The sequence below is a fragment of the Vulpes vulpes genome, chromosome 15 (genome assembly GCF_048418805.1).
Source record: "Vulpes vulpes isolate BD-2025 chromosome 15, VulVul3, whole genome shotgun sequence".
NCBI lineage: Eukaryota > Metazoa > Chordata > Mammalia > Carnivora > Canidae > Vulpes > Vulpes vulpes.
Window position 1 is genome coordinate 111,487,790 of NC_132794.1, and position 72,089 is coordinate 111,559,878.

Below are 72,089 nucleotides of genomic sequence, written 5' to 3' on the forward strand. Positions count from 1 at the left end.
ATTTATGATAGTCACAGAGAGAGAGAGAGGCAGAGAGACACAGGCAGAGGGAGAAGCAGGCTCCATGCACCGGGAGCCCGATGTGGGACTCGATCCCGGGTCTCCAGGATCGTGCCCTGGGCCAAAGGCAGGCGCCAAACCGCTGCGCCACCCAGGGATCCCAGGAGTCCAGTTTTTGAATGAATTGAAGAATGATTCCTAAGTTTCTTTTTTGTTTGTTTGTTTTTAAGATTTTATTTATTCATAAGAGACACAGAGAGACAGAGGCAGAGACATAGGCAGAGGGAGAAAGAAGCAGGCTCCCCTTGGGGAGCCCAATGGGGCCTGGATCCCAGGACCCTGGGATCAAGACCTGAGCCAAAGGCAGATGCTCAACCACCGAGCCACCCAAGTGGCCTGATTCCTGAGTTTCTTTCTCTAACTGTGTTATGTTTTATTCTCACTGTTATTTTGTTTTTATCCTTTTTTTTTTCCCATGACTTTACATTAAATTCGTGTTCTTTGGCACCCAGAATCCAGTCTCTTATTACGGCCTCCGTGGCTAGGACCATTTCCCTTCCAGCCACCCCCGAAGCCACCGTTGTCTCCCCCCCGCGGCGGGTTACCCGAGTGACACCCTCCCCCTCCCCCACATTCCGGTCTTGACAATGGAAATCACCGCATGTTACTTGTCTGTCAAACCCAAAGTCTATAATTGCTTAAATCGTCTCCCTCCTTCCCTCGTTGAGCGCGCCAGTGTTGGCTTTTATTTTATTTTTTTAGATTTTACTCATTCATTCATTCATTCATTCATAGAGACACAGAGAGAGAGAGGGGCAGAGACCCAGGCAGAGGGAGAAGCGGGCTCCATGCAGGGAGCCCGACGTGGGACTCGATCCCAGGTCCCCGGGATCACACCCCGGGCTGCAGGCGGCGCCAAAGCGCTGCGCCACCGGGGCTGCCCCTGTTGGCTTTCATTAGGCAGAGTTTCATTTGCAAAGAGATAAACACGATTTGGGGAACTATCAAGGGCGACACAGAAGAGAGGCAGCGTCTGACGTGTGCTGGGCGCGGGACCCACGCAGAGGACACCTCCCCCGGGGTCGGTCCGCATCGGGCCGGCAAAGCAGCATCTCTCAGTCCTGGCCAGCGGGCGCCCGGTCCCACCTCCCGCCACCCGGGGAGGGGCGGGGCCTCGCCGGCGGAGGACTTCATTTCCCAGGATGCCCAGGGGCGGGGCCGGCCGGAAGGCTGCGTGCCCTCCGCGGGGCATGATGGGGGATTTGGAGATTTCCATCATGGCGGCTTCCATTTCGGGCTACACCTTCAGCGCTGTGTGTTTCCACAGCGCCAACAGCAACGCGGACCACGTAGGTGCCGGGCCCCCCGCCGCGGCCGCTGGAGCTTCCAGCCTTCGTCCCAGGCCGGCGGCCAAGCCGGGACCACCGGCGGCTCGCCGCCCCACCCCCACCCCCACCCCGGGCTCCCGGGCTCCCGGGCTCCGGGGCCGGCCGGAGGAGCTGGGGACCCGGGGCTCCCGGCCCCCGGGATGGGCCCCCTCGCTCAGTGCCTGCCGCCCCCTGGCCCCTCTCCCTCCTGGCAGCGCTGCCTCGGTCGGCCGCCGGCGGTGTCAGCAGCGCCCGCCCCCCTCTCCCTGAGACTTGCGGGGGCCCCCGGGGTCCGCAGGGAGCGGGGAGACCGAGCTCCAGTCTAGGCGCCCGGCCCCGCCCGGCGGCCTCACCGGCGGCCGTGGGGTGCAACGAGGGAAGCCACGGCTGTCACTGTGCATCCTTGCGGGATAACGCCCGCGCGCTTTACTTCGCCTCGATGGAAAACGGGAGAACGCACGACAGGAGCGTTAGGTGTGGGGTCCGCCTGCGTGCAAGTCGCACCCTCAGCTCCCGGGCGGATGTTCCGAGCCCCGCGGCGCTGGTCGCAGCGACACCGGGAAACGACAGGCCTCCGTAGGAGGGAAGGGAGACGCGCAGGCTTCGGAGTGCGAGGGGAGCGCAGCCTGCCTGCTTCGGGGTCTTTATTGTACGAATTGGCCCTTTAATGTCATTCGCCCCGGATGGAAGTTTCTTTGCGAAACTAGATCTTTTTTTTTTTTTGTCTTTAAGTACATGTCTGATCTGTCCACCAAGCGGAAGAGGTGATTTTTTTTTTTTTTTTTGAGATGGGAGTTACTCAAATTCCTTTAGTAAGTGTGGGGGTTTTGTGGTCATCATTACAAAGCAAAATGCTACACTAGAGAATAAGGAACTGGATTCGGCTTGATGTCTGCAACCTTAGCTTCCATTAACAAGAACTGATCTATAGGGAGGCCACCCTCTTAGTAAATTGGGTGGCTTGAAGTCATGGTACTGTTCGCGTCTATAGTGTTGATGGTAGAGAGTAGCGATGGGAATAGGTACAACATAGGTTTCTCTAGGGTCAGCCCGTGTCTCTGGTCACTAAGGCCTTTGATGCTACAGCCAGCTGTTTAAGTAATGTGATGCAGTTCCAAAGAAAGGTGGTTTGTGATACTCCCAGCGTCCGTGGAAGTATTAAATGTGGTTTCGTTGCCTTTTAACATCTCTAGTTCTTGGAGTAGCTTGTAACATCACAGTTCATGTAAAAGGCAGGGTTATCGGAAGGATAAACAGCTACCTGTTGACAAGTGGGTAGTTTTTCTACAACCTGCAGTGAGATGGTCATGTTACTTAGATTATTATATATTTTTTTAAAGATTTGTTTGTTTGTTTGTTTATGAGAAAGAGAGAGAGAGAGAGAGAGAGGTGGGGCGGGGCAGAGACACAGGAGTGAGAAGAAGCAGGCTCCATGCAGGGAGCCTGACGTGGGACCCAATCCCGGGACTCCAGGATCGCGCCCTGGGCCAAAGGCAGGCGCTAAGCCGCTCAGCCACCCAGGATCCCCTGTTATTATAATTTAATTCAAGAGCTCTTCCTTTAATATCTACACCGTGCCAGGCACGGTGCTAGACCTCATGGAAATTTTCACCACGACAGTAGTTTGCAGGTGTGTTTTGTATGACCACAGCTGGTTATGTTAACCTTCTCGCAATTACGTATGTGGGATACGTTAATGTCAATATTATATATTTTTCTAAAAATTTTTTTTTTATTATTTATTTATGATAGTCACAGAGAGAGGGAGAGAGGCAGAGACACAGGCAGAGGGAGAAGCAGGCTCCATGCACCGGGAGCCCAATGTGGGATTCGATCCCGGGTCTCCAGGATCGTGCCCTGGGCCAAAGGCAGGCGCCGAACCGCTGCACCACCCAGGGATCCCCAATATTATATATTTTTAAGTTGAAGCAAAATTTGCTTTTGTAGCATATTCTTTTTTTTTTTTTTTTAATCCGGGCAGGAAATTAGTTTAAAACTACTCATTTTGTAGAGTTGGGATTAGCAAGCTTTTTCAAGATAAGTAAATATTTTAGGCTTTGTGAGCCCTGTGGTCTCTGTAGCAACAACTCCGTTCTGGTGTTGTACAGAGAAAACAGCAATAGACAATAAGTTAATTAGAGTCATTATTTCCAGTAAAACTTTATTTATGGACTCCGAATTTTATATCATTTTCTTATATCATTTTCACCTGTCGTGAAATATTAATTCCTATTTTTTCAGCCATTTAAAAGTAGAAACTATTCGTAGCTTGTGGGCTGTACACTAACAGGCATGAGGCTAGATTTAGCCCACACACCATAGTTTACCTTCTCCTGCTGTAAAGTAACAATGGCTTGGATAATCCAGACCAATAGATAAGAAGCATTCCTTTGTGCTTAGTTTTAGAATGTTTTGCTGTCACTAATAACTTTTTCAAACTGAGGACTATGATAGAGTTGCCAGATAAAATGCAGAACACTCAGTTACATTTGAATTTCAGAAAAATAGGAAATCATTTTTTAGTGTAAATATATCCTAAATATTACATAAAAATTGTTTGTTGTTTATCTGAAATTCAAATTTAACGGTATCCTTTATTTTTATTTTCTAAATTTGGCAGTTCCTAGACTGTGGAACACTAAGGTCTGTAGATATGTTCTTAGAGTGTAAAGTTCTGTAGGAATTAAAGAATTATTTTCACTTTAATTTTTATTAACTTGTTACAAAGAGAAAGCTTCTCTTTTGTCATGAGAACTTGTAACTGAAAGACTTTGATAGGATAAAACAAGCTTCTTTAGTCACTTTCTCAAACTAGAAGTCATGAACACTCCTTCAGGTTTGAGAAAGTTTGTTTTTTTTTTTTTTTAATTTTTATTTATTTATGATAGTCACAGAGAGAGAGAGAGAGGCAGAGACACAGGCGGAGGGAGAAGCAGGCTCCATGCACCGGGAGCCCGATGTGGGATTCGATCCCGGGTCTCCAGGATCGCGCCCTGGGCCAAAGGCACGCGCCAAACCGCTGCGCCACCCAGGGATCCCGAGAAAGTTTTTTTTTAAGGGGGATCTGTATATTACTCAAGTTTGATAATTGCCCTATACATGATGATTTGGAAATTTAGGACACTCCTTCCCCTAAATCCAATGCAAAAACTATGCTGTAAAGCATCTGTCTCTTCCTCCTCACCCCCACAAATTCCAACTGGGTATCTCTTTAATTGATTTGAAGGGTCAGCCTAGAATAGAAAGGTATATATTACAAGGTGGTTGTTTCAACAGATATCCCTGGCCAGCATTTATTGAGCACCTCCTATGTATTGGGCACTGTGCTAGTTGCTGAGATATAGCAGTGAACAAACACAAAGTCCCTGCTCTCACGGAGCTTATATTTTAGTAGGTGTAGGCGTTTGTTTGTTCATGTAAGGATGTAATATGGCAGACAGTGAGAAGACAGAAGAAAACGCAGAGGACGGGACAGAGAGTCTGGCACGCCCTGTTTCTGTGACATCAGCCAGGGAAGGCCTCTCTGATAAGGTGCTGTTAGGGTAAAGAGCCAAATGGAGGGAAGGAGTAAGCCATGTGGCTATCTAGGGAGGTTGCAGGCAGCCTGTTAGTTCAGCCTCTATAGGGAAGTTACTGAGGCATATAGAGTTAATGTTCTCCAGCTGTGCTTGCGCTGAACATGACAGCAAGTGCTCACACAGTAGGTTATGTGCTGTATAATCCAGGATTTATGGTATACGTTCTCCAAAGGTGTAAAGAAACTGACTTTGGCATTTATTAAGGAAGAACATTCATGTGAGTGATTTATTTGCTGAAATCCTCATTTCCCAAGCCTGTACAAGAGCAATTCGTTGTGCATTGTGTTAACTTCTTTATCCTACTGTCGTTAACAGTGCTTTTAAAACAATGAAATAAATTGTAAGCTGTTTCGAGAAAACAACCTTGGAATATTTCTGCTTCCTGAGCTTTTTTGATATTGGTTATTATACTCAGTAGGATTTAGGAAATGAATTCGCTCTACTTATTTTGTTAAAATCCCAAAAAAAACTCTGTTTTTTGAAAGGATTAAAATATTTCATTGTGTATGGAATCCTTTTTTCAAGCAATCCAGTTAATAGATATATCTCAGATTGCTTTAGTCTCAGTGATTTATAGAGTAGTAGTTTATATGGCAAGCTTAATTTGGATTGTTAAAATTATTATAAAATTATAATGCCCCCAGTTGCTCTTCCAGTAAAAAGGATCATTTTTATTTTTAGTCTGCATCTATTTTCTTTTATTACTTTTAGGAAGGATTTCTGCTGGGAGAGGTAAGACAAGAAGAAACCTTTAGCATCAGTGACTCACAAATCAGCAACACAGAATTTCTGCAAGTAATTGGTGAGTTTATCACTGAGCTTAGAAATACTTTTTCTATATTGATGCTGTTTGTTTTGTTCTTTGGCCCTTAACTGGCTTTAATCTGAAAGATAAAAAGAGTACATAGAAAGCAGCTAAACTCACAATGCAAATCATTTGCCCTGATAACTGGTATGAAATGTTCTATAAGTCAGTGTGAACTTGCAGTTCGTGGCTGTAAGTTTAGGTAGCTTGTAAAGCTATCTCTTATCCACCAACTGGTCTTTTACTGAATCACTGTATGCTGTCTCGCATGATAGTCTCTTCCGCACCACAGCAAACCCCTAGTTTGCATATTGGGCTGTTCCCCATTGTCATCATCACCACATACTGTAATGAAAGGTTCTGTTGGGCTGGTACTCCCTGGAGGCACTGAGCAAAGATATTCACATTTGTTTATGTGAGCTATTTGCTAAGTCTACACAGCCTTCTGAAGAACAAACCAAAATCGATTTTGGGGTGATTGCTGGGGAAGACAAAGGAGTATTTTATATATAGATGCATCCACTGTCTTTGTATTAGTGTCTGTCTGTCTGTCTGTCTCTCTTTCCCCTTTCCCTTTTGGATCAGTCTTTTTTTGATAACTAGGGATCAAATTCCTTTCAGTTGCACCTTGAACAAGTCACCAAACAGCAGCATATCCTGATACTCAGAACACAGCAAGAGACATTTCACTTATGCTGCCACCATTCACTGACCATCTGTGTGTGGGGCATGTGCCTGGCATGTGCCAGGCAATGAGAGGAATACCCAGATGCATCCCTATATTCCAGAGGTGTGGAAAGAAATATCAGACAACAGTACAAGATGAGTACTGTAAGAAAGGAATGGAGAAAATCCTGACAGTTGAAAAAAAAAAAAAAAAAGCTGCTAGTGGGTGAAATCAGTAAAGTGTCAGGAAGGAGATGAACTTAGGGTCAGTGGGCGGTGTATTCAGGGGAACACAGAGCAAGGAGTGCATGCATAAGGTAATGGAATCTGGCCTATTTCTACGCGATGAAAATACAGAACATGTGAAGGTGAGTGGTTTCTGGTTTGATATATTACTGGAAGGTTAGGTTATGTTGGGGCCACATCATCAATTTCAAGCCTTCTAGTTCTGATAGCTTTCTAGTACATGGATTGGAAGGCCAGGGTAAGGATTGAGGTGGGGTTAGGATTGGGGGAAAACAAGAAACAGTTCATTTCCTAAAGGACCTAAGCTATAAAACCCACTCCCCACAGTACTGACTTGTTAAATAAAGACTGGATATACTGTATACTTCTTTCACTGAGGTTTTTGTTTTTGTTTTGCTTAACTCTTTAAAATCCTAAAATAGATAATTTGGTTTCATTGAACATGTATGTAATTTATTGTTTGTACTTGGATTTTCAAAACTAATATGGAATATGAAGGTTAAAATGCCAGGCACAGTTAACTGACAGTAGACCATGCAAAAAAGCTCTCTTACCCAGCATGATCACAAAAATAGCACTTATGACGAATATTCTATTTATTTTTAAAGAAATAGAATGCTAAAGTAATTCAAATTCTACAGCTTTGTGCACTGTATCTGATTCGTAAATCTTCTAGTTCTTGTAGTAAATATGTTTCCATGGTATTGTAGATAGGGAGAAGTACCGATCGATAGGATCCCAGTTAATGCAGTGCCATGACAACCATCTTCTGCCACACAACGTTTAATTTATTAGCTGTATCCAGTTCATTGTGTGAAATGATTGTGGATTTCATGGGCAGAGTGTGTTTGCTGGACTAGAAAACTATAATAGTTTTCTTTTAAAAACAAATACATCTTAGAAACATAAACCAGGGGCTTGAAACCTGGGTTGAAAGGCCAAACATTAGGTAAAGTGCCATGAGTAGTATTCCAGACCAGTGGTGTAAAGAAATTTTCTGGCATAGCCTAACCTCCAGAATAAGACGTTTTAAATAAAACAAATTGATCAGAGTTGTTTTTTGTTGCAAATGTCTGAATCCATGCACAGACACTTTGACCTTACTCTGTACAATAAGGACTTCATATAGAGTGCTGCATTCTGAACGCCAAGTGCCTCACGTTTTATGTTGACTACGTATTAATTTTCAAAGCTGGGCTGACTCACTTTAAGCAGAACTGTCCACCCATAGTTCTAGAAGGAGAGGGAGCAGACAACCACTGGAGAGCTTCCTTAATTAGGCGATGCCGCAGCAGTTGTTGGAAAGGATAGAAGAGGGAGTAGTGGAATTGTTGTCTCAACCCCTAGGAGAAGCAGAGGGAGGAAGATCGGCCTGCTGGATGGGGATGGGGTGGGGGTGTGGGGGAGACCTTCTAGGGAAATGCCTGTAGAGAGAGATGCCTTATGTACCTGATGACCAGTCTGCCATGTAGGTGAGCTCTGGAAGCATGGCAGACTGTAGAATCCCAGGTGAGGCTGCCCTGCCCCTTCCTATTTCCAGAGCTCCATGAGCCAGTGTGGCAGCCAGCTTTATTCCAATCTACAGCTTTATTGTGTTTGAGGCCTTCACCCCGTTTTCTCCATGGAGTGCTTAGGCATTGCAAAAAGTCTTAGAAAGGTTCAACTTCCTTTAGCAAATGTCACATGATACCTAGGGCATATCTTTAGTGTGCTTCTAATCCCAATTATAAATCATGACAAAAGTCTGGTGGTAGATGATAGCAGTGTGTATTTGGAGTTCAGAATTGACTTTCGGGGTTTTCTTAAAATATTTTTTCCTGTAAAGTAGAAGGTGAGTTTTTCTTTTTCCTGAACTCTCTGTAAAGCTTTTGATACAAATGATCCACATTCTAATTGCTTTACTAATAGTATCGCTGAAATAATGTAAGATGCTGTACTGTATTATTTTTGGTGGTAAAAGAAGGAACAATTTCTGGGTGAGGTTTTCTTATTTGCATCACAGTGTCAAAAGCCATGCCAAGCAATGAATTTGTCTTTCCAGCAGAAGGATTGCATCTGTGAGTGTGTTTTGGCAGCATTGACATCAGTGCAGAAGCTAATGGGCATAGTACCATGGCCCCCAGGGTCGTGGTTTTATTTTAATTGCATTAAAATTGCAGCCTGGAACTCTGCAGCTGTGGCTTTTTAAACAACAGGTGATGAGTCTCTGTCCAGAAGAATGTTATTAATAGGATCGAGTGGTTAATTAGTCTCATGGTCTTACAAAGCAACCCAAATCCTAAGCCCCCTGATGAGCTTGAAGGAATTGTTCACTCTGGTTAACCACAGCAGTCTTTCCAGAAGCCATTAGGATCTGCCTTATAAAGGACATGTTTCCCTTGGTGCTGACCATCTTTGAAAGGGTTAACAGGCCTCCAGAGTTTCCTCCTCCCTTCCCGATCAAAACACCTGGTCCAAGTTGTCCTGAGCCATTAGTGGGTTATTGATGGTAGGGTGGTTAGGCCCTCCTCTCTCCAAGCTGCCCTCACACTGCTTGTCTACTTTGATTAAATGCTTCCAGTTAGCTGTTACTTTTTCCCTCTTACGCTTTATTTAAATAGGTGAGATTAAATGAGGGCACACAATAGCTGCATGTTCTTGAATAAAAGCTTTCAGATGTGTGCTCATCGTGTATGGGCAAATGGAAACAGAACTTGTTCTGCAGTTTGTTCTGAGAATGTGTCCCTGAGTTTAAGTGTTGAGACACACTGCCTTCACTAGTGTACACACAGCACCTATTTAGGAGAGAAAAACTGTCTTTTTATTGTTTGAGGTTTTGGTAAACAAACGGGCTATTTTATACTTGCCTGTATCTTAACATGACTAACTAAGCTGTGTTCCTTCTTTCTGATTACAGAAATCCATAATCATCAGCCTTGTTCAAAACTTTTTAGGTAAGCTGTATCCTTCTTTGTCACTTTTAGTCCTTATTAAAAGACTAATTGATTAAAGACTAATGAATTTAGGCTTGTAGCTGATTGTGGCTATACAGTCATGGGTATAACTGAGGGCATCCAAATTCACTTGTTTATTGAGTGCCCAATGTGTGTGTGGCACTATGTCAGGTTCGGGAAAGGGGGAGGGGACAGTATAAATCTTGCCCCCCAGTGGTTTATAGTGAAAGCAGCCTCCCAAGCAAGGGCTTTTCAGCCACGGATCAGGAAGTTAATCAAGGGTCACATATGGATAAGAGAATTTAATGGGTGTTTTTAAGAAGTATATAAAAAATATTCAGTGTTCAACTTTAAAATGTAAGGAAGGAGAACATGGACCTTTCTTTTTGTGTCTATATTAGTGAATACACACTAGTTATACACTAAGACCAACTAAACAACAGCAAGAGAAAGATATGGAAGGAGCCACATTCAGAAGGGCGGGTGAGGGAGACAAGAGCCAGTATCCCCCATCCCCCAGACTTCTCCTCAGACAACATTGGGGCCTCTGCCTGCACTATCAGTCCCAGAGCCGTCCACCTGGGCTGGTATGATGATTTCAACTCTTTCTTAAACTTCCCCCTAAGGGCACGGTCTACCTTCCCAGAAGCCAGTACTTCTCTTCCAGAGCTGCCCACACTAGTAGGATTCAACGTTCTGGTCAGCACTCCTTTAACCCCTGCCACAAATTTTGGTGCCTATCTGTGCCTGTTCTATGTCCCCTGCCGCTTTCCCCTTGATCCTTGTCCCATTCCCAACTGGCCCAAACACCCAGGCCCTTGCACCCAAGAACTCCTGGGGACCCACTTCCCCCTTTTATCCCCCCACCGCACACTTAACCATTAATTAGTTCAGAGGATTGTTCTCATGTAAGATGGACAAAGTGGACAAAGTCTGAAAGCAGCTGAGATCTTTATCACTTTTAGATTTACATAATTGAAAGAGGAGTGGGAACCAAGACAAGCAGTTCATTTGAGAAAAATCTCAGAGCAAGTGAAATGATTCAGGCCTGGTCCATACATTCACTGTGTTTGGTCCATGAAAGTGTCCGATTTGGTCCTGACTGTGAAGCTCTTCTAGGTGTGCCCTGCCTTCCCTTCTGAGGAATTCCTCAAAAACCTTTCAGTAGAGTTGTACCAGAAGGATTTAACTAAGTTTAAATCATAGACCTATAATTCTTAGAACTGAAAGAAACTTTAGAATTCTTTCTTTTGTGAAAAGGGAAGTGGAGACCACGTAGGTTAAGCAACTTGCCCAAGATTGTACAATGAGAAGCAGAGCTGAGCTGGAGCTGGTATCTCCTGATTCCCAGTTCAGTGGGATTTTTTGTTTTTTGTTTTTTTTATGCTACTTTATGAGGCCTGGGCTTAACTGTGGTGGGAGGAGGAAGGAAGGATGGCATTCCTAAAAGCACACCCAGTGGTAAGAGAGGTCACACATCATTATGCCTGGCCTGCTCACCATAGGATCCTGGTCAGGTAGGTCTATTTGAGGGGCAGACCTGGCTTCCAATCCCAGCTCTTCCATCTACCACCTGTGTTTTGGAGCAAGTCACTTAACCTAAGTATCTTTATCTACAAAAATGGGAATAAAACTTGGGCCGTGTTGTGCTGTATTAATACCTGCTTACCAGCATTGAGGCAAGAATGAAATGAAATAAGATGAGAAAGCATACTGACAAGCCCCTTAAGCATTCAGCAGATGTTCGTTTCCTTTCTGCATTTTTCAAAAAATGAGCTACTGTATTCTTTTTTTTCCCCATAAGTAACTGATACTTAGAAACAAGGAAAAGATGTCACAGCCATTGGAAACCACACATTTCCTAATTACTTGGAATCAGCACCTCCTACATTTGGAAGTAATACCTTTTGAATGTAACAGTCTCTTGAGTATTCATTGAGGCAAAAGATACCTTCTATCATCAGTAAAGCATTGACATTGATTTCTCTCTATGGCTGTTGAAGATATGCAGTTATATCTAACTATATCTTGATTATAGGACTCAACTTTTAGGATTCAGTGACCTATAGACACATAAGGCTAAGTGTATTCATGTCAAAATACTATGCAATTTTAATAAAGTATATTTTCTCTTTAAAAAAAAACAGTTTTTATGACTATGCAAGCAAAGTTAACGAAGAGAGTTTGGACAGGATTCTTAAAGATCGGAGAAAGGTATGTCCTATTTGTTGCCCAGTCTGATTTGGAAATTACTCTTTATCTTATCATCTAAATTTAAAACCAGAAAGGAATGTAAAATAAAACAGTGTGATTTGATATTAATATATGAGAGTTCTTTTGACTTAGGTAGATTTTAAGGGTAAATTGCAGATGTGAGACAATGTTTATGACCTATCAATGGAAAAAAATTTAGGTATTTATGATACGATTCCATTATGTAAAAATCAGAAGGAAAAACAGGAACTATAGAGAGTTAAAAATAGTTGAGTTGATTCTGGGTGGTTCTATTTTTCTATTTTGTAATTTAAAAAATAATTTTGCAGATATCTTATATCCATGCATTAATTTTATAACCAGGAAAAATAATTCTAGAAAATGTAAGTTGTAATTAAACCATCTTTGGATATGTTACTCTTTCAAGTTCAATTAATGTTGAACATAGATGTTTTTCCAAAAGGTCATGTATTTATTATTTCTGTCAACATATGCATATAATGTTCAGATTATCTATGGTCAGCAAGTCTGAATAGAATTGAAAATGAACCAGTTTTATTGCTGCAGCATTGTCTGATGATCTCGTTTATAATTTGCTCTGTTGTACCATATGTGTGTTTTGCGGTTTTTGCCTTGAAATGTCATTTCCAGAAAAATAGATTTGTTATTAAACCATCCCTCGAGGAAAAAAAAGTTATTAAAAGTTTTCAGTTTGTCACATAGAAAACAAAATGCCTTTGTTTAGAAGCCTGTATTATGAAAAAGCTTTTAAATGATGACTTGTGGAAAAAAAGAACAAGCACTGTGGGACTTGGTGCCCAGGTGTCTGAAGAGGGGCATCATAAGTAGAGTGCTGTCAAAGTCCTTTCCCATCTATGGCCCACCTCAGTACTACTGTCAGTTGGAAAAGCAGAAAGACAAGTGGGTAAGATGAAAGGAAGACTGGGAAGGCTGGAAGAAAGGACAGACAGGTTTATGGATGATGACAGGCTCAGAAGGTGCTCATTCTCCATAATCTGATCCCATCCCCAGCTACCTGGAAAATGGAGTTAAGAGCAGTCACAGGCATCACTGTCCAGCTTTCTTGTTTTCAGTGACTTGCCCAGGAGCATATATTCTAGAATCTCTTGGGAGTCCATCCTTCCTATCCCAGCCACCAACCTCATTCCATTTGGTTTGTTTCTTTCTTTCTTTCTTAAGATTTTATTTATTCACAAGAAACACGCAGAGAGAGGCAGAGACAGAAGCAGGCTCCCCATGGGGAGCCTGATGCCCGCATCAGACTTGATCCTGGGACTCTGGGATCATGACCTGAGCCAAAGGCAGATGCTCAACCACTGAGCCACCCAGATGCCCCTCATTTTTTTTTTTTTTTAAGATTTTATTTATTTATTTGAGAGAGAGACAGAGATAGAGACAGCATGAGCTGGGGAGGAGAGGGAGAAGCAGGCTCCCCACTGAGCAGGAGGCCCGACATAGGGCTCAATTCCAGGACCCTGGGATCATGACCTGAGCCAAAGACAGACACTTAACTCACCTGCTACTTAGGTGCCCCTAGTTTCATATTTTAGACAATGAGCTTTTCTTATACTTTCTAAAACTGAGTGTATTCCATGAAAATTCTTATTGGAGCACAGTTTTCTAGAGCACTCACTGCACGTTAAAAGTAACAATTTTTTTTTAATAGATGAAAACATTTAAAATGACAAAAATGAATAAAGAATATGAATAGGAAATTCACAAAAGAAAAAAGAAATCCACAAATGACCAAGAAATAAATGAAAAGATGTTTATCTTCAGTCAGGAAATGCAAACTGAAACAACATACTATTTTTTTTTTACCCATCAGATTAGCAAAAGTGTAAAAGGATTGCTATTACAAAAAAAAAAAAAAAAAAAAAAAAGATTGCTAATACCCAGCTTTGGTAAGGCTGTGGGAAATGGGGAAGCTGTAGTTGGTGAGAATGTAAGTTGATAACAGACAGTTAGGAGAAGAGTTTTGCAGTAACATAATTTTATTATTTTATTTTCTTTATTAGTATTATAAGTAATCTCTATGCCCAACGTGGGGCTTGAACTCATGACCTTGAGATCAAGAGTTGCACACTTCACCTACTGAGCCAGCCAGGTGCCTGCAATAACAGAATTTTAAATATGTACTTCCGCCTCTAGGAATCTGGCCCGAGTAAACATTTGCATCTGGGCACAAAGATATGAAAAGCTAATGTTAGTGAATAGTTTTAAGTCTTCGCCAGGCCACGTTCTAAGCACTTTCCAGGTGTGGGAAATAGGAGGTAAATTGCTGTTCTTACCATCCCCATTTTATAAAGGAGGCAGCAAGGGTGAGTAAATTGCTGAAGGTTGCCAGCAAATAATGATGGAGTCCAAGCTTAAACCCAGCAGTCTGGCCTCCGAACCCAGCATACAAGGATGTTTTGTTGCATCTTTGCTTAATAGCGAGAATTTTGAAAGCAATCTTAATGTCCACAAGTGGGAAGCGGTCAGGTAAGGTATGCTGGCACTTCTGTACTGTGGTATGTGAGGCAGACCTTAAAAAGAATGAGGGAAGTTCTTGTGTAATGACCTAGAAGGATCTCAAAGTTGTGTTACATGAAAAAAGCAGTGTTATAATTTGAGCCTATTTTATGTAATAACAAAAATCAGAACGAGTATTTAGATGTACAGGAAAAGATCTGGAAGGAAGGCAACCAAACTTAAAAAATGTTTAATTTGGGAAGGGGAGTGGGGAGGTGCAGCTGATGAAGGGGGACTTTATGTGGCAAGTTTTTTGTAACAATGTTTTATAATTGAAAATAAGTTGGAAAAGAAGAACTCTACCAGGTAGTTTTTTCAGCAGTAGATAAAGACACATTTCCAAATTAATTTGGAAGTTTAAAAATCAGATTTGCGGGGGACGGCTTGTTGGCTCAGTTAGTAGAACATGCAACTCTTGATCTCTGGGTTGTGAGTTCAAGCGTCACATTGGGCGTGGAGCTTACCGAAAAAAAAAATTAAATGAGCCCTCTGCTTCATATTCTCTCCCTTTCCCACTGCCTACCCCCCATCTACTCACTCATATGCTCTCTCTCTCAAGTAAATAAATAAAATCTTGAAAAAATAATAGAATTTAAAAAAATTGGATTTGCTGTTTTTGATCTGTAGTATACCAGCCATAGGTTGTTAGCTGGAGTTAACTTTGCAGTTCCTGAGACTAAGATTCTAAAAAAAAATTAAAAGTTAATCTATAATTTTGATGTTCTAGAATTTTGTACTAGAACAATTATTCATGTTTCCCTTTGCAATTAAAAATACGAGTTTTGGGGATCCCTGGGTGGTGCAGCGGTTTGGCGCCTGCCTTTGGCCCAGGGCGCGATCCTGGAGACCCGGGATCGAATCCCACGTCGGGCTCCCGGTGCATGGAGCCTGCTTCTCCCTCTGCCTATGTCTCTGCCTCTCTCTCTCTCTCTCTCTGTGTGACTATCATAAATAAATAAAAATTAAAAAATACGAGTTTTTGGGGATGCCTAGGTGGCTCAGTGGTTGAGTGTCTGCCTTTGGCTCAGGTTGTGATCCTGGGGTCCTGGAATCAAGTCCTGTATCGGGCTTCCTGAGGGGAGCCTATTTCTCTATTTGCCTATGTCTGTGCCTCTCTTTATGTGTCTCTTAGAACAAATAAATAAGATCTTTAAAAGAAATACATGAGTTTTTTGCTTCCATTTACTTGGAAATTATATTTTCCATGGAATTGTTAATATTTCATTGTATTTCCTATGGAATTTTATAATTCTATGAACTCTTTAGGGATTCTTTTAAAAAATCCAAATTTCGGGATCCCCAGGTGGCGCAGCGGTTTAGCGCCTGCCTTTGGCCCAGGGCACGATCCTGGAGACCCGGGATCGAATCCCACGTCAGGCTCCCGGTGCATGGAGCCTGCTTCTCTCTCTGCCTATGTCTCTGCCTCTCTATCTCTCTCTCTCTCTGTGACTATCATAAATAAATAAAAATAAAAAATAAAAAAAAACCCAAAAATCCAAATTTCTAGTACAAAAGCAAAGATGACACATAATATTTGGCGACTGAAAAGCTTTATAGTTGATTCTAGTTTCGTTTTTTCCCCTCCCAGGAAACATAGAAAATTGGGTCACCACCTCAAAAGGGTTATTGTACTATCTACAAAGGTACATCTAAAAGATTAGGCTTAAGGGCACCTGGTTAAACGTTGGACTCTTGATCCCAGCTCAGGTCTTGATCTCTGGGTTGTGAGTTCAAGCCCTGTGTTGAGCTCTACACTGGGTATGGCGACTACTTAAAATGAAATAAAATATTAGGCTTAAAAATACATGGGTACTTTTAAACAATGTCTAACATGTAGAAAGTATTCTTCTATTTAATCAATATTAACTTTTTAAGAAAGTGCTGGTAGAAACTCTTAAAAAATTGACTCTGGTTGTCAGGCTTCAAATCTAATATCGAAAAATTCTAAGAATTGGGGTGCCTGGCTATCTCATTCAGAAGAGTGTGTGACTCTAGATCTCAGGGTCGTGAGTTTGAGCACTATATTGGGTGTAGAGATTACCTAAATAAAACTTTAAAAAAAAGGAAAGAAAAAAAAGTACAAGAACTGAACAAAAGTTTAATAAGTTGAATTCATATAAAAATAAATACATAGTAATTTTAAAAGTCCTCTGGGTGCTAGAATTAGCCATTAAAAAATACAAGCTAGTAAAGATTTTTGTCACAGTAGTAAGTAAATACATAAAGTGTATTAGAACTATGTTTATTAAAATGTATGTGGCTCTCAAATACAGAGAGAGAACGAGGCTCCATGCAGGAAGCCTAGTGTGGGACTCAATCCCAAGACTCCGGGATCACGCCCTGAGCCGAAGGCAGATGCTCAACCACTGAGTTACCCAGGCATCCCTGTATTATATTTTTTATTTCAGCTTTACTGAGGTACAATTGACATATAAAAACTGTAAGATATTTAAAGTGTACATTGTGTTAATTTGATATTGTGAAATGATATTGTTAATTTGATATATATTGTGAAATGATTCATTATGATTTCCCCACTGTGAAAGGATAAACGATGGTATTTTAATCTAAACATTTCATTAAATGAAGGTAAATGTTCAAAGGGTGCCTTTTTTCCCCTCCATCTTTACATGTAGAGGGGCTTCAACTGGAGCTTTGGTTTTCAAAGTGTGGTCCCTGGACCAGCAGCAACAGCATCACCTGGAAATTTGTTAGAATCTACTCTTCACTTTGTAATGGCCATAATCATGTGACCCATTTGGAATTATAAAGTTACCATTGTACAGTAGAAAGGACAGGCAAACAGGCTATCACTCATTAACTCAGTGACTTTGGACAAAACATCTCTTTTAAAAGATTTACACTATCAGAAATGTTTGGGTTTTCTTTTTATTTAAAAAATTTCAGGGGGTGGCCTTGCTGGCTTAGTGGCAGAGCATGAAACTTTTGACCTAGGGGTTATAAGTTCAAGCCCCACATTGGATGTAGAGATGACTTACAAAATAAAATCTTAAAAAAATAAAAATTAAAAAAATAAAGAATATCAGAATTAATTGCTTTAATGTAATTGGAAGTTATGGTTTATGTTCAGTAATACTCCATGAGGACAGGAACTGTTTCTTCCCTGCAATTCCTTGCATGGGATGTGAACCCAGTGGAAAAAACATTCCTTATTTCCCAAGGTTGTGATCATTTTTTTTTAAGTCTGTTTTCTAGATTAACAGTTTTCTTTCTTTTTTTTTTTTTAAGATTTTATTTATTTATTCATGAGAGGCAGAGAGAGAGAGAGGCAGAGAGAGAAGCAGGCTCCTTCTGGGAGCCTGATGTGGGACTTGATCCCGGAAATTCGGGATCAGGACCTGAGCCAAAGGCAGATGCTCAACCACTGAGCCACCCAAGCATCCCCCAAGGTTGTAACAAGTAGTGAAAAAATTTGTCATATAACTATCTGGGGGCCTGGCACAGGGGCTCAGCAAAGATTGGTTCACTTCCTTCCTACGTGAAAGTACCAAAACATAATCTAAATTTACTGCTAATTAATTAATTAATTTTTATTTAATTACTGTTTAGAAAGATTTATGTATTTATTAGAGAGCACGAGTGAGAGGGGCAGAGGGAGAAAGAAAGTCAAGCAGACTCTGTGCTGAGTGCAGAGCCCAATGCGGGGCTTGACCCCAGAGCTCTGAGATCATGACCTGAGCCAAAATCAAGATTCAGATACTTAGCTGACTGTGCCACCTAGGCACCCCTTAACTTACTGTTAATTTAAAGACACTATCAATATTAAGCTACCTTTACTTCTTAAAATAGGATTTTCACTTAAAAAGTATGTTTTACAGAAAGAATATGTAAAGATTGTTTCTTTGACAAAGTTAATTGTCTCTTCAACAGAGATTTTCAAACTTTAGCGTGTACAAGAAAAAACTCAAGGAACTTCTCTTAAATTCAGATTCCTGGTTCTACCCTTGGACATTCTAATTCTGCAGGTTTGAGTGACCCCAGTAGTAAGTTCTCAGATGTCCAGCAGATCACATTATAAGAGATGTTCTTCCAGACTTTCAGAAAGCATATCAGTTTAATTCACTTAGACAGTTTAGTTATCCTATAGTTAGAGCTGATGAAGCTTAACTTCTTACATCATTGTATTGAGGTATAATTGACATACAATAAACTGCACATATTTACAGTATATACTTCAGTAAGTTTTGAAATATCCATAAACCCATGAAACCATCAACATAATAAGATAATGAACGTATCCTTGCAAGTCTTCTTGTGCCCTTTTAAAATATATATATTATTGAAGTATAACTAATATACAGTGTTAATATTAGCTTCAGGTGTATAATATAATTCAGCAGTTCTGTACTCACTGCTCATCATAAGTGTACTCTTAATTTCCTTCACCTGTTTCACCCATCCCCCCCCTTCACTTCCCCTCTGGCAGTGACCAGTTCTCTGTATTTAAGAGTCTGTTTTTTTGTTTGTCTCTTTTTTTTCTTTCTTCATTTTTTCTTAAATTCCACATATGAGTAAAAGCACGTAGCATTTGTTTTTCTCTTACAGACTTCTTTCACTTAGCATTAAACTCTCTTGATCTATCCATGTTGCAAATAGTAGGATTTCATTCTTTTTTCTGGCTAATATTGCAATGTATATATACACACCACTTCTTTATCCATTCATCTATCAATGGACATTTGGGCTGCTTCCACACTTCAGCTATTGTAGATAATGCTGCAATAGACAATAAGTATGAGCGTATCTCTTCAAATTCATGTTCTTGTATTCTCTCTTTTTTTTTCCCCCCACACAGAGAAACAGATTTTATTTATTTATTCATGAGAGACACAGAGAGAGGGGCAGAGACATAGGCAGAGGGAGAAGCAGGCTCCTCACAAGGAGCCCGATGTGGGGCTTGATCCCAGGACCCCGGTATCATGTCCTGAGCTAAAGGCAGATGCTCAACCACTGAGCCACCCAGTTGCCCCAAGTTCTTGTATACTTTGGGTAATTACCCAATAGTGGGATTGCTGGATCATATGGTAATTCTATTTTTAATTTTCTGAGAAACCTCCATACAGTCTTCTACAGTAGCTATACCAGTTTGCATTCCCACCAACAGTGTGAACAAAGGGTTCCTTTTGGACTTGTTTCTTGTGTGTTTTTTTTAGCTATCCTGACAGGTGTGAGATGATAGCTCATTGTGGTTTTGATTTATATTTCCCTGATGATGAGTGATGTCGAGCATCCTTTCATATGTCTTTGGAAAAATATCTATTCATGTCCTCTGCCTATTTTTTAAATTGTTTTTTGTTTGTTTGTTCGTTTGTTGGTGTTGAGTTGTTTGAGTTCTTTACATATTTTGTATAGTATCCCCTTATTGGTTATGTTATTTGCAAATATCTTCTCCCATTCAGCAGGTTGTCTTTTAGTTTTGTTTTCTTTGCTGTGCAGCTTTTTATTTTTATTTTTTTTTAAGATTTTATTTATTTATTCATGAGAGACACAGAGAGAGGCAGAGACACAGGCAGAGGAAGAAGCAGGCTCCCCGCAAGGAGCGCAATGTGGTACTCTATCCCGGCACTCCAAGATCACGCCCTGAGCCTAATGCAAACACTCAACCACTGAGCCACCCAGGTGTCCCTGCAAACTTTTTATTTTGATGCAGTCCCAGTAGTTTATCTTTGCTTTGGTTCCCTTGCTAAAGGAAACCTATCTAGGAAAATGTTTCTGTGGTTGATGTCAAAAGATTATTGCCCGTGTTTCCTTCTAGGAATTTTGTTTATTCATTCACTTGTTAATGAACAGTTGGGGTTTTTTTAGTTTTGAGCTATTGCATGTAGAGCTGCTACGAACATGTGTACAAGTGTTTGTATAGATACCTTCAGAATTAAATTCTTAAGATTTCACGCAACTTTTCATCCTTTTCTTTCTGTTTTTATTGCAGAAAGTTATTGGGTGGTACAGATTCCGGCGAAATACACAGCAGCAGATGTCATACAGAGAGCAGGTTATCCATAAGCAGCTCACTCGCATCCTTGGGGTGCCCGACCTCGTCTTCCTTCTCTTCAGCTTCATCTCCACCGCCAACAATTCCACTCATGCTTTAGAATATGTTCTCTTTAGACCAAATCGAAGGTAAAGAAAGAGTTCCTAATAGACTCAAATAGTAAAGATGTTGGTACCTGTAATTGGTTTATGACTTTGAGAATGTGCATTTTATGGCATCTTTAAAGAAAAGCTTTTATAATTCTCCTTCAGCTAGTTTTCTTTGTAGTGAGGGAAGGTATTTTCCTGTCAGCTGTATAAATTAAAATTGTTTTTGAATCAAGAAGCATTAGCAAGATATGTTAATTATGCATAAATTCTTACAGGAATAAACAGCTGGAAATCATCATTTGCTTCTCCATAATCCATTATGTAGAAATACAGTTTTACTGCTTCTGGAAGTCTATAATTTTAAAACCGATTTCAAAGACAGAATTATAAAATTGATCCACCTGCTGGTTAATGAGGGTTTTGCATTGTGAACTTGTGAAAGCAAAAAAAAAAAAAAAAAAAAAAAAGATTATGATGTCTAGCTATAAATAGCAGAAAGATTTCCTTCTGGAAATTCACTTGTAGACTATATTACGTTGACATCAATGAAAACAAATTGTTAAATAGCCATTCACAAGGTTTAATTAATCAATCAGTGGGTATTTTCCTGAATTTGTACAACCTCCTTAGCACTCTGCCGATTGCTATGGGGACATGACCTCTGCTCTCCAGGAGTTTACAGTTGAGTTTCTACTAACTCTGGCATCCTGGGGTTGTCTGTGCAAGCAGGTGTGGCACCATGAGACCTGTTAGTTCATCAGTGTAGAGACTTCAGCTCCTACTGCCAAGACCCACGGATCAGGATGAGCAGCGCCTTTAACATGATCTCTCTTGATCCTCCTGCAGGTATAATCAAAGGATATCCCTTGCTATCCCCAATCTAGGCAATACTAGCCAGCAGGAGTATAAAGTATCTTCAGTGCCAAATACTTCTCAGAGTTACGCCAAAGTTATCAAAGAGCATGGGTGAGTTGAAAGTGAAATAAAAATGTCTTCCTGTCTTTTGTGAACAGTATTTAACAGATTTATGGAGACATGTGAAATCAAGTTTGATGTGATTTAAACTGAAAAATGTAGTCAGGCTATCCTCTAGACCACCCCTGTATGTCAGAATTTTATGCTTATCGAAAATTTAGTTTATTTTTACCGATAATTTTTTTTATCGGACAGAATCTGTATATTTCCAAAGTTCCAAAAGCTAAATATGGCCACTGAAAAAATGTGTAACTTTTTATTATTTTTTAAGTTGTCTTGGTCACAGGGGTTCTTTTCTATTTCTCTTCTGTACATCTAGTAGTGTGGGCATTGTTGCTGAGACAGTCATTTGGAATTGCAACATTTACATAATAGGTCAAGGTGGAAGTGATGGGAAAATGCCTTCCAGGTTCCTAGCAGTTAAAATAATTTTGTGACATCTTTTTCCTGTCTTCCAGTACTGACTTTTTTGACAAGGATGGAGTCATGAAAGACATCAGGGCGATTTATCAGGTTTATAACGCACTTCAGGAGAAAGTGCAGGTAACCTATTTACCTAGTAGTTTTCATCTTATTTATAATGCCCACGTGCTTTTAATTCTACTTTAATTCTTCATAATCTCTCAGCTGACAAATGAATCATGATCCAAGCGTCAGAATATGCTTTCCCAAACTAATCTCAGATGTGCAGGCTAGTTCACATGCCAGCCTACAAAAAGCCGTCTCCTTAATGTGCCTGAAGTAGAGTCTGAAGTACTGCGTTAGTATTACTATTCTAAATACTCGTGACCCCATTTATAACAGTTTTCTTTTGGGAAATCTATTCTGAGTTTAAAGGATTGCTAAGAACCCAGCTGTCTCCATCAGTACACCTGGAGGTGAGACTGCATCAGAGGGCACCGCTAACCAGTACAGCTCTGCTCCTTCGCTCTGGGTCACTCGCTTTGCCCACAGCTGCCTCCATCGAGTGGGAGGATCACAGTGGAGCCTGTTCATTCCTAGGCATTCATGCAACAAATATTTATGGAAACATCTCCTGCCAGCCACTTACTGAGCTAGGTGCTAACAGTACTTTCCCACGATCTTTTCATCATCCCCAGTGTGTTCTTAGGAGTAATTTGCCCTAAACCATAAAAACAAAAGAGGCTTTGAGAACAAGAAGGAGAGTGGTAGAGCCCAAGACGCTCTCCCAGGCCTGGAGAAAGCCTAGCTTTGAGGAAGAAGTCCCAAGGAATAGAGAAGGGAATTTAGGCAGCTGCTGAAAAAGAAGAAAGCAGAATGATTAGCCTGGGGCTAAAGAAGAAAGCATACAATAGGCAGTTTCCAGTGTCCATGGTCCCGACCAGGTCACGGCCCACTTAGCAGGATAGGGAACTTGAAACAGGCAAACTGGTGACTGGCCTACTTTCCAGCTGTTTCTGGGATTTCTGCTATGGAAAGAACGTGCAGTAAAAAACAGCTTTTTGTCCTAAATTTGTGACCATGCTCTTTTCAGATTATCGGCACTGTCTAGCGGACTTCAAAGTGGCTGTTCTGCATTTCACTGCCAAATGAATAAGGCCCACTTTGCAAACACCAGTTGAAACTTACTTTCTTTTCCACTCTCCCTAGTTATAAATATTTTCTGTTAGATCTATTTGTGACATCTGATTTTTGATTGTTGGTTATAAAGTTGAAAGCTTCTCATTCCTGTCTTTCGTTCATCCTTTGTGTGGTAGACTGGTATCAAAAATCCTTTTTTTTGCATTTTAATAAAAAATGAATAATCAAGGGCAAAAATTAAATATTTCCAATTTGCCCTAACTTTTCAAGAATTTATAGGCTAAGTAGCATAATCATCTTAACAATATTAACGCAAGTCAGTGAACAACAATACTGGTCCCTTGGACCTTCATGATTTTGTTCTACTTTGTGTCTTTTTAACTTGATAAAGCATTTGGGCTCTTCTAGGGTCGCAATCAGTGTTATCTTCACGGAATGCTTTGTGCTTGGATTTGAAACTAATTGTTCGTGTTGTCATTTTTCCCTCAGGCAGTGTGTGCAGATGTAGAAAAGAGTGAGCGAGTTGTTGAATCTTGTCAGGCAGAAGTGAACAAATTAAGAAGACAAATCACTCAGAGGAAAAACGAAAAGGAACAAGAAAGAAGTGAGTTTCCTATTAATTTCACCATTTGATACCAGGGAAACGTCTTGTTGCAAACATCAAGCCATAGGATGAATCACAGCAATCCTTCTACATTTGTCAAGCTCCACATGAGGCTGTTTGTGAAAGAACATTCACTTGTACTTCCAGAAGAGAAGTACTTTCAAGTATCTGGAACTAGAAGAAAAAGAAGATAAAAGTAGAAAGGCTAAAGCAAGTTAAAGTAAATCCCAAGAAGTGTGTGCTGCAGACCTGTGCGTGTGTTGACTACGGTTACCTGTTTACAGGAGCTGTGGTTTTTCTTACGGAGTTAATCCTGGCAAACCTAAGCGTGTAGGGACTGTGTCCTGTGTTCCTCACATAGCCACATAAAGGAGTTACCTAGTATCCTTTTCACTTCATATTTGATTCATAAGGTCACAGAAAAGGCTTTGAATGTCTCATTTTTGGTAGCTGTGGATGAATGGATGCAATTAAGCTAAGGAACCAGCTGCTTGAATGAGAATAAGGCCCAAGAATCTATTGATTCCAGCATGGAAACAGACCTGTTTGCTATAATACCACCAGATTTAACATTTGTACATTAAATTTATAACCTTTCTAACTTAATAAGAATACTTGGAAACCAATTAAAATATAATTCATATTTCCGAGTAAATGATATCTGATTCATTTTTAGTGTTATATTTTTTGAGAAATAATCAGAAATGCAGACAGATTTAAGTCCAAGAATATTAATCACAACTTTATAATTCTAAAATCTGAGAAACAATCTATTGGAGTAGTTGAATAAATAGCAGTAGAATAGTTGAATAAATTATGGCCTTTTTTTTTTTTTTTTAAAGATTTTATTTATTTGAGAACAAAAGCCAGAGGGAGAGTAAGAGCACAGAGGGAGAGGGAGAAGCCAACTGTCTGTTGAGCAGGGAGCCTGACATGGGGCTCGATCTCAGGACCCTGGGTTATGACCTGAGCCGAAGGCAGCTGTGTAACCCACTAAGCCACTCAGTTGCCCCAAATTATGGCATATCTATATGGTGGAATATTGTACAACCATTGAAGCGAATTTTTAATGATGTGGGATAATGCTGAGTATGTAACCTTAAGTGGAAACAGCAGGATAATAAAATGGCCTAAACATATAATCTCAGCTGTATTTAAAATACACACACACACCCACACACACACAAGGCTGGATAATAAAACTGGAATTCACAAAAGGGGGGAGGGGCTGACATTTAAAATTTACATCTTTTTTTATTTTAATTTTTAATTTTTAATTTTTTTTTTATTTTATGATAGTCACAGAGAGAGAGAGAGAGAGGCAGAGACATATGCAGAGGGAGAAGCAGGCTCCATGCACCGGGAGCCCGATGTGGGATTCAATCCCGGGGTCTCCAGGATCGCGCCCTGGGCCAAAGGCAGGCGCCAAACCGCTGCACCACCCAGGGATCCCTAAAATTTACATCTTTTAACCCCAAATCTTGTCCTCTTTACACCAAATGTCTAAATGTTATCTGGGTGATAGAATTATGGATGATTTTATTTTCCTTGTTCTTTTCTAAATTCTGTACCAGTATTTTTCAAAGCTGGGGACTCAGATATCTGAGTCCAGATACACCCTGGACTATTCCAGAGTATGCATAAAAATGTGCCATATCAGGTGCCTGGCTGGCTCTTGATCTCAGGATTGTGAGTTCGAGACCCACGTTGAGTATAGAGCTTACATTAAGAGAGAGAAAGGGTCCCTGGATGGCTTAGTTGGTCAAGTGTCTTCCTTCGGCTCAGGTCTTGATCCCAGGTTACCATCTTAAGAAGGTGCTATATTTATGGCTTGGAACCTGGAAAATGGCCATCTAATACAGGGCTTTTAAACTTTTAAGAATTGTTTATTTCATCCTTCCATCCCCACAGTCTGAGAGCACAGTGAGCAACGGGGGAGGGAGATAGCGCAGGACCTGCAGTTAAAAGACCTGCATGTGAGTATCAGGGCTCCACTTCTAGCCACTCCCTTAGTGAAGTCACTTCACCTTTCTGAACTCTGGTTTCTTTGCCTAATAATTTGGAAGCAATGATATTAATGATGATGACAATACTTCAGAAGATTTTCTGAAGCTTAAATGAATGTATAGCAACAGGATTTGTAAATTATGAAGTACTATGCAAATGTCAGATAATTAAGAGTCGTCATCAGTTGCCATTTCCTAGAACATTCAGGTTGACCATGTAATGCATTGAGATGCAAAGCTGTAAAAAAGAGAAAGTGTTATAGTTTTCTTTCTGTTTTTGTCCAGGATTGCAGCAGGCGATGATCAGCAGACAGGTGCCATCTGAAAGTTTGGGGCCAGCGTTCAGCCCTCGGATGCCCTATTCTGGGCTTGCTGCTGAAGGTAGAAGTACACTTGGAGATGCAGAGGCCTCTGATCCTCCTCCCCCTTATTCTGATTTTCACCCAAACAATCAAGAAAGTACTTTGAGCCATTCTCGCATGGAAACCAGTGTCTTTATGCCTCGACCTCAAGCCGTGGGTTCTTCCAATTTTGCTTCCACCAGTGCTGGACTGAAGTATCCTGGAAGTGGCACAGACCTTCCTCCTTCCCAAAGAGCAGCTGGAGACAGCATTGAGGAATCAGATGACAGTGATTATGAAAATTTGATTGACCCCACAGAACCCTCTAACAGTGAATACTCCCATTCGAGGGATTCTCGACCCATGACACATCCCGACGGGGGCTCCAGGAACACTCAGACCTCCCAGATTTAGCTGAACAAAGAAACTCTCCACTTAGCACTGTTTTTCTTAATTGCTTATTGAGAGAGTTTTTTGAGGACTTAATCTGGGGGGAGAACTGCTTTCTCAGACCCCTGGCCACCCAACAGGAGGGTCCTCGGGCACAGAACTGGTAGGAGCCTCACGTCGCTGGTTCTCACCTGCAGACACAGTGTGCAGATTTCATGACAGAATCATTAAGATAATCAAATTGTCCTAATTCTGGTGCGATTCATGGATGTACTGGTAAATTTAGGCAAAGTGAAACTTATCAACATAGTTTCTGTTCTTTAAAATAAATTGGAAATTAGAGACTAAGCACAATTAGTCTATAAATGTTCTATAAATCAAAAACTTACCTCTTGCACTATCATGCCTTGAAATTTACTTTTTCAAAGGGAAACGAGTTTAGCAGCAGCCTTCAAAGAACCTTTCTATGATGAGCCAAATTCATCTTTGCCAGAAAGAAATTTTGATAATTCCAAGAAGCCTGATTGGAACAAATCGGATGTACCTTCTCTTGTCTGCATGACTTTGTGAGATCAAAAGAGAGGGCTTTGTTTCAACTTTTTTCTACTAGCCTGATATATATTGTCACTTAAAATGGTTGCCTTTAAAAAAAATGTAGAAATACTAATTACCAGTAAGTAATCATCCAAATAAGTATGTCATAAAATAAATTACTTATTTTTCTTTTGGGGAATTACCGTGACTGCTATGTTGCACTAGCCACGTTTATGGTCTCTGTTCTGGAGTCTTAAAGATGAAGGACACACAGCAGTGGATTAGAGAAGGGAGTTATGCTCCAGACCTGGGTTTTATGATGAACAGATTCCAGACACTGGATTTAGCTGAGTTCATACATAAGGGAAATAATTCATTTAGCTTTTCTGACAAATCCTAGTATTAGTTTTACTTGTGGAGGAAAACACGTTTAATAAACTGTTTGGGAATCTTGGTGAATAAAGATTCATTTTAAATCTGAATAACCATACTTATTTTTTTTTTAAATTGCTGTTCGGAGGATAGAGGCGGAATGTGTAGAGACTTTCTGTTGGGATGCACTTATATTTTTATTTAATTACTGCTTGTTTTCTAGTTTTGCCCAGAATGTGTGAAACCACTAAAGACATTCGTGAGCACGTTAGGCTTCTGGTTTGGAAATGACGAGACCCACCGTATGTGATGAGGTCAGCCCACGAAGTTATAACGCTTTGGGAAATCATAACTGCCTTTCCTTTGAATTAGTTAAAACCTGTGAGAAAAAGGAAGGTGTCAAATAGGCTTCAAATCCGGGTTCTGAAAAAGTAGTTTCATTTTGTTGGAGAGAAGTTTACTCCCTGAGCTTCAGTATCACTATGAAATTACACAGTGTAGACTGAAATATTAAAACTGCCGTTCTTCAGAGAGCCACGCTGTGGGGTCTGTGTTTTCCTGCTCTCATGGTTTTGTTGGCCTTACACCACTGCCATTGGATTTGAAACGTTGCAGACCACTTTACCTGCAAACGCGTTGCGGTTTTTATCAGCTCCCTTCTAGCGGCTTCAGCACCAGTGTGAATTTATTATTTTTTTTTAAGTGCCATTGCCATCTCCTCTGTTCAGATTTTGACATTCAGGAAAATATCTTTATTTTTATGCCATACTGAAACCTACAATGTGTATCTGACAAAGCAGTTCAATGTGACAATAAAAACCTATTTAATCACGGTACCGTTGTTTTTCATGTTTGCGCGCCCAGAAAGGCCTCGTCTCGGTGTAGTCATTCCGGCCACTCTCCGGAGACTTACTACAGTGTCATAATGGTCACGAAAACGCACCAGCACCCGGAGTTTGGGTAAGGCTGGTTTCGGGGGAAATCTGAGAACACAACTTACTAAGATGTTTCTGTTGGTTTCAAGGAGTGTGTATTGGGTGTCAGTCGAGTACAACACTGAATCTTAGAAAGTCCCCCAAAGGCACCTTTCACGTAAGGACTGATCTTGTTTGAAGAGACTGCTCAGCCTGAGTCAGCCTAACCATCCGGAGCTTCCAGCACTCGGTGCCCTTCGAGTGTCTTAGTTCCAGAACTGCGTCCGAATGAGGATCTGCCGGCTAACAAGTGCATTCTGGATTCCGTGGGAGCCGTTGCTGGTAAGTGATGTATCTCTTCCCAAACCCAAGGCAGTCGTCTGTTTTCAGGGGGGATTTTAAAATGTGGCCTGTATCCCTTTAGGATTCTACTCTGTCTTCTGCAACTATTGAGAGAAAAGAAGACCGGATTCTTTCAGCTTACTTAGAAGTCTGGAAATGCTTAATTACATGTTGTAATTGGGCTTTTCTGGAGAAGGATCAAAACACAAAAACGGAAATCTCATCCCCAAACATTCAGACCCTAGGGATATGGGTTTTAAAATTCCAGACAAAGTGGAGCAGTAACAATAACTGCTTCAATAAAAAGATTTAAATGTACTGTCTTGTGAATCCATATCTTAAGGAGGCGAAAAAAGAGCCTGGGGAATGTAAAATAAAAATACAATAGAAAGAAATAATGGTTATTAACTGTGTTCTGGGTCTGCTCTGCCTCGAGCGTACGTCTCATTTTAGTTACTGAAAGATCATTCTTCTGCAAAGTTCCACGTCCTCCTTTCCCACGGCAAACCGTAATGCTGCCAGACAGGGAGACCGAAAGGGAAATTGCTTCTGCAATGTGGTGCTAATAAATAATGGAAAATGTTTACTTTCCAACTTTATGGCAAACAGATTTGGGAAAAGTTCTCAGATTTCGCTTAAATTGTCTTCCTTTTGACAGTGACTTTTGTGATGTCCTGAATAAAGCAGAAGAGTCAGGACACAGGGCACATCCAAATTGGGTTTCTCTGGGTTACTCTGACCCCTGGGATGGGGAACAGGGCACCCCTTCATGAGTGGTGAGGCCTCAGAACATCAACAGGGAGACGTGCCCTTGAATGTAGCACCGAGAAGTGGCTTTCGTTGTCTGCACAGATTTAGCAAAAGGATTGTTCACTTTAGCATTTGTCTTAAGGCAAAAAACTAGAAATTAATGCTAATGATAGTGGAATGGTTAGATGTGTTACACCCATGGAAGCAATAGCCTGCTGCCATTAAAAATACTGAGGTAGAAGTCAAAAAAACGTCTTGCCATGGAAAGATAGGTTTTAGGTGTGAAGAAAGTCAGGTTTGGGGCAGCCCCAGTGGCCCAGCGGTTTAGCACAGCCTTCGGCCCGGGTCATGATCCTGGAGACCCCGGATGGAGTCCCAGGTCAGGCTCCCCGCATGGAGCCTGCTTCTCCCTCAGACTGTGTCTCTGCCTCTCTCTCGTCCCTTATGAATAAATAAAATCGTAAAAAAACAAAAAACAAACAAACAAACAAAAAAACGTTTTCCAAATGGTTAGTGTAAGACATGGTCTGATTTTTATGGGGGAAAATAGGTAAACTGCTGTTGATAGAAAACAATCTGGAAGGATATTCACCCAAGTATTTTTTTCAAAATTTTATTCATTTATTCATGAGAGACACAGACAGGCAGAGACACAGAAGGAGAAGCAGGCTCCCCACAAGAAGCCCGATGCGGGACTCAATCCCAGGATCCCAGGATCACTCCCTGAGCCAAAAGCAGAAGTCCTTGGATGTTCACCCAGGTATTAACAGTGTTGTTGTCCCTAGGTCAGAGCAATACAGGTGATTTTTCCCAGCCTTGTTTGTATTTTCTAGTATTTTCTGCAATAAGTATCTGTATAATAAGAGATTTCAGAAATGGCAAGTCATTATTTACACAAATTACCTCATGCACACCACCCAAGAGGTGATCCTGCAGACATCCTTGATCCTCTGGGTCTCTCTGCCACCACATGGCAGTGCTTGAGATTTGTGGCCAATGTAGATTAGCCTTGTGGATGCTGCTAACTTCCCTGCATTCAACTTTTATCTTATTTCCAGATGAAATCTTACAGTTTGTTTTGCACTGGCATGGGTTTTTTTTTTCCTAATAAAACTAGAGCCAATCCTACTTTTCTTTGTTTGGAACCCACTTCCTATATTTCCAAGAAGCACATAAGAAAGGCCCTCTGAGGTTGAAAGTGATTCGGAACTGAAGCAGTTACTTAGGATATTTCTCTAAGGCAAATATGCTTCCTACAAAATAGATTTTGGAGTGTTGAACTGTCAGAGTGATTTCCTTGATCTTGCAGAAAACTAGATTCCTGTGTCCTGCTTGCTATCCCTCCTCAGTATGGTATCCTTCCTGCTTGAGGAACCTTACCTTGTGTTGAGTATTAGCAGGTGTAGAACCTTGACGGGCCACCCTACATACAAACAGGTCTGGGACGTGTTTGATTCCAGAGCAAATATATGCTTGCTTGGGACATTTGCAGTGGCCAACCAGTTGTGGACACTACTTGATAGAGCTTGAGGCCACTATTCATTAGTCTTGATTGATTAGAAATAGATGTGGTGTAGGGGCACCTGGGTGGCTCAGACTTTAGCTCAGGTCATGGTCTTGGGGTCCTGGGACTGAGCCCCGAGCAGGGAGCCTGCTTCTTCCTCTCCCTCTGCCCCTCCCCCCATGCTTGTGTTCACTCTTTCTCTAATAAATAAAATATTAGTGGTTTTTAAAAATGATTTTATTTATTTATTCATGAGAGACACAGAGAGAGGCAGAGATCATGCCCTAAGCCGAAGGCAGATGTTCAGCCACTGAGCCACCCAGGTGTCCCAATATATAAAATCTTGAAAAAGAAAAAGATGTGGTTTAAAAAAAAAAAAAAGAAAGAAAAAGATGTGGTTTACCTGTACCAAATTGTGGATCATCCAAAAGAACTTTTAGACCTTTCAGAGTGGGGTATGAGGGAGGAATTTGGAGACCATTAACTAACCACTCTCTAGAAACAAGTCCAAGGTAGATACCTGGCATATGTGAGATGGGAACTTGAGAGATTTATGCAACTTGAATCCTTATCAAGCTCTCCATCTTCTCAACCTGTCACCGTCCTACTCATTGTTTAAGGTCCAGGTCAAATGTCACCTCCCTCAGGAAACGTTTCTGACTCACCTGGGAGGTTCTTGCAACCTAAGTACTTGTTCAAACATTTGTCGGGTACCTGGCAGGTATCTGGATACGGCACTCAGCATGTCATACAGAGTTCTAGGTAATATGTCTAACTCCCCCCATGGGACACGAAGCCCTTAAGGGCAGGAAATGTGAGTCATCTCTGAAGTCCTGGCACCAGCACAAGCTAGGCCTAGAGGAGCTACCAATAAATACCTGTTGTGTGACAGTTGAATGGAAATAGGGGGACCCAAATAAAACTGTCCTGTAGGATACCTGTTCCTGGAGAATTAGGCCCTAAGCCAAAGGTTATCATCTGGGGAAGTTACTAGTATAAATTTTGACTTCTTCAAACTACACATGTACTGAAAACCCTCTTGACAAAGTTTCCTACCTAACCCTGCTGGGGCCATCATGCGGCACACAAGGTAGGCACAAATGCAGCATCGTGTCAAGGCTAGGGAGAGGCCTCGGAGATTTCCATCAGGACCACTTCCCCTCTATTAGCTGGGTGGTCCCAGGAGTCTCCCAGCCTCTGGAGACCTCTCTTATCTGTAATATGGGCTTGAGGGTGGGGCTGCTTGTCCCGCAGCAGGGTAGTTGGGGGGATTGCTCAGAAGCATAGAAATGCAGCGATGACCTTAGAGCCAGCCGGACCTCGTTTTAACATCTTCCTAGGAAAGGTACCCGAAGAAGCCAGGACCATCTCTGAAGAGAGTTGCACACAGTTCCTGGAGAAACCTGCAAGGGCCTGGAAAGCAGTCTCGTGAGCATCACTTCCTTCCTGGGGTGGGTTTCCCTCCAAGGCCAGGATGGGTTTCTGCCTACCACACTCAAAGGCGACGCTTGGTGCGGCTCCTGGAACGGTGTCCTGCGGCCACACGGGAGATGTGCTCCAAGGGCATGAGCCACTCCTCCAAGAACAAGATCTGCCTTTTAGAACCTGCTCTTGTTTTCAACTTCATCCTTTGGCCATTTTGGAAAATAATTTGTCAAGCAAACAAGCATGAAGGGATTTTATAAAGTGAAGACCAACGAAAGGCATTTTGCCCTTTGAAACGGTGATGAAAATGTTCACCTGCTTTAGAGTCCGCTGCGCAGGCACTGGCTCCTGTGTCGCCAGGGCAAGGGAGAAACCCACGGCCAAGGTCGCAATCGGTCATCTGGGGCACCTGGGGCATTTGGGCTTGGCTGTGTTGCACCTCACCATCTCGAAATCATTCATTCCTCCTTTTTTCTCTCCTGGTAGTGTTTTCAATGATAGGTAGAGAGGATAGTACAAAGAACCGCGATCTTTCCTGCCTCAGTTTCAAGGATTGTCAACTATTCCACACTCTTGCTTCATCTTCCTCTTTCCTTTTAAAAAATTATTGCTCTGTTCTCTCAAAACATGTTCCCAACAGCTCATCCTTTTTGCCTACTCCTAAACACTTCTTTGTGTCTATCTAGGAAATAAGGGCTTTTCCTTACACAATCACAGTTACCACCCCAATGAAAAGAATAATTTCCTTGCTATTATCTGGTGCTTTGTGCATGTTCCAGTATCCTTGGTTGTCTCAAAATTCTCTGTGGAGAGATCTCACAATCACCCTTCATCTAGCAATCAGTCTCACTAACAGGGACTCCGTGACCCCATGGGCCTCCTGGTATGATGTGATGATGAGCACACTTCACCTGTGGGTGTTCAGATTTTCTAACCTTGAATCCAATCAGGTCATTGGGCCTAACTTCCAGCATCCAAGAAACACACAGGGACAAAGTAACCAGTGTCGTGAGGAAACAGATCTGGAACATGGGACACTATAACATAACTTTTCTTGTTTATTTTTTTATTTATTTTTTAATTTACGATAGTCACACACAGAGAGAGAGAGAGGCAGAGACATAGGCAGAGGGAGAAGCAGGCTCCATGCACCGGGAGCCCGACGTGGGATTCGATCCCGGGTCTCCAGGATCGCGCCCTGGGCCAAAGGCAGGCGCCAAACCACTGCGCCACCCAGGGATCCCTAACATAACTTTTCTAAGTGCTTCAAAAAGTCAGCATCATGGGGGGAGAAAAAATGGGGGTCCCATTGGTGGAGGGACCAATCTGGCTTAAAAGAGATTCTAGAAACACAACAACCTGGATCAGCTGCGACTTTGGGGGAGAAAAAACTATGCATTTGGGGAAATTTGAGTAGGGACTGGGTTCGATGATATTAGGAAATTGTGAACTTTCTCAAGCACAGTAATGATACTATGGTTATGTGAGAGAATCTCTCAATTTTTAGGAAATGCAGGCTGCCTGTTTAGGGGTGAAGAGTCATGATGCCTGCAGTGCACATTCAGATGGCTCAAAAAACATGTATATAGAGAAAGACAATGTTGTAGAGTTCAGCAACTGCTCAATCTAGGCGATAGTATATATATGAGTGTTCACTATACTTCTACTCTTCCGTATATTGGAAAATGTACATAAAAGAATGGAGGGGAAATAAAAACATGAATGATGACAATTCCTACTTTGCTATTACATGGGCAGTATGATATTAAAAATATTCAATGACTGATATGGAATATAAACCAATATAGAAATAATGAAGTTAATATATTTTCTTCTTGAAATAACCTGAGATGTATAGAGACGTTTCATACAGATAGAGAAAATGAAGGGTATATATTGTAGTATAAATTACTCATCACATTATCCTAAGAATTTTCAAGTCATTTTTTTAAGTTTAGAAATTGTTGGTGTGATCTTTTGTTCAGTACAGCTGTTGCTGGCTAAATGGCGCCCCTGTCTGGGCCACAATCTGACTTAGGGATTGCATCAAACTTTTCCAGTGGCTTCCTCGTTAAATCAATAGCATCTAGTGACACAGAGTCTCAGGAAGTAGGGAATCACTTTTATCATCAACAGTCTTTCTCTGGGGCAGCCCCGGTGGTGCAGCAGTTTAGCGCCGCCTGCAGCCCAGGATGTGATCCTGGAGGCCCTGGATCGAGTCCCACATTGGGCTCCTTGCGTGGAGCCTGCTTCTCCCTCTGCCTGTGTCTCTGCCTCTCTCTCTCTGTGTGTCTCTCATGAATAAATAAAGTCTTTAAAAAAAATAATAAATGCTGTCAAAAAAAAAAAAACAGTCTTTCTCTGAACACTGGACTCACTTGGTTTCTACGAAACCCACAGCATCTGCATTTGGAATTTTTCTAGCCTTTATCATAGTGAGGTTTTTGTACAGCCAATCTCTATTATCAACTATCTTACAAATACTCTGTTAGAACGTCAGGTAAGTCAGCTCAATTTTATTAATTTTTGTTTTACTTAAAATCCACAAAGTTGGGGAATCCCTGGGTGGCTCAGTGGTTTAGCACCTGCCTTTGGCCCGGGGCGTGATCCTGTAATCCCGGATCGAGTCCCACGTCGGGCTCCCGGCATGGAGCTTGTTTCTCTCTCTGCCTCTCTCTCTCTCTCTCTCTCTCTCTCTCTGTAGTCTATTGTAAATAAATAAATAAATATTTTTAAAAATCCACAAAGCTTTGCAAACATCAGTTGGCCAATTTTAGGATTAAATAAATTAAAATGCATCAAAGCTTACTATGCTGATTTATTTATTTATTCTTAAGATTTTTATTTATTTATTTGAGAGAGCAAAAGCGAGAGCATGCAGTGAGTGCAGAGCCCCATGTGGGCTCGATCTCATGACCCTGAGATCATGACCTGAGCTGAAACAAGGGTCAGATGCTTAACCAACCACACCACTCAGGCACTATTATGCTCATTTATTTTTATGATGAAATAGCAAGTATGTTTCCATGTAATTCACTGGACAATTTAACAGTTTTTCCCCCTAGGAATTGCCACTTTGTTGCTTTCAAAAACACATCATAATTCTTTGCCTTTCTAATACGCTTTGTTCCTTTTTCATGCTTTCCTTTACCAGTTTTCTATGCTCACCCTTTATCAGTTTCAAAAAACAAAACATTTCTTTCTTGTAGAACTCAACAAAGTACTGAAAGTACGGACATCTCTGTTTGAAAATTAATTTCTAAAACCACACCTTTATTTTCATTTTCCAAATGTTAGCTACTCCTACTTTATAATTTCCATTAAAGATAAAACTGAAGACTCAATTCATTTTTAAATTTTTAAAAAGATTATGTATTTATTTTCATAGAGGGTATGAGAGCACAAGCAGGAGGAGTGGCAGAGACAGAGAGAGGCCGAAAGGGGTCGATCCCAGGACCCTGAGATCAGGACCTGAGCTGAAGGCAGATGCCCAACCGATCAAGCCACCCAGGCATCCCTGAAGACTCAATTCAATTTCCAAACTCTCTCGTAGCTTTAGTACCTGAGACTGCCCATGGATCCAAATATTATTCTGGTTTTCAATTTATAGGTTCTCAGCTCATATGATACACTGTTTAATTTTCTTGAATAGTTGTTTGGTGTGATAGTAAATACAGTGCTTTCTAAAGAAAAGATTTAAAGTGATTTAGGTGATTTACATATTTTATTGTATCATTCTCAGATAATTCAATGTATCCATGAGGTGTCAAAACATCCAGAAAATATTTTAAGCTTTTTTTTTTTTTAATTTTTTTTTTATTTTTTTCTTTTTTTTTTTTTATTTATTTATGATAGAGAGAGAGAGAGAGGCAGAGACATAGGCAGAGGGAGAAGCAGGCTCCATGCACCGGGAGCCCGACGTGGGATTCGATCCCGGGTCTCCAAGATCGCCCTCTGGGCCAAAGGCAGGCGCTAAACTGCTGCGCCACCCAGGGATCCCCAATATTTTAAGCTTTGGCTGAAATTTAGATTTCCTTACTGGCTTTATACCAGCACTATCTACACAAAATCAATAATGTTTACTTGTAAATTCTTCCAGTGGAATCATTTTTATTGAGTAGCAACAATAAAGCTCACTGTATTACTTCAAATATTGCTCATTGAGGACAATGAGAGCCATTACATAGCTCAAAATCTTAAAGCCTCACGTTTAGGTAAATTATCAAGATATTTTGATGTATAAGAGATGAAAGCTCATCAAAAACAATTAAAATTTGGGGCAATTGGGTGGCTCAGTCGGTTAAGCATCTGTCTTGGGCTCAGGTCATGACCCAGGGACCTGGGGTGGAGCCCCACATCAGGCTCCCTGCTCAGTGGGGAGTCTGCTTCTCTCTCTCCCTCTGCCCTTTCCCCCTGCTTGCATGTGCACCTTCTCTCTCTCAAATAAATAAAATTTTTTTAAAGATTATTTATTTATTTATTGATAGAGACAGAGAGAGAGAGAATGAGGCAGAGACACAGGCAGAGGGAGAAGCAGGCATCATACAGAGAGCCTGATGTGGGACTCGATCCAGGGTCTCCAGGATCACGCCCTGGGCTGCCTGCGGCGGCTAAACCGCTGTGCCACCAGTGCTGCCCTCAAATAAATAAAATCTTAAAAAAAAAAAATTCAAATTTCATGGCCTTGATTTATACATTTCCAAAAAAGAGGTCTTCTTATTTTGGTAGATTTGTTTTGCAATAAGTTTCACTTGTTTACTACTGAAATAACTGCTTTAGTGAGATATGATTAATATATCATAAAATTCACCCTTTTAAATGACACAATTCAAGAATTACTGGTATATTCACAGAATTATGCACCCACCACCACTATCTAATTTTGGAACATTTTCATCATCCCTAAAAAGAAACCCCATCTCTCTTCCCCATGCACTCCAGTCCCTGGACACCACTGATTTACTTTCTGACTCTATGGACTTGCCTGTCCTGGACATTTCACATAAATGGAATTATACAGTACGTGGCCTTTCGTGCCTGGTTTCTTTTACCTAGCATAATGCTTTTAAGATCTACATATGTTATAGCACCAATCCATACTTCACTCCTTTTTATGGCCAATAATATTACTTCATATGGACATACCACATTTTGTTTATCTATTCATCAGCTGGTGAACATTTGCATTGCTTCCACTTTTTGGTGATTATGAATAATGCTTTGCAATGAGTTTTGCAATAATACATAAGCTCTCTCATTAAGAGGTGGAGTCTATTTCTCTACTCCTTAAATCTGAACTGACCTTATGATTTGGTAATAAATTGGGTAATAGAATGTAACAGAGGCCTCTGTGTTTCTGCTATCCTTTCACCACCATGAGAACAAGCCTAGGAGGGTCTACTTGACCATAAGAGACATTATAGAGGAGAGCCCACTCACTTGTCCAAACCCAAACCATCCTGGGTTGTGTCTCCTGCCACCTGACCCCAAACATATGAAATCACGCAGCCAAGACTGTAGATCTGTCCACCCTCAGCTCACTGCAGGTAAGTAAGGGAGCTGAGCCAAGACCAGAAGACCTGCCCAGCCAGGCCCCGCCTAAATTGCCAACCTGTGGAACTATGAGTAAGATTCAAGGCTATTGTTATAAGGTGCTGCTTTTCTAGAATCATTTGTTAGGCAGCATTAGCTAGCTGATACAGATAGAAACTAGCCTACGTGTTAAGGCTAAACATTTGCTAAAGATGAGGAAATCATGTGATGCACAGTGCAGTTCACCCTGTCAGCACAGACAAGCTATTGTCATCCTGGATCTCTGGACCAAAAAAGCAAAAGAGTGAAAGAACGTGGCCCCCAAATGGAACAAGCCAGTTGACATCCAGATGACCCAGGAGAGGCCAAGGCCGGGCTCTCCAGCATCCTACCATCAGCACAGAGGGCGACTGCTAGACAGCAGAATGAGCCCTGACCTTTATGTGATTGAAGAAACCTATCATAAGGATGCTGGGACCTTGAGCAAAATCACCACACCTTCCTGGATCTCAGCTCCCTGCTCTGAAAAAGTAAGGTGGCAGAGGGTGAAATTTGAATCTTGAGGGAGGTGTGTAGAATAAGAAGGTAGCTGGAGCAGAGTCACCTGGTGGCCATAGCTGGAGGGAGGGCCTGTGGTGTTTCTGCCCCTGACATCCCTGGAGATGTCTCAGGTCCTCCCCAGCCTGGTCCTGGCTCTTCAGCTCTTACCTAATAATGTGTGTTCTTTGGAATCCTCCTAGCGAGTCCTCTTCTCTTGCCAAAGTTAGAAATAATTTTTGTTCCTGGCAACTATGTATGAAACCCTTGCTGATACACACCTCTCAAGGAGTTGCCAGTCTAGAAGTCTAGAGTCTAGAGTCTAGAGTCTAGAATTCTAGAGAGCACCTGACACTGTCGCTTTCAAAGATCTTCCAAGAGTCTAAAGAGAGGCCGTGTGTTTCAGGACAGCCCACAGCAGGACATGGAGAGACTTCGGTGTGGCGGGCATTATTCCAGACCCTAAGGGTGAGGTCAGATGGGACAGAACTATGAAATAAATTGGACTACAATGCAATATGTGAAACGATAAACACATCCTCAAAGTATGGGAATAGCACAAAAGAGGGTCAGGGAAGGCTTTTTGGGAGGAGGTGACATCTAGGAAGACGGGAGAGAAGATTGGCCAGGCCCACAAGAGGGGTGGATGGCAGGTGCACAGACTGGGACACACAGGAGGCAGGTCGGTGTGCTCAGTGGATAACCAGTACTTTTCTTGTTTTTTTTTAATTAATAAACTATTTTTTTAGCGCACTTTCAGGTTAACAGCAAAACTGAGCAGAAAATAGAGTTCCCATATACCCCCTACTCCCGCAGAGCCTCCCCAACTGCCAACGTCCTTCAGCAGAGAGGTACTTCTAACAACTGATGAACCTATACTGACATGGCATTATCACCCAAAGTCCATAGCTGACAAGGGGGTCCACTCTTGGTGTTGTATAGTCTATGGGTGTTGACAGATCATAACGTCACGTATCTACCACTATAGTATCGTACAGAATGATCTCACCTCCCTAAAAGCCCTCTGTGCTCTGCTCTCAATTCATCCCACCCCTCAAACCCTTGGCAACTACTGATCTTTTTACTGTCGCCATAGTTTTTGTGTTTTCCAGAGTATTACATGGTTGGAACCAAACAGTGCATAGCCTTTTGCAGATTGGCTTCCTTTACTTAGTCACATGCATTTAAAATTCCTCTGTCTTTTCATGGCTGACTAGCTCATTTCTGTTTAGCCCAGGATAATATCCCACTGTCTGAATGTACCACCGTTTATTTATCCATGGTGCCCAGTAGTTTGTGACTGAGTGTGCGAGGGAGATTATTGTGGTGGGCAAGGCCCATGGTTGCTAGTGCAGGGGAGCTGGGCCTCGTCCAGGAGCTATGAGGAGCCCACAAATGGATATTCAGCCTGAAGGAGTAACATGAGGCCTGGGTCTAAGATCACACATGGACCAAATTACTGGGTGTGGGTTCCATCACTCAGCTGTGCGACCTTCTGTGCCTCAGTCTACCCATCCTTTAACCGGGCTGATGCTAATACCCAACCCAGCCTACATCACAGGGTTGCCATGAGACTAACCCGAGAGGATCCAAGAAAGAGCTGTGTGAACTCTTAAGCAGGGTGCCCAGCAGGGATTCGTATCCCAGTAAAACCCTCTCCTCCTCGTCACTCTGCTCTCCTCTGCTTATTTAGATGCATGCTGTGCTAGCTTATGTTTCCTCTGGTCAAAACCTTGAGCAGGTTCCCTTCCAGACGGGAGAGATGGAATGTTCTCCACTCACCTGGGGAGATTGGGGACATCCTCTGCCTGAGGGCTTTCTTCTTGTTCCTTTTCCACTTGAGGTTCCTGGGCATTTCCTGAAGCCTCTCAGAACAGAGGCTCATCAAAGGTTCCATCTGAGATGGCACATGGCCCCCCATTCCTAAGCCAGCCCCCCTCGCTCAGTGGTGACAATCCCATCCTTTCCCTCCTGTTTCAGCAACTGCACGATGGCTGAGAGTTCTCGAGCTCTCAAGTGTGGGGCGATTTTTGTGTCCATTGACAGCATGGTATGTTTCTGGCAAGAGCCCGTATGTCAAGCCAAGTATCATGGTCTCCCTCAGCTTGAGTGCTCTCAAAGTGCCTTCAGGTGCTGAAGTCTTGTGGGACCAGCAGAATTTAGAAAGCACAGGTGAATTTCCTGGACAGTAGCCAGCAATGAGGGTGACCAACTTATCCTGGTTTGCCAGGAACCTCCTGATTTTAGCATTGAAATTCCCACATCCTGGAAACTCTTCGATTGCTGATCACCCTACCACTAGTCTAAACTCTACTCAAGGATCCAAATGGCATTTAAGGGGTGGTATCCTACAAAATCACTGACCCTGCAAATCCCAGCAGTTTCCCCAGCCTGCTTCCAGAGCCTATCCCTCCCTGGGAGAAATTGGCAAAGCCTGGTAGCATCTCAGGTCCATCAGGGCTAATAAAACTCTCCTCTTTTGAATGTATTTACTCACAGGCTATATAGATAAGAAGTGAGCACACCTGGATAAACAGTGATCCTAGGTTAAAAGAAAAGCCACAGGTGAGATATTCACTGGGGGTGGGGTGGGAGGAGAGGAGATAGACCAGGCCTGGTGTCCATGCGGTGCCTACAGCCAATCGGGGTCCTCCAATCAGGACTGCAAATGTGGTGTTCTGTAGGAATGACCTTTGCATTCTCTGTCCTTTCTGAACTAGGCTTTATCTCTGCCCACCCCACCTGTCCAGGCCACAGCTCTGGTCCAGCAGCAAGGCCCTCAGGCCTGTCCACCCAGCCCTGGCTTCTCTCCTGAGTCCCTCTCCCAAGCACACCAGCTCTTCCAGGGAAGCATTAGGCTTTCTGCGCAAACTTGCTCCTTGTCCAGTGGTCATGCAGACCCCTACTATGGAGTGGGGACTTTAGGGGTCTCCAGGCCGCCTCTCCCAGACCTGTGAAGTAGCTTAAAACGGCACCATGAAGTGGCTTTTGGAATCCGAATCAGCTGGGGCTTGAAATCCTAAAAACAGTGTGCTGTAGGACAAATTACTCCTTGTCTCTGAGCCCCATCTGTAGGTAGAGATGGGCAGTAATACTTTTCTCATGAGGTTATTGTGAGGATTAACTGAGACAGAGCATGTGAGGTCCTGAAAACAAAGCCTGGAAGAAATAAACACTGGTACTTTTGGCTACTGTTGTCTCGAACCAGGTCTTCATCCCAGACGCCTAGTTTTACAGATAAAATATCAGCAAGCCCTGGAGCTGGAAGCTTTTCCACAAATGGGGCCCTTGGAGGGGCCTGAGGGCCCATGTGGGATCAGAAGAACCACTAGGGCCCCGTCACCACCCCCCTTATTCCATGTCTTGATCACATTGGGCTTTGGGTAATAGAAAATGTCTTAAAACTACATATTGGTCTAGTCCAGTCCTGATGAAAATGTTCATTTGTACCGTCTATCACAGAAGGCATCAGCCACATGTGGCTGCTAAGCACTTAAAATATGGGCTAGCGCAACTGAAGAAGCTATTATTTATTTATTTATTTATTTAAAGATTTTATTTATTTATTCATGAGAGACATAGAGAAAGAGAGGCAGAGACACAGGCAGAAGGAGGAGAAGTAGGCTCTTCGCAGGGAGCCCGACATGGGACTCGATCCCGGGTTTCTGGGATCATGACCTGAACCAAAGGCACATGCTCAACCGCTGAGCCACCCAGGGGTCCCTAATTTATTTTTATTTTTTTATTTTTTTAGATTTATGTATTTATTTATGAGAGAGAGAGAGAGAGAGGCAGAGACACAGGAGGAGGGAGAAGCAGGCTCCATACCAAGAGCCCGATGTGGGACTCGATCTCGAGACTCCAGAATCGTGACCCGGGCCAAAGGCAGGCACCAAACTGCTGAACCACCCAGGGATCCCTATTTTATTTTTAAAAATATTTTTTGGGGACGCCTGGGTGGCTCAGTGATTGAGCATCTGCCTTTGGCTCAGGGTGTGACCCTGGAGTCCCGGGATCAGGTCCCACATCGGGCTCCCTGCACGGAGCCTGCTTCTCCTCCCTCTGTGTTTGTCTCTGCCTCTCTCTCATTGTGTCTCTCGTGAATAAATACAATCTTTTTTAAAAAAGACTTTTTTATTTATTTGAAGGAGAGAGAGCTTGAGCAGCGGGAGAAGCAGATGGAATGATAGAGGCAGACTCTCTATTGAACAGGGAGCCCTATGCGGGACTCAATCCCGGAACCCCAAGATCATGACCTGAGCCTAAGACCAATGCTGAACTAACCAAGCCCCTCCAGGTGCCCTTACCCATTTTTTAAAAGAAAGATTTACTTGTTTAAGCAATCTCTACACTCAACGCAGGGCTTGTACTCACGACTCTGAGATTGAGACCTGAGCTGAGATGGAGAGTCGGCTGTTTAACCAACTAGCCGCCCAGGGACCCCTACTTTTTATTTATTTTTAACTAATTGGAATCTAGATTTAAATGGCCACATATCACGTGGCCAGTGGCTACCACCCTGGGCAGCACAGGACGCTAGCCCCTATGGCACAAAGAGAGAACTGAGTCAAGGGTAGCAGGGCCGTGTGCCTCAGGTCACCAAGCCAGGGAAGGATCCAGAGCTCAGGCCGCCTGCCTCCTCTCAGACCATCACACACTCAGAACGTCCACCCAACAGAGACCATCTCGGCCACATTTGTCCCAGATTGAAGTAAACAAAGAACAAGCTGGAGAACAAGCTGGAGCGCGGGCCTGGAGCCCCCGGGCCTTGGCAGCCCGCTCGGGAAGCTCTCGCTGTGCTCAGCTCAGCCTGCGATGTCCTCTGCGGTGTCCGGCAGGCCGGAGCCGGGCAGGGCTCGGGGGGCCTCGCCTGAGCAGCTGCAGTCTGGGGGACCCCTTCCCGACCACACGCTCCCTTCCCCTGACCGGCTGGGCCCAGAGGAGCCGATCAAGGTGGGGCCTCCCGCGCCCTCCACCTGCTCGGCGCCCGGCCTGCCCACTCCGAGGTGCCCAGGTGCAGCATCAAATTAATCCCCGTTCTTCATCCGGAGGCTGGCACGCAAACGTCCACCCACCCGGGGGGAGCGGGCGCAGAGTTTGGAGAGAGGCTGAGCGACATCCAAGCCCTCAGGAGAAGGGGGCCGGCGGGAGGATCGCTGGCACCTTCCCCTGGCCATCTGTCCTCGCCGCATCCTGTGTGCGGGCACTTCGCTGTGGCCGATGCTGGGCCCTCCTGCCCCGGCGCCTGGAGACCCGGGGCACGGTTGTCAGTCCCGCCTCCTCAGCTGGAAGATGCGGCCTCTTCTCTCCCTTCCTGCTTCTCTTTCTATCCCCCACCCCCTCCCTCTTTCCCCGTCCCTCCTCTTTTGTTGGAGTAAATTTTTATGAAACTGTCACATACACACAGAAAAGGACACAAATACCATTAGGGCTTGTCAGATTTCTACAAAGCCCACGTACCTGTGAAACCAGCACGAAGATCAAGAAATACACTTATTGTTGCAATCATTTTATTTTATTGTTTAAAGATTTTATGTATTTATTAGAGACAGAGAGAGAAAGAGAGAGGCAGAGACACAAGCAGGCTCCATGCAGGGAGCCCGACGTGGGACTCGACCCCGGGTCTCCAGGATCACGCCCTGGGCTGAAGGCAGCACTAAACCGCCGAGCCACCGGGGCTGCCCTGTTGCAATCATTTTACAATATATATAGTGAAGCATAATGTTGTACACCCAAGACTAATGTTAAAAGTCAATCGTACCAGAATTAAAAAAAAAAAAAGAAATAGAATGCCTGTGCCTTAGAATGCCCCCTATGGGCCCTCTCAATCCCCTCCCACCTCCTGACCTCTCTCATTGTTGCAGACTGAACGTTTGTGTCCTCCCAAAATGCAGACGTTGACACTCTAATCCCCAGTGCCTTTAGGCGGTGAGTAGGGTTAGATGAGGTCATGAGGGTGCGGCTCCCATGTCGGGATCGGGTTCAGGATCAGGGCCTTTAAAAAAAATGTTTTTGGCAGGGGGCGCCTGGGTGGCTCAGTCAGTTGGGGGTCTGCCTAAAGCGCAGGTCGTGATCCCATCGAGTCCCTCACTGGGCTTTCTGCTCACCTGGGGGGGCCTGCTTCTCCCTCTCTCTCTGCCAGCCGCTCTGCTTACTCGTGCTCTCTCTCTCTCTGTGTCAAGTGAATAAATAAAATCTTTAAAAAAATAAAAATTTTAAATATTTTATTTATTTGAGAGCATAAGCAAGAGAGCGAGCATGAGCGGGGGTGGGAGAGGGGCAGAAGCAGACTCCCTGCAGAGCTGGGCTCCATCCCCGGACCCGGGCATCATGACCTGAGCCAAAGGTAGATGCTTAATGGACTGAGCCTCCTAGGGGTCCCGGGATCAGGGCCTTTTTGAGAGAAGCCATGAGAAAGTTTGCAAACCAGGAAGAGGAGTCTCACCAGAACCCACCTGCTCCAGCTCGTGGTCTCCGACTTCAGGGCTCTAGAACTGTGAGTGATGCATTTGTGTCGTTTGCAGCCACCCAGTCGATGGCATTCCCTTACAGCAGCCCACGCTAAGACGGCACCATCAGTAAATGTCTTATAAACTTGCCTATTTCTTCCACTCGCCATTATAGTTGTCGGACTCATCGTGTGGCCGAAGACAACAATTGTGCAATCGTGGATGGACGTTTGAGACTTTTCGGGGATGGGGGTGCAAATAACGCAGTTGTGACATCTCATCCTGTGTATGGGGAGACCTATGTGCGCATTTCTTTTGGGTATATATTTAAGGGTGAATTGCTGCTCATGGGGCATGTAACTGGTTAGCTTTAGTAGACACAGCCGGCAGTGCGGTCACTCAACCTATCCTCCCAACAGCCGAGTGTGAGGGTTCCAGCAGCCCATGCTCGTCTGCACTTGGTATTGTTCACTCGAAACTTTTTAGCCATTGTGGTTAGGATGAGTGGCCACCATCGTGGTTTGAAGTTGTGCTTACCTGGAAAGTAGGGAGGTGAAGCACCTTTCTTTCTGCGTGTTTTCTGGCCATTCAATAACTTTTTTTTTTTAAATATTTATTTATTCAGAGAGAGAGAGAGAGAGAGAGAAGCAGGCTCCAAGCAGGGAGCCCGATGTGGGACTCAATCCCGGGTCTCCAGGATCACACCCCGGGCTGCAGGCGATGCTAAACTGCTGCGCCACCGGGGGTGCCTCATTCAATAACTTCTTTTGAGAAATTCCTCCTTGAGCTCATTTTTCTATTATGTCACCTGCCTTTTTTATTGATTTGTAAGAATTCTTGTATATTCCAGACATATTTTTCAAATATGCATATATGTACATATTGTGTGTGTGTTGCACGTACACGTATGCATACATATAGCTTCTTTCTTCCGCTCAGTGACTCACCTTTTTACTTTGCTGAACAGAAATTTTAAGTTTTAATCCAACTCAATTTACCAACTGTTTCCCTTTATGGTGTTTTTGCATTTTATTTAAGGAATCTCGGGGTGCCTGATGGGCTCAGTCAATGGAGCATGAGACTCATGATCTCGGAGTTGTGAGTTTGAGGCTCACGTTGGGTATAGAGATTTTTTTTAACTTTTTTTAAAAAAAGATTTTATTTATTTATTCATGAGAGACACACACACACACAAAGAGAGAGAGAGAGAGAGAGAGGTAGAGACATAGGCAGAGGGAGGAGCAGGCTCCATGCAGGAAGCCTGATGTGGGACTCAATCCCCAGACTCGGGATCACACCCCGAGCCAAAGGCAGATGCTCAACCACTGAGCCACCCAGGTGTCCTGGTATAGAGATTTCTAAAAATATTAAATCTTAAAAAAATTCTTACCTAATCCAAGGCCATGAAAATTTTCTGCTGAGTTTTTCTCTAGAAGCTTTACTGTTTTGCTTTTCACATTTTGATTTTTGCATGTTGTATGAAGTAAGGGTCACAATTTTTGCATATTACGTGATCCGAGGGTCAAAATTCATTTTTTCTTTATGCATATCCAGCGGACTAAGTGCCAGTAATTAAAGATAACCTTTTTCCTATAGCACCCCACTGTCACATTTGTTGAATCAAATGCAGCTTTGTTTCTTTTCCTTTTCTTTTCTTTTTAAAAGACTTATTTATTTATTATTTGAGGGAGAGAGGGAGAGGAGGGGCAGAGAGAGAGGAAGAATCCTCAGCAAACTCCCCACTAAGCACAGAGCCCGACATGGGACTCGATCCCACAACCCCTAAGCTGAAATCAAGAGTTGGATGCTCAACCGACTGATCCACCCAGGTGCCCCCAATACAGGTTCGTTTCTAATCTCTTGGTTGTCCCAGTGTCCTGTTTATCACAGTGTCAGTTTATGAAAACTGTTGATGTCTGGTAATGGAAATCCTGGAGTTTTGTTCATCTTCACTGTTCTTGGCTCTTTGTCTTTGCACATAAACTTTAGATGTGTTTTTTTTCTTTTTTTTTTAATTTTTATTTATTTATGATAGTCACAGAGAGAGAGAGAGAGAGAGAGAGAGAGAGGCAGAGACACAGGCAGAGGGAGAAGCAGGCTCCATGCACCGGGAGCCCGACGTGGGATTCGATCCCGGGTCTCCAGGATCGCGCCCTGGGCCAAAGGCAGGCGCCAAACCGCTGCGCCACCCAGGGATCCCTGCACATAAACTTTAGGATCAACTTGTCAACCTCCACATATTCCAAATATTCTTGCTAGGATTTTGATTGCATTGATTCTATTGATCAATTGGGAATAATGGGGATCTTAATAACAGTGAAGCGTCTAATCCGCAAACCAGATATATCCACCCATTCATTTATGCCTTTATTAATTTCTTGCAAGACTGTTCTGTGTAGGCATCTTGCATATCTTTCATTGTTTTATCCTAAAGCATTTGTGGTGTGTGTGTGTGTGTGTGTGTGTGTGTGCACATATGAGTACATCCATGCACACATAATATAAACAGTAATTTTTAAAAATTTCATTTCTACTTGTTTGTTACTAGTATGTTGAAATACAATTGATTTTTGTTGATATTGACCTTGTATTCAGTAAACTTGCTAAATTATTCCAAGAACTTATCCATATATTTCTTGATTTTTCTATACATACAACCATGTTTCCAAAAATAATGAATCTTATTTCTTCTCTTCCATTCTTTATACCTTTTACTTCTCTTTTCACCTTTTTGCTCTTGCTTAGCCATCCATATAGTGTTAAATGAAAATGGTGGAAGGGCACATCTGTGTCTCATTCCTGATCCTAGGGGGTGAGCTTTCAATAATTTATACTCAGTAAGATGCTTATGATCGTTTCTTTGCAGATATTCTATGGGATTCAGGGAGTTTTCTTACCTTTCTATGATCTTCCATTCCAAGTTTTCTGAGTTTTTATTACTATGAATGATGATTGAACTTTATCAAATGCATGTGACTCTTTCTTGCATTTAGTTAAATAGACTACATTGATTGATTTTTAGATATTAAAACAATCTTTGATTTGTAAATTTCTATGGGGTGTTATCCTTTCCATTTATCCCTGGATTTAGTTAATATTTTGATAAGGGATTTTGCATTATTGTCTACGAAAGACATTCACTTATCATTTTCTTTTCTTTGAATGTCTTTATCAAGATTTGAAAATGAAGGTTACGTTGGCTTTACAAAATCATCTGGGCACTATTCCATCTATTTCGATTTTCTGGAAGAGTTTATGTAAGATTGGAGTTATTTCTTCTTAAATCGTTTTGAAAGAATTCTCTGGCGAAGCCATATGTACCCTGGAATGTTTGTGTGTGTTTTGTGTTCAAACATTTAAATTCAAAATTCAATGTATTCAGTATATACAGGACCATTCACATTTTATATTTTTTGTGTCAGTTTTGGTAAATTCTGTTTTCAAGCAATTTGTCCACTCATCTAACTTTCAAATTATTGACTTAAAGTTGTTTAGGGTAGCAATACATTATTTTTATGACTTTTTTTTGTATGTTTCATACTAATAGAGTTGCATGGGTAGTAACTCCTGTGTGCTCTTTACCCAGAGTTCTCCAATTGTTTACATTTTGTCCCATTTGCTGCTTTTCTTTTCTTTTCTTTTTCTTTTTCTTTTTCTTTTTCTTTTTCTTTTTCTTTTTCTTTTCTTTCTTTCTTTCTTTCTTTCTTTCTTTCTTTTTCTGCTTATTTTTTCTGAATCAGTGAGAACAAGTTGGAGATATCATGCTACTTTTATCCTTAAATACTTTAGGGGACATTGACTTCTTTAGGACAAGGCTCTCGCTGTGTTTTTAATAGCTATTGCATGAGTAGTTATGTCTTCTTTCTCAAAAATGGTAACATGTGCTGTATCTGTTTTCTCTCGATCATTCTTATTATAAGTCTATATATTTTATTTTCAAAAACAACTTTTGACTTTGTTTATCATAAAAAATGATAAATCTGTTTATTTCATTTGTGCTTTTATCTGTTATTTACTTTCTCCTACTTAATTGAATTTCACATATTCTTTTTTTTTAAGATTTTATTTATTTATTTGATACACAGAGGGAGAGAGAGAGAGAGAGAGAGCACAAGCGGGATGAGGGGCAGAGAGAGAGGGAGAAGCAGATCTCCGCTGGGCAGGGACCAACATGGGGCTCGATCTCAGGACCCTAAGACCGTGACCTGAGCTGAAGGCAGAGGCTTAACTGACTAAACCACCCAGGTGCCCTGAATTTCACATATTCTTAAATGCTTTTCGCTTCTTTTGCTCCCTGTGATGGATATAGAGGTACCTGTTTTCTAAGACACACATTTAAGACTATAAATTTCCCTTTAAATACAGCTCTATCTGAAGTGCACAAATTTTGTATTTATCCACATATTAATTATATCCGGCACTCTTCATTCCTTTTGTGATGATCCAAATTTCCATCTGGGTATTATTTTTTTTCTGTCTCAAAAATTGCCTTTAATGTTTCTTGTAGATCAGTTCTGTTAGAAATAAATTCCTCTTGGCTTTTTTTCCCTTTTGTCTGAAAAAAGTCTTTATGTTGCTTTCATTTCTAAAAGGCATTTCCATTATATATACAAATCTACTCTGATGGATTTTTTCTTTACATATCTTAGAGTGATTTTTCTATTATCTTCTGGCCTAAATAGTTGGTGGCTGCAATCTACAATTGTTGTTATCTTTCTTCTTGTTTTCCTAATGTCCCTTTTTCTTTTTCCTTTTTAAACTCTGTTTTTAAAAACTCCCTTTTTATCACTGGTTTTCATCAAGTTGATTATACTGTGCTTTTTGGCGTCGCTGTCTTTGTGTTTTTCTTGCTTAGGCATTGAAATTTCTGGTTTGTGGTTTATAGTTTTTAATCAAATTTGAAAAATGTTCAGTTACTTCTTCAGATAGCTGTTCCATCCTCTCCCCTCCCTTTCTGGAACTCCAGTGAAACAAACCTCAAACTGCTGGCTACCATCCCATGGGTCACAAGATTCTGTTTTCTTTTTTTCTTTGTGTCTTTCATTTTGGATAGTTTCTGTAGCTATATCTAGTTACTGATCTTTTCTTGTGCATATTCTATTTATTGTTCATTCTACCCAGTAAAAGTTTTATTTCAGATATCATAGTTTTCATCTCTAGAAGTCCCATTTGGAGTCTTTTAAAAATATCTTCAATTTCTCTCCTATTAGGTTCCTCTTTTCTTTAACTCTCGAGCATATTTATAAAAGCTATTTAAATACCCTTGCCTAGGGCACCTGGGTGGTTCCATGGTTGAGTGTCTGCCTTTGATTCAGGTCGTGATCCTGAGATCAAGTCCTGCATTGGGCTCCCTGGAAGGAGCCTGCTTCTCCCTCTGCCTATGTCTCTGCGTCTCTCTCTATGTCTCTAATGAATAAATAAATAAAATCTTAAAAATAAATAAATAAATATCCTTGCCTAATTAATTTATTCCTTTCACTCTCAGGGACTGAATATTTGTGTCCTCTCAAAATTCATATGTTGAAACTCTATCCCTTAATGTAATGGTATTAGCAGGTGGGGCCTTTAGGAGGTAATTAGGACGAGACAGGTCATGAATGTGGAGCCCTTGTGAATAAGATTAGTGTCCTTATAAAAATCATGTGGGAGCTTCCTTCCCCTCTCTTCACGTGAAGACACAAGAAGATAGCAGTTAGCAAACCAGAAAGAGGGTCCTCATCAGGACCCGGTCATGTTGGCATCCTGATCTCAGACTTCCGGCTTCCAGAACCATGAGAGCTCCATTTGTGTTGTATATAAGCCATGTGATATTCTTTTTATTTATTTATTTATTTATTTATTTATTTATTTATTTATTTATTTATTTATGATAGGCACACAGTGAGAGAGAGAGAGGCAGAGACATAGGCAGAGGGAGAAGCAGGCTCCATGCACCGGGAGCCCGACGTGGGACTTGATCCCGGGTCTCCAGGATCACGCCCTGGGCCAAAGGCAGGCGCTAAACTGCTGCGCCATCCAGGGATCCCGCCATGTGATATTCTGTTAAAATAAGCCAAGCTGGCTAAGACAGTCACTTTTGGGTCTGCATCTAGTGATTTTTCTCCTGTTTGTGGGTCACATATTCATACTTCTTTACATATCTAGTAATTTTTTTATTAGATACCAGACATTGTAAATTTTGTGTTTTGGGGTCTAGATTTTGTGGTATTTTCTTAAAAAGTATTATACCTTGACCTGGTAGGCGGTTAAGTTACTGGTAGATCCGTTTTGAGAGTTGTTTTTCAGATTTGTAAGGGCATGGTAGTTAGAATTTAAAAGAGAAATTAAGAAGCTTGAGGAAAAATGTAAAAACTCTGAATACATACTCTTGAAAGCTGCCCCTAAAACCAGGAAAAAATATGAAAGTCTGTTAGTTTGGTGAAAGATTAAGAAAATTTTGTGCTCCAACTGTGAGAAAGCTTCTTCATTGTTATATCCTTCATAGGTAGGATGCATCCATTTGAGTTTTTATTTTTATTGCTCTCAAATAGTGGCTCTCAAACATTTTGGTCCTAAGACCCCTTAGACTTTTAAAATTAATAAGGAACCTAAACAGCCATTGTTATGTAGATTATATTTATTAATAAGATCCCTATAAAAATAAAAATTAAGGAAATTAAAAATATTCACCGATTCATGGAGTGCCTGCCTGGCTATCAGTGGAGTGTGTGACTCTTGATCTTGAGATTGTGAGTTCATGCCCCACATTGGGCATAGAGATTACTTAAAAATACCCCCCACAAAATTAATTAATCAATTCATCTTAAAATTATAGTAAGCCATTAACATGAACACAACATATATTTTATGAAAAATAGCTTTATTTCTAAAATAAAAAATCTAGTGAGAACAATAGCATTGTTTTACATTTTTTGTAAATCTTTAATATATAGCTTTTTTTTTAAGTAGACTCCATGCCCAGCATGGAGCTCAACACAGGGCTTGAACTCATGACCCTGAGATCGAGACCTGAGCTGAGATCAAGAGTCAGATGCTTAACTGACTGAACTATCTGAATGCCCCTTAATAGAAAACAGAAGAATGCTCTTATTGGCTTCTACATTTAGTCTGTTGCAACATCACATGTCACGTAGTCTCTAGAAAACCTCACGGTATGCTCTTAGAGGAACAGGAGTGCGAGAGACAACTCAGTATTATTATAAAAATACTTTGGACATTGTGGGCCCCTCGAAAGAGTCCCCAAATCACACTTGAGAATCACTGCTCTAGAAAGCAGTGTCCTAATCAGAGCCCCAAGATCATAATGAAGACCCACTTACAGGAAAGCAAGCTCCCGTGGAGGGCGAGGCAGAGCAGTTGGCAGTAAGGCTGGGAGCCGGAAGAAGGTTCTGGGGTGGCAGAGGGTCCTGTCCAGGAGTCCTCTGCTGACCGCTCCTGGTGGCACCTTGGCTCTTGCTGCTACAATCACATTCTTCTTCCAAATGCACGTCCTTCTGAAGTTTCTTCAGTGAGGCTCTGCTGGTAGTTTGTTTATCTGATGCTTCTGTTTTCATTTGCATCTTGAAAAATACGTTTGCTGGGTTTGCAATTGTGGGTGTGCAGTTTTCTGCTCCCCCCACTTCAAGAAAGTATTAGCTTGCTGCCTTCTGTCGTGACCAGCCGGCCGTTGGTCTGTTTTCTGAGCACGATCTGTCCATTCTCTCTGGTGGCTCTCACGATTGTCCCTTTGCCACTGGTGTGTCTCTGCCACTTGAGCTTGAGACAGATTTCAACCTCAAATGTCTAACATCTCTACATGTCCTTTTTTTTTTTTTAATTATTTCATTATTGTCCAGATGAGTTAATCTCTTTCAAAGTCCCTTCTCTCCATTAAAAAAATAAACAGGGCATTCTCAGATGGGAGAGCACTATGGGCATCCATCCTAAGAAGGTGCCATTTTGCCTCAAACCTCTAAAAATTAAAGTTCTTTTAATGGAGCATTTAGTCTATTTACTAACCTTAATTAGTAACTAATATTTACCAATATGTGTAACCATATATTGAGATTTAAATCTGCCATTTTAATATTTATTTTCCGTTTATCTTGCCTATTTTGTTTTTCTCTTCCTTTTTTCTGTCTTTTGATTAATTATTTAGTATTATTTTAAGCCCTGGCTGTCTCAGGAGTTCTCAGATGCCTTCAAAGAAAGAGGGAGTGTGTGTGTGTGTGTGAGTGTGTGTGCGTGTGCATGCATGTGTGTGCTGCCTAGTTTCTCTAGTTGTTTTCGCTGGGAAAATCAGTCGTACAGAAGCTGCAGTGTCATAGCTGGAAGCAGAAGTGCCCGGGAGTCGAGCTGAGCTTTGCTACAGTGAGTCATGGCTGAAAGAACTAGGAGCTATACCCCAGCTTCACACACCCTGACAGGTGCAAGTCTGGACAGGGGCTCCCCGACTTTGCAGCCTCAGACCCACACACGGAGCAGGGGCCAAGGTGGTTTGCCAGAAAGATCGGGGGCAATTGGGCCCGTTACATGAAGGAGTGAATTCTGGCTTCCAACTTTCCTCTTGATGGGACCTTGAGCTAGTTCCCAAGGTTATTTCTTTGTCTACAAAGTAGGGACTGTACCTGCTGCCTCACTGGAATGCCATGGGAGTTAGAATTTGGTTAATGTACGTAGGCAGTAGTGGCCAGACACTGAGCCAGCCCTCAATAAATGGATGATAATGAAGTTGTTGTTGTTAAAATCACTGGACCTGTCCTTAGCATTTTGTTGCCCACCAAAGACCTGGAAGGGGGGGAGGCTGTGGCCTGGCTAGACCCTTCCTACAGCAAGCTGCCGTTCTTAGCCCTTGGGTGGGTGTGCTTGTGAACCAGGAATCTTTTAGGCATGGCCTGTGGGCATGTACAAAACCACTCCACCAGGATCACAGCCCACATTAGGCTTGACCTCTGACCCCAAAGACTCCTGGACAAATCTACTACCTCCAGACTAAGGTAGTGGAGCAGGTCCTGCTGGCTGAGCTTTGAAACCCTGCCTTTGTATAATAGCCTAGAACCTGGCCAGGATGGGGTAGTTAGGTCAGCTGTGCCAAGCTTATACCTGAACACCACTGGCCTTGGATTTGTGAGGCTCACCTACCCATTCCACCCTGGCCGTACTGTATAATCCCCCAGGGGAGCACTAGCAACATACTAATACCCTGGTCCCACCGTGGGGCTCCCATTTAACTGGTCTAGAGCATGGCTGGGCCACTGGTGCAGTGGGGGATTGGCCATCTCAACCCTGATTGCTCATTACAATCTAAATCTATAGTCATTTGAATGCACAACTTACTGAGGCAGGAGGGGCCCTGGGGTACCTCCACGGAAAGGGTACCCCTTTCCCTATGAGGGGACACAGAGGCCTGGGAGGAACGTTTGCGCCAGTAATGACAGGGTGGCAAGCAGGCTCTATTTCCTGCTACTCTGCGGCTGTGGCCCAACATATTCCCTTTTTAGAGTGCAGCATGGCAGTGAGCCAGCCTCTCAGCCCCAAACCAGGTCAAGCCGGTGGGTGGAGGTGGAGCCCAGGCCTGGATGACCATAGCTGCTGTCACTCACAACACATTCGCTGTCTGCTGGGCTCCGGACACATTACATGTATCACACGGGTGCATCACCTACCCTCTGTGGTGATGATAGTGAGGCCCACTTGGCTGAGGCCATGTGGGAGGAATCATCTAGACTCAGAGGCTCATGTATCTCCTTACCCTCTCTCCTGGTGCGTGGGGTGGTGCAGCCCATTTGCACAAAAGGCGGCCAACAGGGCTCCTCCCTGGGCCCATCCCCCCCCCCACCCCCCCCACCCCCCCACCCCCCCCCCCCGCCTCCACCCCAAGGATGGGGAGGGAGAAGCAAAGACTCTTCCTCCAAGCTTCAGTCTCTGGCAGCCCAAACGCCATCTGGTGCAAAGAATATTTCAAAGAAATCCAGCCCAGCAACAGCCAAGCTTCACCAGCCTCACCTCTGGACATTTACATATTCATTAACACATGTCTGCCATTAAAAGAAAATGATGGTCATTTGACGCCCATATGTTCCCTTTCAAAACGACAGACTGATATTTATCCTGAAAAGAGCGAATTCTAAAATGGAGCTGAGCACACATCCTTCTGAGTTACAAAAAAACAATCCTCCAAATTAAAAAAGGTCTCAACACAGCTCAACCAACCAGTGGATCCTCTGTCGGGAGGCAAGTTAAGCTCCCGCCTGGATTCAGCTATGCCTAAAACCCGTGAAGTTTGCTTTTTTTAAAAGGAGAATAAGTGTGTTGGCACAAGAGGCACCCTTCTTATCTTTTGGATTTTAGAAAAAAAGTGCTTCAAAGGATATGAGGAATCCTCCTTGATTTTTCCCATCTGGCCTCTTGGCTGCAGGGGCTCCTGTGGGAGAGGAAAGACTGTGGGGCCCTAAAGGCCAGGAAATGGGGGGCCAGCCCAACTGGGCCACTGATGGCCCTCAGGCCTTCTCACCCTTGGCCTCCACCCCCTGAGCTGTCCAGGGAGAAAATTCCACCAGCGCTGTCATCCCCGAGGCTGGCACCTGTCACGGTCACCTGGAGGGCTTCCTGGTGTGCAGACCTTGTAAGCTTCTTGGTCTCTCTCGAAGTGCAGCCGGGTTCAAAGACTCGGCCTCGCTCGGACATCCTGTGTCTGGAGCAAAAGTAGCAAAGCCCCTGGCTGTCAGCACATCTGACCTGAGAGTGCTACCTGCTTCGGTCCCTGGTCCCGGGTCTGCTGGCCCCGAGGTGGTGTGCTCGGGCCAATAACCACAGCTAACATCTAACAAGCCCTAAGTGAGGTCAGGCACGTGCTTCCCACGGTTCTCCTCTAACCCTCAGGAAGACTGGGGGCCGCTACCATTAGCTCTAGTGCACAGTTAAGGACCCTGAGACATAAAGTAACTGGCATGAGTGGAGGGCATAGGACTTCTAAGGGGTGGAGCCAGGACCAGAACTCGGTAGCCCGGCTGTGGCTCTCGACACTCCCTCATCCAGTCAAGGTCATGGGGCTGTTTTGAGAGATGCAAGGTGACCCCCGCTAGAAAATGGCCCTCCCCAAAGCACCTGCTCTCCCTCCCCTGAGTCCCGGTGTCCCCTGATGAGGATGGTTTACTGCCTTCCTGAAAGGTGCGGGGAGGACCTGCCCAGTCTTGGCTGTTGTGGCCAACAGTGAGGAGTTCCCTGAACATCCACTTCCTTCTGAAATGGGCCAGGCACCTGCCTGCTGTCCTTCCCCCTGAGATTCTGGAAGAGATTGCTCTGGAAAATGCCCATTTCATGGATAGGAAATGCGAGCGGTGGGAGCTTGGGCACGTTATGCGTGTGGGCACACGTAGATCCGTGGCTGCCGTCTCCTCACTTAGACCCACCCCTGGGCTTGGCAGGGCACCCCTCCCTTGCTGGCCACACAGGGGACCTTGTCCGATAGGCCAGGGCCTCTTCAGCTTTTCTATCAGCTCCAGAAAGTTCAAGGAATCTTTGAGGTGCCTGTTATTCCTTTTTCTTCTTTCATCTTTCCCAGCCACAGTCAGTGCAGCCCGGATCTAGGAGTGGCCCCAAATTCAAATGTGTACGGATACAAGTGCCCTTGAAGAAGAAAAAGAGAAATATTTAGCTAAGGAAACAGACTTCAGATTGCTGCTTCCGGGGGTGGTGGAGAATCAGCTCCAAAAACAAAGAAGGCAAACGACAACATCACATGCTAGTGGTTGCCCTTTTGAACAAGGGGAGGCAACATTCCAAAAAAGATTGTTGCTAATGTGCTGGATGCTTGAACAGTTTTAGGCACACCCAGCCCGGACTGGATTTTTCTTCTCATCCAATTTGTCATGACCTTGCAAAATACGAGTGTATGTTGGGACTGTCAGAGGTGCTGCTCGCTGGGCGTGCCATAGGGCCTCGGCCTCGTAGAAGGCAGGACATCGAGAAAGAGGAAACCTTCGTGGTGAATAGGTGAGCTTTTTCTTTCTTGCCAATTTATTTCTCAAATGTAGTGCTAAACAGGAAAGCAGATATCAAGGTCCTGCAAACAATGGCATTTCATTGAAATACGTGAGGCTAGGCTTGATGACGCAAAGGGTTCTGGGAGTGGGAATAGGAAGTGAGGCTTAGTCGGGTGAGTTTAAAAGCAAAAGCTTTGATGGCATATTTCAGAGAAGTTACCTGTCTGCACGCGGTGTGGGATTTCACAGAGTGGAGATAGCGAATCTGATATGGTCCTGCCTTCCTAAGGAACCAGGCGTGTCTACATATTTATTGACATATAACACGATATATTGTTAAGGAAGATGCACTTTTCTCTGTGTATTCTTTTGCACATTTTGAAGCTTGATTTTAAACCTTATACTTGTATATTTAAATGTATATGATCAGGATGCCTGGGTGGCTCAGCAGCTGAGCGCCTCAGCAGGAGGCCTTTCGGACCAGGGCGTGATCCTGGAGACCTGGGATCGAGTCCCACATCATGCTTCCTGCGTGGAGCCTGCCTCTCTCTCTCTGTGTGTGTCTCTCATGAATAAAAAAATAAAATCTTAAAAAATAAATAAAAGTATACGATCAATAAAAAAAAAAACTAAGAAAATAAATCAATTAAAGAGTGAGTTTGTGCGAACCAGAAATATTCACCGAAATGATCACTGAGGTTCTCTCAGGGTGTGGAATTCTGGATAATTTCCACATTCTTCTTGGAATGTTTATTGTTTTATTATAAACATGTCATTTTGATAAATGATGCTTTTAAAAATTACTAAATAAATGCTAAGGACTTTGAGAACATTTTCTTAAGCATGTTAGCAAATGACACAAGTGTGCAACGACTAACTGGTTCATAACTACATCAACTCAACAGCAGTGGAATACAGAGATAGTGGGAGAAAAGTTGAAAAATGATTGTTTTAACTTGTTTCATGATAAAAGCAGTACATATATATGAGGAAAATTTAAAAAGGTAGCGGAAAAGATCATTCTAGGTTCCTCCCAAACACAGTCATGGTTAATATGCTCACACATTCCCATTTAGTCTTGTACTATCGCTCCAGGGATTCTCAGTGTCAGACGGTTGACCACACGAACACTATTAACCTGGTTAGTCAGCTACCGAGACAATAGGATTAACTTTTCATTAGTTGTGGGTCCCCGGTTAATGGGGTCAAAGTCCATGTTTTATGTCCACCATGACGCTCACAGCATGGACACCACCTCCAACGCTGTAAAAATACTCGCTGAGTAAGGACTCTGCCTTCGAATGGACCTTGTCTGCTCTGGGACCACAGAGCACCAAGCCTGGCACTTCTTCAAAAAATTGAACCTGGAACCACCATGCGATCCAGTGCTTCCACTCCTGCGTGTATACCCCAAGGAACTGGCTGCAGAGTCTCAAAGAGACACTCGCACATCTGTGTTCATAGCAGCATTGTTCACAATAGCCCGAAGGTAGAAGCACCTCAAGTTTCTATCGACAGAGGAAGGGACAAACAGAATGTGGTCCCCTCTGCCACTCTCTGTCCCTCTCGCTCAAATAAAGAAATAAAATCTTAAAAACAAAAAAGGGGGGAGGATATTCTGACACGACTAGAGCCTGACAGGTTGCTGAACCTCCTCCTCCCAGAGCCCCAGTCTTCAAACCTGTGAAATGGGGATAATTACCTGCCTCCCTCACAGGGTGGTTATGAGATCCGAAGGCTGATGTGTGAGAAAGTGGTTTATAACCCAGGAGAGCAGCATGGCCTGCCAGGGTTTCCCTCCCTGCCTCCTTTCTCCTTCTCCCACGGAAGCCCAGGCCTCGCCCCTCAGGCCCCCACATCCTTGTGCTCTCTTCACCCAGACCCTGGCTTTCTCTCTGCGAAATCCCCTCCTTCTCCACCTTTCTCCAGGTGGCAGCTGGGAAAAGCCCTGAACCGGCCTGGCGGTGTCTGCTGACCACGGCCCCCCTGTCCCCTTCCAGCGAGGGGACCGGCCCCCCAAGCTGTCAGCCATGGCAGGTGGGCAGGTGGGCCAGTGGGCCCCGAGCAGGCTGTGTGACAGGTGGGCAGGTGGGCCCCCAAGCAGGCTGTGTTACAGGTGGGCAGGTGGGCAGGTGGGCAGGTGGGCCCCGAGCAGACCGTGTGACAGGTGTGCAGGTGGGCAGGTGGCCCGAGGAGGACGCGTGGCAGGTGGGCAGGTGGGCAGGTAGGCAGGAGGGCCCCCAAGCAGGACATGTGACAGGTGGGCAGGTGGGCAGGTGGGCAGGTGGGCCCCGAGCAGGCCATGTGACAGCTGTGCAGGTGGACAGGTGGGCCCTGAGCAGGCCGTGTGGCAGCGGGCGGGGTGCTGGGGAGCAGCTGCCAGCACTCACACACCTGCGGGGCCACCCCAAACTCAGGCAAGCAGCGCCGGGGGTGGTGGTTGTTTCTGTCCCGGGGTCAGCCGGAGATGGGCCCGCATGCTCGATGGCCTCAGTCGCTGCAGCCACCCCGGCCCCGCGGCTCCTGCGAGGCCCTTCCTGCTCTGGCATTGCTGCTCGTGCCCTGCTGCTGGGCCGGGCCGGGCCGTGGCCAGGAGACCCCGGGGTCTGTCCCTGTGGGGTGGCCAGCACCCTGCAGCCCTGCAGTGTCTGGACAAGGGACAGAGGTCTGGCTCCCACCTGCGGTCTGCGGAGCAGCCCCGCGGACCCAGCCGCCTGCCCAGCTGACCGGCCCCAGTGCCTCCACCTCCCCAGAACGCGGGTGGTGCGGCCGGCAGGTGGTGTCAGTGTGGGTCCTCCAGGACGCAGACACCGGACAGGGTCAGACAGGCAGATATTTATTGGGGGAAATGCCTGGGAAGGGTGGGGAGAGGGCTCCGGGCAGCAGGGAGCCCCCGATGATGGGGCAGGTCTAAGTGGGAGCACAGAGAGGGCGGGGAGGAAGGCTGGACGGTGGACTGGTCCCCCCGGGTGCCGACACAAGACAACGCAGACCAGGGGCCCTGAGCAGCATGAATCCGTTTGCTCACGGTTCTGGAGGCTGAGCCCACGGTCAACAACATTGGCGGGTTGCGTTTCTTCTAAGGCTTGCACATGGCCCTCTCCCTGTGTCCCCATGTGGTCCCTCCTCTGTGTGTGCACATCTGTATCCTAATCTCTTCTTACAAGGACACCGGTGGATTAGGGGCCCACCTTATTTTACCTAAATCACCACCTTAAAGACCTGATCTCCAAATACAGTCATACCCTGAGGTGCTAGGGAGGTTAGGACATCAACATATTAATTTGGGGAGACACAGTGCGGCCCCTAACAGGTGGGAAGAGCCATGGCCCTCAGTGCAGCTCTAATTGAATCTTGGCTGGAGCTCAGAGGCTCTGATCCCTGGCCCCCAGTGGGAAGTCCTTTCTCCTGCAGGAATGGCTGGTGCAAGTCTCCACTCTGCTCAGTCATTGGCTGGGAGCCACCTGGGGTCATAGGTCCCAAGGAGAAGCACTGAGATGTCAGCCATCTGTGCCCTAAGCAGCCGGTTCTCTCGAGGGAGATACAAGTGGTGTGCTTCTATGGCTATCACACAAGTATTTACTCGAGAGGAATGGAAATCTGTGTCTCTCAAAACTAAAAAATGCTCTCTGTACCTTTATCATCATCACTACCAACTGGAAACGGCCCAACTGTCCTTGGACAGGTGGATGGATGGCCAGATGGTAGCATGTCTATACAATAATGGACATGAATGAAAAGGAATGAAGTATGTTACATGCAGCAATATGAATGAATCTCAAAAATATTCGCTGAAAGAAACCAGAAATGACACAGTAAATACTGTACGATTTTGTTGATAGGAAATCTAAGAAGGAGAAGATCATCTCTAAGGATAGACAATGAGCACACAAAGGGTTAAGGTCAGGGAACTGACAAGGAATTCACTGGATTCATGGAAATGCCCTGCATTTTGATTTGGGTTTTGGTTATTCTTTGTTAAAACTCATTGAATTGTACTGTAAAGTCTACGCATGTCCCTGTTTGTAAATTTTACCTCAATAAAGAAAAAAAAATTAGACCATATAGATGAGGCTCACAGAGTTTAAGGGTTTGTACAAGATGCACAGCAGTTGGGTTCTGGTTAGAATTCTGCTTGCTCAACCCCTTGTCCATGCTCGTCTGAGACCCCGCTGTCTTGTGGTTCCCAGGACTGACCCAAGAGGCTCCTGGTTAGCCACATAAAATTCTGGGTGTCTCGATCTAGCTGTGGTAGTTATTCTCCTGAAGGGTTGGGACCTCAGGACTCCAGAAGACTCTACAGGTCCAGGACTAGGGTCCAGCAGACCTGGGACATGGCCCATGTCAATCTCCACAGCAGGATGGGCAGTGACTCTGGGAAGTGGGGGCTCAGCCCCAAACAGAAGCTGGTTTGGTTAGGCCTGGACTAGGCCGGGGGAACTAGCATCTTTGGGCAAGTTGCAGGTGATCCTTCTCCAAGATCCTGGGCGGCTTGGAGGACTGTCGGCCCAATCTTATGTCCACCCCTCACCACCAGTTGAGTACCCTGGCTGGACCGTTGTGAGCATGAGTGCTCAGGGTAAACTGGGTGTAAAAAAATGGAGGTAAGGAAGGACTGGGTGGCTCAGTCGTCGAGCGTCTACCTTTGGCTCAGGGGGTGATCCTGGAGTCCCAGGATCGAGTCCCACGTCAGGCTCCCTGTGAGGAGCCTGCTTCTCCCTCTGCCTATGTCTCTGCCTCTCTCTGTGTGTGTCTCTCATGGATAAATAAATAAAATCTTAAAAAAAAATGGAGGTAAAAAGGAAAGCAAATATAAAGCACTGGAAAGAGTAGGCTCTAACAACATAGTTTCTTTCACCTTTCCCAACCTGTTTACTCAGTCAGTTACTCATTCAACAAACATTTATCGATTTCCTATTCTTATCAGGACTGTGCTATATGCAGAGATGAATTAGTGCATTGCAGCCAATGCACTCTACGCAAATCTTTAGAATTAGTAGTAGCTTTAAAATGCACATTTTATATCTGATTGAGCTGGTTCTGTCCTCATCATGTTTCCTTCTCTGAGGCTCCCTGGCTCTTTTGGAATATTTAGTTATGGAAACCTCAGAAGCAGTTTGTTTAATTAGAAAAAAATATAGGGCTACCTGACTGGCTCAGTTCGTAGACTATGAGACTCTTGATCTTGGGATCATGAGTTCAAGCCCCATGTTGGGCACAGGGATTAATTAGTTAAAAATTAACTAAAAATAAAAAAATCAGTATATAATACAGGTGGGCTTTAAGACCACTGAGAAAGAGGTACGTGGGTGGCTTAGTTGGTTAAGTATCTGCCCTCAGCTCAGGTTGTGATCCCTGGGTCCTAGGATCAAGCCCTGCATTGGGCTCCCTGCTCAGTGGGGGGAGTCTGCCTCTCCTTTCCCCTCCTCCTGCTTGTGCGCTTTTTCTCTCTCAAATAAATAAATAAATAAATAAATAAATAAATAAAATCTTTAAATAAAAAGACCACTGAGAAAAAGATGGATAATTTAGTGGAAATATTGAAAAAAAAACTTAGGTAACCATTTTTGAAAAAAATATCCCAAAATAAATTCCAGGAGAAAGATTTACATGTGGAAAAGGAAAGCATAAAAATATTAGAAGAAACGTTTCCAAATGGGAAATAACTTTCTAGACATGACACAGAAAGGAAAGGCTAATCAATTTGCATAAAAATGAAACAAGCTTTTGCCTTAAAAGTTATCAGAGGGCACCCTGGGTGGCTCAGCAGTTTAGCGCCGCCTTCAGCCCAGGGCCTGATCCTGGAGATTCAGGATCGAGTCTCTCGTCGGGCTCCCTGCAAGGAGCCTGCTTCTCCCTCTGCCTGTGTCTCTGCCTCTCTCTCTCTCTCTCTCTCTGTCTCTCATCTCTCATGAATACAGAAATAAAATCTTAAAAAAAAAGTTATCAGAGGCAAAATCAAAGACGAATGACAGGGAGGAAGTATTTGTAGCACATATGACAAAACTCATTTTCCCTAATGTAAGAAAGAATTCCTAAAAACGCTTATATAAATGGCAGAAAATAAAATTGAAAAATGAATGTACATGAGCAGCAAGGGGAAAAGAAATACCTTAAAGAAACTTATTTTGAGGTCACTGTATACTTACTACAGAAGAGTTGCAGAGGTAATACAGTTTCCATGCACCTTTCCTCTAGCTTCTCCTAATATCAACATCTCCTGTAGCCAGAGCGCAATGATCAAAACTAAGAGATTCTTGTTGGCACAGTACTATTAATTACAGTTAGAATTCATTCATATTTCATCAGTTTTTCCACGCAGTCCTTTTTCTGGTCCAGGATCCAATTCGGATCATTGTCCAAATTGGACAATTCATTGTCTTGTCTGCTAAGTATCTCCCCATCTGCGATGGGTCTTCCATCTTTCCTCGTCTTCCACACCTTGGCACTTCTGGAGTGCTGATCAGATATTTTGGAGCATGTCCCTCCATGTGGATATTTGTCTGGCGTTTTCTTGTGATTAGATTGAGGTTGTGCTTTGTCAAGAAGGATGCATGGAGTGAGGTACCCTTCTCAGTGCATCAACAAGAGTACATGATTTTAGGGGCACCTGGGTGGCTTAGTCGGTTGAGCTCCTGCCTTCAGCTCAGGTCACGCTCTCAGGGTCCTGGAATCGAGCCCCATGTTGAGCTCTCTGCTCAATGGTGAGCCTGCTTCTCCCTCTCCCTGTGCTTCCTCCTCCCCCTGCCCGTGCTCTCTCTCTCTCTGTGTCAAATAAATAAATACAATCTTAAAAAAAAAAAAAAAAAGAATACCTGATTTTGGTATGTCAGCCCTGATCACTTGGTTCAAGTTGATAGCTGGGTTTCTCAGGTATGAAGTTATGATTTTTCCCTTTGAAGGGCTGAAATCTTTTGGGTGAGGTGTTTTTGAGCCTCTGCAAATATCCTGTTCGTTTCTAAACTTTTAGCATCCATCAGTGAATTTGCCTATAGCAGTCATTGTTGTGATGTTTTAATGGTGATCTCTTATTACCACTCCCCCATTCCTTCTATATTTAATAGTTGGAATTCTTCTGTAAGAAAGAGTTGTCACCTCTCGCACACTTATTTATACAGCTAATAGTTTGTATCCACATAGACTCACGAATATTTTATCCTTTGCGTTATAATCCAATATTATTTGTTTTATTGCTCATCATTCCCAGATATTAAACACAAAACACCTTTTTCTCTCTTATTTATTTATCTATTTATTTGTTTGTTTGTTTGTTTTAGAGAGAGGGATAATGGGGAAGGGCAGAGGGAGAGGGGGAGAGAGAACCTTAAGCAGACTCCACGCCTAGAATGGAGCCTGACACAGGGCTCAATCTCTCAACCCTGAGATGATGACCTTAGTGGAAATCAACAGTTGGATGCTTAACTGACTGGACTATCCAGGTGCCCCCAAAAACACCTTTTAAAAACTTCAACTTGAGAATTGAGAATTAAAATACAATGAGATATAGTGTTTTTCACCAAGTATGCTGACAAGGATGAAAAAGCTCACTGATACCATGCATTATTGAGAATGAAGGAAAACGGGGCTCATACCAGGAAGGGATCGTAATGGTGCCATCTCTATGGAGGGAGGTCTGGCAAAATTAAATTAAAATTAAAATACATATTTCCTTGGATTGAGCTACTTAATTTCCAGGAATTTTTCCTGGAACTCTTACATGGAAAATGATGAATATGTGAAGATGATACCAGCAATATTACTTAAAATGTCACAAGATTAGAACCTGCATAAATGTCAGCCATTAGGGGACTGGTTAAGTAATTATGAGCTATCTCATAAAGGAACACCTTGTCATTATAGAGAGATAGTCCTTTACATGCCGACATTGGAAATGATCCCCAAACAGTTTTAGTGAAAAGTTAAGATTTATAATGTGTATATAGAATGCTTTCTGGGATATTTTCTAAGTTATTTGATGGTTCCATCCCCTTTACCATCTTGGTTCTCTCTCTTTCTCTCTCTCTCTCTCTCTCTTAAAGATTTGAGAGGGAGAACAAGAGAGGGAGAGAGAGAGCACAGAGGGAGAGGGAGAAGCAGTTTCCCCACTGAGCAAGAAGCCCAATGTGGGGCTTGATCTCAGGACCCTGAAATCATGACCTGAGCCTAAGACAGGTGCTTAACCAACTGAGCCACCCAGGCACCCCTTGATTCTCTTTTTGGGGAAGATTCATGTTTTTTGTAAATAGCTCCCTGGATTGGTCCTCTAATTTACTAATCTTTTTTTTTTTTTTTTTTTTTTTTTTACTATTTAAAATTTGTCCTTTTACTTTCTGGAGAACTTCTTAAATTTTATCTTCTAAATTTTCTATTAAGCTTATTTAATGTGTACTGAAGTATACTTTACATAAAGTAAAATGCATAGATTTAAAAATGTACAGTATGGCTTGAGCAAGGAAACAAAAGCAAAAATAAGCTATTGGGGCTACATCAAAATAAAATCTTCTGCACAGTGAAGAAAACAATCAGCAAATCAAAAGGCAACCTATGGAACAGAAGAAGATATTTGCAAAGGACATATCTGATAAAGAGCTAGGATCCAAAATATAGAACTTGCAAAATTGAATACCCTAAAAAACAAGCAACCCAATTGAAAAGTGAGCAGAAGACATGAGCAGACATTTTTCCAAAGAAAACATACAGATGGCCAATAGACACATGAAAAGGTGCTTGTCATCACATCACACTACTGGGTATTTACCCAAAGAATACAAAACCAGTAATTCAAAGAAATACATGCATCCCTATGTTTATAGCAGCATTATTTACAATAGCCAAGTTTCAGAAGCAAACCAAGTATCCACTGACGGATGAATGGATAAAGAAGATGTAGCATATATACACAATGGAATATTACTTGGCCATAAAAAGGAATGGAATCTTGCCATTTACAATGACATGGACAGAGCTAGAGAGTATAATGCTAAGTGAAATAAGTCAGAGAAAGACAAATACCATATGACTTCACTCATGTGGAATTTAAGAAACAAAATAAATAAGCAAAGGCAAAAAGAGAGAGAGAGAGACAAAGCAAGAAACAAACTTTTAATTATAGAGAAAAATTTGATGCATACCAAAGTGGGGGGGGTAGATGGCTTAAATAGGTGTTGGGAATTAAGGAGTACACTTGTCATGATGAGCACCAGGTGATGTATGGAAGTGTTATATCACTACATTGTACTGCTGAGACTAATACAACACTGTGTGTTAACTATGCTGGAATTAAAATAAAAACTTAAGAAATAAACATGGGGTGCATATATCCTTAAAAAATACACAGCTTGATAAACTTCAATAAAGATATATATTCATGTTACCACCACCCAATAAGATGTATACGTTCCATCATCCCAGTGAATTCCCTCCTGCCCTTTATCCAGCTGATCTCCTGTCCCTGTCCCTCTCCCTCCCCTAATAGAATCATTGTTCTGATACTATTAACCAAAATTAATTCCTGAAGGATGAAGGTATGAAAATCAAAACCATAAAAATATTAGAAAAGAACATTCTTATAAAAAATTTTTTTTGTTTAAGTAATCTCTACACCCAACCTGGTGTTTGAACTCACAACCCTGAGATTAAGAGTCTCATGCTCTTCCAACTGAGCCAGCCAGATGCCCCTAGAATAGAACAATCTAAGTGGAGAAAGGACTCCCTGAATAGAACCCAGTATAGTATTTTTTTAATTAATAGACTTTATTTATTTATTTAGATTTTGTTTTAAATTTATTTGAGAGAGAGAGAGCACAAGCAGGGGGAGAGGCAAAGAAAGAAGCAGACTCCCCATTGAGTGGGGAGCCCAACGTGGGGCTTGATCCCAGGACCTGGAGATCATAACCTGAGCTGAAGGCAGATGCTTAACCATCGGAACCACCCAGGCATCCCTATTTATTTATTTTTAAAAGTTTTATTAATTTAAATAATCTCTACACCCCACTTGGGGCTCGAACTCACAACCCCAAGATCAAGAGTCACATGTTCCTCCAACTGAGACAATCAGGTGCACCAAATGGACTTTATTTTTTAAAGCAGTCCTAGGTTCGCAGAAAAATTGATCAGAAAGTAGAGAAAGAGATTCCTATGTACCTCCTTTCCAGCTCCTCTTCATCAACATCCCTGCATCAGTGTGGTACATTTATTGCAATTGATGAACCAACGTCAACACATCATCAACCAAGTTCGTATTTTATGTTGGGGTTTACTCTTGGTGTTGTGCATTCTATGGGTTGGCACACATGTATAATTACATGGATCCACCATTATAGCATCATCAGAGTAGTTTCCTGCCCCCCAGATCCCCTGTGTCCCCCATGTTCATTTTTACTCTCCTACCTCAACCCCTGGCAACCACTGATCTTTTTTTTTTATTTTTATTTTTTTAAGATTTTATTTATTTATTTATTTATTTATTTATTTATTTATTTATTTATTCATGAGAGACACAGAGAGAAAGAGAGGCAGAGACACAGGCAGAGGGAGAAGTAGGTTCCATGCAGGGAGCCCGACATAGGACTCAATCCCAGGTCTCCAGGACCACACGCTGGGCTGAAGGCGGTGCTAAACCGCTGAGCCACCCGGGATGCCCACCACTGATCTTTTTACTGTTTCCATAGTTTTACCTTTTCCAGAATGTCCTATAGATGGAGTCGTTCAGCATTGTCAGATTGGTTTCTTTCACTTAGTCATATGCATTTAAGGTTCCTCTGTGTCTTTTCATGGTTTGATAGCTCATTGGTTTTTAGCACTGAATAATAGCCCATTGCCTGAATGGACCAGTTTATTCATTTACTTACTAAAGGACATCTTGGTTACTTGCAGGTTTGTGCAATTATGAATAAAGCTGCTATAACTATCTGTGTGCAAGTTTTTTGCAGACATAAATTTTCAGCTCCTCTGGGTCAATATCAAGGATCATGAGTGCAGGACTGCATGGTAAGAGCATGTTCAGTTTTGTCAGAAATATCTTCCTAGGGCCACCTGGCTCAGTTGTTTCACCTTCGGCTCATGTCATGATCCCAGGGTCCTGGGATTGCGTCCCATATCAGTCTTGCTGTGGGGAGCCTGCTTCTCCCTGTGTTGTGTCTCTGCCTCTCTCTGTGTCTCTCATGAATAAATAAATAAAATTAAAAAAAAAAAAAGAAATGCCCTCCTAAGTGGCTATACCATTTTGCTTTCCCATAAACAGTGAATGAGAGTTCCTATTTCTCTATGTCCTTGCCAGCATTTGGAGTTGCCCATATTCTAGATTTTGGCCATACTGTTAGATGCATAGCGGTATCTCGTCACTTGAATTTGCAATTCCCTAATAAGGCATAATTTTGAGCGTCTTTTCACTTGCTTCCTTACCATCTGTGTATCATCCTTGGGGGGTGTCTATTGGGATCTTTTGCCCTTTTTCTTGTATTAAAATTTTTAACTATTTGTTGCTACTGTATAGAAATACAATATTTTTGTATACTGACCTCGTATTCTTGTTTAAACTCATTGATTACAATATTTTATAGATTCCTTATGATTTTCCATATAAATAATCATTTTGTCTACAAATAAATACAGTTTTACTTCTTCCTTTTTTTTTAAATGTTCTTTTTTTAAAAAAGATTTTATTTATTTATTCATGGGAGACAGAGAGAGAGAGAGAGAGGCAGAGACACAGGCAGAGGGAGAAGCAGGCTCCATGCAGGGAGCCTGACGTGGGACTTGATCCTGGGTCCCCAGGATCACACCATGAGCTGCAGGCGACACTAAATCGCTGCGCCACCGGGGCTGCCCTACTTCTTCCTTTTTGATCTTTATGCTTTTCTATTTTTCTTGGCTTAACACACTGCCAGAACTCTGTTGAGTTCCTTATTGATGCACTCATGTTTTTCAGAGATGTTCTCTGGATACTACTTTTTCATAGTGCCTTATTCTTGTTTCATGATGTAATAGTTATCTCTCACTGAGAGTTTTTTCTTTTAATTTTCTTTTCTCTATGTAGTTTTTGTTTCCACCAAATTCTTTTTTTTCAGTTTCTTTTGGTTTCCTTAGATAATATGCTTTCTCAGATGTTTTATATCCTTAATTGTGAAATGAGAACTCAAAAATTTAGGGGACACTCCGTGTGTGTGTGCGGGACTTGCTGTCTTTGTGCTCCTCCATAGGAAGATCAAGTGGACCACTTTCTGGGGGACACTCCTGTTGCCCATAACCTGAGATATTTTCTCATGGCTAGCCAGATTTGTTAGGACACAGTCTCTCTGTGGAGAGGGACAGCCTGGACACTAGCCATCTAGGAGTTCAAGAGGAGGCAAGGGCTCTCCATATTCAACATTCATATGTATTTGGTATGGTGCCCACACCTTTGAGCATTCCTGCCATCCCCTAGCTTGGATCCTGTTTCACCAAGGTGGCGCTGGGGCTGGGGCTGTCATGCAGCTACGTAGATTAGGCAGGGCATCTAGGAATCCATGTGATTACTACCCAATAGCTCCAGCCAACCCTCACTTTAGCATATTTCCTTTCCTCCAGTTCTGGAAGTCCCTGGTATTGTCTATTCCAGTGCCTTTTTAAGGTTCTGCATATAAACCAACAGCTCTCAGTTATCCTCACTGTTGGGTAGGAACTGACTTTCTTGGATCTCCTAAGTCAGTGACAGCTTGATGTCCAGCTTCCAAAATCTGGTTACAATTTCCCTCTCCTGTTCTCTCTGCTCTTATTGATTTCTGTTTTTGTTCACTTGTTTCTTTGTTTAATCCCTTTATTGGAGATTTCAGGGGGAAGTGAAGTCAGATGCATGTGTTCAATCCATCATTTCAACCCAGAAGTCCTCCTAATATCTTTTACTTGCTTAATAAAGAGCTAAATAAAATTATATCCTGATTCTTCTCCTATGCTTATAATGTTTTTATTGCCACACTCATGTTTTCCAGAGATCTAGCAGAGTTTTAAAATATCAAGTTGGCCCTCTGAGCTATAAAATATTATTCCCAACATTACTGAGTTTCTCATAATCTTGCTTCAGAATTCATTTTAAGACTGTTGGGAAAAAGTCCTGTTTTGTCTTCACAATGATTGTATGAAATTTCTTGGAAGCAACATATGGTACTGAAATTTCTCTTGTCTGAATGTTAATGTTAATGTGGGACTCGAAACATTCTTGGAAAAAAAAAAAAAAAAAAGAAACATTCTTGGGCATACGCTGTGCACCAGGCCTGAGCCGGGACTGCTCGGTGAGGCTTCAGTGCAGACTGAGCACCTTTACCTGCCCCCGCAGTCCTGCCTCCAAGAAGTCCTGGCACAAAGCTCCTTGGTCATTTCCAGCCAGCCCTCCCAGTCCAGCTGGACCCGTGGGTTGGGTCTCCTGTTCCATCCTGCCCACTTGGCTCCTTCCGCTGTCTTGCTGCTGAGAACAGAATTCTAGGGCTGGTGACCATGCAGTTGCAGAAACTTACATGGAATCTCCACTTTGAGTGGCTTTCCTCGTGTTTTATTTATACACCTATGAAAACAACCTAGACAATGACAACAAAACAGAGCCTGTTTCTGCAATGAGTGTAGTTCAATGATTTTCAACAGCTGATTGAAGTGTGGTCTCCTTTGCTTCTGTAACTTTTTCTGTCTAGGAAGAGAGGTCAGTGAGTGACAAATGTCCACATTGCAGAGAAAGGAATGGGACTCATCACAGCAGCAGCAGCAGAAAGAAAGGCAGGGGCAAACTGGCTCTGCAAACTTCAAGATTGAGGATGGGCTGGGAAGGGCTGCCAGCCTATGGGCAGTGGGTACTGTGGTCTCCCCCACTCCCTTTCCTTCTCAAACCAAGAAAGGAGGCACTGCCAAGACCACTCTATGCGGTGGAGTGCTCACCATGAGGAAGACTGCCTGCTCAGGCCTCAGTCTGATGCCTGCAGAATTGCACAGACCGCCCCCACCCCCAACCAGTGGTATACTAGCAGTAAACTTAGAAAAGCTCTTGGGTGGATCAGATTGGCCAACTCTACCCCTGAAGGAGGGGGGCAGGGGCATTAGGAGAGTCCAACGTGACAGTGTCTCACCTGCATCCAGGACCTGCACGATGTCAAGGGTAGTGTTGGAGGTGTGGGTGGGTCTCTAACCCCTATCCCTGCTACATCCCCCCAGTGCATCCCAAGACATAAGGAGTCAGGATTTAGACATCTGCTGGGAGAGAGGGCATTGACCTGCTGAATGAGAATAACACATAAGTAAAAATACACTTTTGCTCCTTTACTATCCTACTTTCTCCCTGCCCTAAGCCTGGGGGATCCACGGGCCGCAGTTAGCATGCTGAGGACATGATGAAATGGGAAGGGGATGGAATGTGGAAGACAGACCCCTCTTCGGGCTCACCCTGGGAGAATGGGAGAAGCATGGCAGGTTGCGGGCACAGGATCATCTAAAGATAAGTTTTGCTAACATGGCAATGGCTATTGTCTCTGCATTTTGTCTAAGGAAAACACAACTCAATTTGAAAAGTAATTCTTTTTTTTTTTTGAAAAGTAATTCTTTGTTGAATAAGACTTCTGATTGCAAGCCCACTCCTATACTCATTTCTTTTTTTTTTTAAGATTTTATTTTTATTTATTTGAGAGGGAGAGAGAGAGAGAAAAAAAACACGAGTGGGGTGAGGGGCAGAGGAAAGAGCAGACTCTCCACCGAGCAGGGAGCCTAATGTGGGACTCAATGCTGGCACTCGAGGATCATGACCTGAGCTGAAGGCAGATGCCTAACGGACTGAGCTGCCCAGGTACCCCTATACTCATTTCTAAGGCATGTTTTTGTCTTTGTTTTTTGTTTTTGTTTTTTTTTTTTGCAAAGCTATCAAAATAGCTTTGGAAGAAGAAAGACCCTTCTAGTCCCCAAGGCCATTGGCAAGAAGAGTAAGAGTATTTCTTTAACTTTTCATACATAAAATGCACAGGGTGTACATTGTTAAATAGCCTGTTATTAATTGTAGGCCAAAGTCAGGACATATGAGACGAAGTGACGTATCAGGAAATGGGGACTTGATCAAGAGTGGCCAAGGGCAACTGTGAAGATGAGGAAGACGAAGGGCTTTCCAAATCCATTACTAAATTGCTTACTAAGTGTTTTTATATGTAAATAAGTAGTTCCAAATGTCCCATGAATTGAAGGGGAATAATTCTCCATTTTGGCTTCTTGGACCTCTTTTCCTGTGTCTTGAGTCCTTTCACACTTTTCCAAGAGATCAAAGTTCTGAGCAAAAATAGAGAAAAAGGTGTGAGGTGCTGTTTTGAGGAACAGCGATGCCTCCCTCATCTCCCATCCTCTTCTGGTTCCTCTCATCTATGATCTCTTTGCTTCTCACTGTGACCCTGTGAGGCTCACAGATGTTGTCACTACCTTAATTTAAATCTTACACATGAGGAAACAAGCTCAGAGAGCTTGA

At 42.9% G+C, this 72,089-nt stretch overlaps 1 protein-coding gene across 1 annotated transcript; it reads left to right on the plus strand.

Annotated features, from left to right (window-relative positions):
- Positions 1-1,044: 1,044 nt before the first annotated feature.
- On the plus strand, positions 1,045-28,044 carry ABRAXAS2 (abraxas 2, BRISC complex subunit). Its single transcript, XM_026010693.2, has 9 exons — positions 1,045-1,349; positions 5,657-5,747; positions 9,559-9,595; positions 11,743-11,809; positions 20,295-20,485; positions 21,293-21,412; positions 21,880-21,964; positions 23,453-23,567; positions 25,859-28,044. Exons 1-9 carry the CDS (start codon positions 1,203-1,205, stop codon positions 26,326-26,328), a joined length of 1,323 nt encoding a protein of 440 aa, XP_025866478.2. The 5' UTR covers positions 1,045-1,202; the 3' UTR covers positions 26,329-28,044.
- Positions 28,045-72,089: the final 44,045 nt, after the last annotated feature.

Coding starts and splice junctions, on each gene's coding strand:
- ABRAXAS2 (XM_026010693.2), top strand. CDS start 1,203: ATGCCCAGGGGCGGGGCCGGCCGGAAGGCTGCGTGCCCTCCGCGGGGC. Junction 20,486..21,292: donor CTCTTTAGACCAAATCGAAG/GTAAAGAAAGAG, acceptor ATCCTCCTGCAG/GTATAATCAAAGGATATCCC. Junction 21,965..23,452: donor CACTTCAGGAGAAAGTGCAG/GTAACCTATTTA, acceptor TTTTTCCCTCAG/GCAGTGTGTGCAGATGTAGA.